The sequence below is a fragment of the Rattus norvegicus genome, chromosome 8, assembly GCF_021556685.1.
Source record: "Rattus norvegicus strain SHRSP/BbbUtx chromosome 8, alternate assembly SHRSP_T2T, whole genome shotgun sequence".
Taxonomy (NCBI): domain Eukaryota; kingdom Metazoa; phylum Chordata; class Mammalia; order Rodentia; family Muridae; genus Rattus; species Rattus norvegicus.
Genome location: NC_141541.1, coordinates 22,810,232 through 22,882,320, shown reverse-complemented (window position 1 = coordinate 22,882,320; position 72,089 = coordinate 22,810,232). Strand labels below are relative to the sequence as shown.

General features: G+C 37.9%; 2 protein-coding genes, 1 long non-coding RNA gene and 1 pseudogene across 3 annotated transcripts; 2 read left to right on the top strand and 2 right to left on the bottom strand.

Moving 5' to 3' along the window:
- Positions 1–19,483: 19,483 nt before the first annotated feature.
- Positions 19,484–20,419, bottom strand: Or7g20 (olfactory receptor family 7 subfamily G member 20). The gene has a single exon (NM_001000987.1). It carries the CDS (start codon positions 20,417–20,419, stop codon positions 19,484–19,486), a length of 936 nt encoding a protein of 311 aa, NP_001000987.1.
- Positions 29,712–30,107, bottom strand: Olr1127-ps (olfactory receptor pseudogene 1127; annotated as a pseudogene).
- Or7g41 (olfactory receptor family 7 subfamily G member 41) lies at positions 36,049–36,987 on the top strand. The gene has a single exon (NM_001000880.1). It carries the CDS (start codon positions 36,049–36,051, stop codon positions 36,985–36,987), a length of 939 nt encoding a protein of 312 aa, NP_001000880.1.
- A 4,543-nt stretch (positions 36,988–41,530) lies between these two features.
- LOC148003967 (uncharacterized) lies at positions 41,531–64,340 on the top strand. Its single transcript, XR_015628182.1, has 4 exons — positions 41,531–41,786; positions 42,787–43,007; positions 61,262–61,381; positions 63,901–64,340. It is a non-coding gene; the product is annotated as an uncharacterized LOC148003967 (long non-coding RNA).
- The last annotated feature ends 7,749 nt before the right edge of the window (positions 64,341–72,089 follow it).

Genomic DNA, 72,089 nt, shown 5'->3' with positions numbered 1-72,089 from the left:
AACAGATGGAGCCCTACCGAATTCCTTCTACGAAGCCACAATTACTCTTATACCTAAACCACACAAAGACACAACAAAGAAAGAGAACTTCAGACCAACTTCCCTTATGAATATCGACGCAAAAATACTCAATAAAATTCTGGCAAACCGAATTCAAGAGCACATCAAAACAATCATCCACCATGATCAAGTAGGCTTCATCCCAGGCATGCAGGGATGGTTTAATATACGGAAAACCATCAACGTGATCCATTATATAAACAAACTGAAAGAACAGAACCACATGATCATTTCATTAGATGCTGAGAAAGCATTTGACAAAATTCAACACCCCTTCATGATAAAAGTCCTGGAAAGAATAGGAATTCAAGGCCCATACCTAAACATAGTAAAAGCCATATACAGCACACCAGTTGCTAACATTAAACTAAATGGAGAGAAACTTGAAGCAATCCCACTAAAATCAGGGACTAGACAAGGCTGCCCACTCTCTCCCTACTTATTCAATATAGTTCTTGAAGTTCTAGCCAGAGCAATCAGACAACAAAAGGAGATCAAAGGGATACAGATCGGAAAAGAAGAGGTCAAAATATCACTATTTGCAGATGACATGATAGTATATTTAAGTGATCCCAAAAGTTCCACCAGAGAACTACTAAAGCTGATAAACAACTTCAGCAAAGTGGCTGGGTATAAAATTAACTCAAATAAATCAGTTGCCTTCCTCTATACAAAAGAGAAACAAGCCGAGAAAGAAATTAGGGAAACGACACCCTTCATAATAGACCCAAATAATATAAAGAATCTCGGTGTGACTTTAACCAAGCAAGTAAAAGATCTGTACAATAAGAACTTCAAGACACTGAGGAAAGAAATTGAAGAAGACCTCAGAAGATGGAAAGATCTCCCATGCCCATGGATTGGCAGGATTAATATAGTAAAAATGGCCATTTTACCAAAAGCAATCTACAGATTCAATGCAATCCCCATCAAAATACCAATCCAATTCTTCAAAGAGTTAGACAGAACAATTTGCAAATTCATCGGGAATAACAAAAAACCCAGGATAGCTAAAGCTATCCTCAACAATAAAAGGATTTCAGGTGGAATCACTATCCCTGAACTCAAGCAGTATTACAGAGCAATAGTGATTAAAAACTGCATGGTATTGGTACAGAAACAGACAGACCAATGGAATAGAATTGAAGACCCAGAAATGAACCCACACACCTATGGTCACTTGATTTTTGACAAAGGAGCCAAAACCATCCAATGGAAAAAAGATAGCATTTTCAGCAAATGGTGCTGGTTCAACTGGAGGGCAACATGTAGAAGAATGCAGATCGATCCATGCTTATCACCCTGTACAAAGCTTAAGTCCAAGTGGATCAAGGACCTCCACATCAAACCAGACACACTCAAACTAATAGAAGAAAACGAGGGAAGCATCTGGAACACATGGGCACTGGAAAAAAATTTCCTGAACCAAACACCAATGGCTTATGCTCTAAGATCAAGAATCGACAAATGGGATCTCATAAAACTGCAAAGCTTCTGTAAGGCAAAGGACACTGTGGTTAGGACAAAACGGCAACCAACAGATTGGGAAAAGATCTTTACCAATCCTACAACAGATAGAGGCCTTATATCCAAAATATACAAAGAACTCAAGAAGTTAGACCGCAGGGAAACAAATAACCCTATTAAAAAATGGGGTTCAGAGCTAAACAAAGAATTCACAGCTGAGGAATGCCGAATGGCTGAGAAACACCTAAAGAAATGTTCAACATCTTTAGTCATAAGGGAAATGCAAATCAAAACAACCCTGAGATTTCACCTCACACCAGTGCGATTGGCTAAGATCAAAAACTCAGGTGACAGCAGATGCTGGCGAGGATGTGGAGAAAGAGGAACACTCCTCCATTGTTGGTGGGATTGCAGACTGGTAAAACCATTCTGGAAACCAGTCTGGAGGTTCCTCAGAAAATTGGACATTGAACTGCCTGAGGATCCAGCTATACCTCTCTTGGGCATATACCCAAAAGATGCCTCAACATATAAAAGAGACACGTGCTCCACTATGTTCATCGCAGCCTTATTTATAATAGCCAGAAGCTGGAAAGAACCCAGATGCCCTTCAACAGAGGAATGGATACAGAAAATGTGGTACATCTACACAATGGAATATTACTCAGCTATCAAAAACAACGAGTTTATGAAATTCGTAGGCAAATGGTTGGAACTGGAAAATATCATCCTGAGTGAGCTAACCCAATCACAGAAAGACATACATGGTATGCACTCATTGATAAGTGGCTATTAGCCCAAATGCTTGAATTACCCTAGATCCCTAGAACAAACGAAACTCAAGACGGATGATCAAAATGTGAATGCTTCACTCCTTCTTTAAATGAGGAAAAAGAATACCCTTGGCAGGGAAGGGAGAGGCAAAGATTAAAACAGAGACTGAAGGAACACCCATTCAGAGCCTGCCCCACATGTGGCCCATACATATACAGCCACCCAATTAGACAAGATGGATGAAGCAAAGAAGTGCAGACCGACAGGAGCCGGATGTAGATCGCTCCTGAGAGACACAGCCAGAATACAGCAAATATAGAGGCGAATGCCAGCAGCAAACCACTGAACTGAGAATAGGTCCCCTATTGAAGGAATCAGAGAAAGAACTGGAAGAGCTTGAAGGGGCTCGAGACCCCAAAAGTACAACAATGCCAAGCAACCAGAGCTTCCAGGGACTAAGCCACTACCTAAAGACTATACATGGACTGACCCTGGACTCTGACCCCATAGGTAGCAATGAATATCCTAGTAAGAGCACCAGTGGAAGGGGAAGCCCTGGGTCCTGCTAAGACTGAACCTCCAGTGAACTAGTCTATGGGGGGAGGGCGGCAATGGGGGGAGGGTTGGGAGGGGAACACCCATAAGGAGGGGGAGGGGGGAGGGGGATGTTTGCCCGGAAACTGGGAAAGGGAATAACACTCAAAATGTATATAAGAAATACTCAAGTTAATTAAAAAAAAAAAAAGACTTAACGTTGTTAATACTAACCAAAAAAAAAAAAAAAAAAAAAAAAAACAAACTTCAAAATGCACAAATGTGATTTTGTACACTTTCAATTTGGAAGATCAGAAAAACAGTCTGGATAAGGTGTATTTTGGCAAGATAACAATCAGATTGTGAAAAGTTTTTCCAAAACTTATTAAAAAAATAAGACACTTATATGGGTTTTAGAGTGATAAATGATTTAAAAATACTTTCAAATTCACAGTCTAAACCATATATAAAAAAAGCACATTTCAGGAAACATTAATGACATCTAATTAGAGACAACTACAAATCTTGTATTTTTATAACTAAGTTGTCTTTATACTTGTGTATATTCTCAGGCATAACCTAAATTGATTATCATAAATAGCATAATAGCTGTTCTAAACAAATGAAATATAAGGATATTTGTTTATAATTTTATGAAAATGTAATTTGTTAGAAAAACATCATGAATATGAAATGAAGGCACTAATCCTATAGAAAGAATTGGAAATAATTTTTTTCTTTTTTGTCCTTGCTAAATTTTTTTCATCTTTTTTTCTTTTTTTTCCCATCTTTATTAAATTGGGTATTTCTAATTTATATTTCAAATGTTATTCCCTTTCCCGGTTTCCAGGCCAACATTACCTAACCCCTCTCCCTTCCCTTCTATAGGGCTGTTCCCCTCCACATCATCCCCCCATTACCGCCCTCCCCCCAACAATCCCATTCACTAGGGGTTCAGTCTTGGCAGGACCAAGGGCTTCCTCTACCTCTGGTGCCCTTACTAGGCTATTCATTGCTACCTATGCAGTTGGAGCCCAAGGTCAGCCAATGTACAGTCTTTGGGTAGTGGCTTAGTCCCTGGAAGTTCTGGTTGGTTGGCATTGCTGTTCATATGGGTCTCAAGCCCCTTCAGCTCATTCAGGACTTTCTCTGATTGCTTCAACGGGTTCCTGTTCTCAGTTCAATGGTTTGCTGCTGGCATTTGCCTATGCATTTGCCATATTCTGGCTGTGTCTCTCAGGAGACATCTATATCCAATTCCTGTCAGCCTGCACTTGTTTGCTTCATTCGTCTTATCTAGTTTGGTGGCTGTATATGTATGGGCCACATATGGGACTGACTCTGAATGGCCATTCCTTCAGTCCCTGTTCTAAACTTTGCCTCCCTATCCCCTCCCAAGGGTATTCTTGTTCCCATTATAAAGAAGGAGTGAAGCATCCGCATTTTCGTCATCCTTCTTGAGTTTCATGTCTTCTGTGCATTTGGGTAATTCGAGCATTTGGGCTAATATGTACTTATCAATGAGTGCATACCATGTGCCTGCCCCTACTTCCCCTGTTCCCTGTGCACAGAGGACCCTGATGGTGCTAGGTGTTTTACTCTAGAGTCACAAATGTGAGCAGAGGGTAGTCTCCTCTGGTTTCTTAGGTGTGTCTGCCCCTCTGAAGGTGTAGCTCTCCCTCCCATGGGATTTGGATGCAGGGAGCTGTTTGATCGAGACCGTTCAGGTCCAAGAAATCTGGACCTCAGGGTTCCTACAGCTTGACTGCTGGAAATAATTTTTTTCATGCTGATATGCCAGAATCTCTGTTAGGAAATGGCCACCTTGAATAACTCTTCTGCATTTATGATCTTTAAGGATATATATATTTTTTTCTTGAAATGAACATGGTACATCAAACAAGGATGTGAAACCTGTAGAAGGCAGGCTTGTGAAATTCCTACCAGACAACTAGGTAGTATGCTGAGAGAGGCAGCACCATAGCCTCTTTATAGAAATACATGTTTCTCTTTTACAAATCCTGAAAATATATCTTTAATAATCGACAAGAGAAAATGTGAAACACCATTATTTTTGGAAGCATCCAGGTAATTCTAGTTCCTTTTAATATGTTGAGTATAGTTCAACCTTGATTCATGCATTTTATTAATTTAGCAAACATTCTGTTTCTCACTACATGTAATCACATATACAAACCAAATGAATATAAAAATCAATGATATTTCTTCATTTCTCATCACGAAGTTTACCCATACTAATTTCAACACACACACACACACACACACACACACACACACAAACACACACACACATATACATTCCAATGTTCCAGTGTTCTAGGGGATGAAACTTTTCCGATGTCAATTACTAGAAAAGAAAAGCACAATAGGAAATATGAGTATCATTGTCTTTAATTTAGATCATAGTCCTATTTGAAGTGATTTGTTCTATTATATTATTCTTTATTGTGACTCTACTTCTAAGTTTATGTTGAGATATCGATTCAAATATACAAAGTTTTTACACATACCTAATAATTAGAATGTGGTAATTGACTTTTTATAACATTCCAAAAATAATCTCTACAGGCAGGTCAATTCATATATCCGCCAAGCATTTTACACTATAAAATGCTGTGCAGATTTTAATACAAGGAAATAATTTGTCATACACCAAGCTAGCTACAGCTGAAGCATCTCATTACAAGAATAAATACATAGTCATATCTTTTGTGTTCTATAGAGTAGTAAATTATTTTTGTTGCATGCTGTGATGGTTTGCAAATGCTTGGCCCAGGGAGTGGCACTATTAGAAGGTGTGGCCTTGTTGGAAGAATTGTGTCACTGGGGAGTTGGGTTTGGAGACCTTCCTCCTAGCTGCCTGAGGATGCTTAGTTTATTCCTGGTTTCCTTTGGGTGAATATGTAGAAGTCATTTCCTTCTGCACCATGCCTGCCTGGATGCTGCCTTGTCCCCACCTTGATGATAACAGACTGAACCTCTGAACTGGTAAGCCAGCCCCAATTAAATGTTGTTCTTTATAAATCTTATATTGATTATGGTATCTCTTCACAGGAATAACTAACTAACCCTAACTAACACATATGCTTACAAGAATGAAAATCTGAGTAAGTGTCATGAATAGGTAATTTTTTTAAATGTATTTATTCTTTGAGAGTTTCAGTAATGTATATTATATATTTTGATCATACCTATCCTCATTTCCTCCATTTTATATCTATTGAGTTCCAACCAACTCACATCTCCCTTACAATTTCATGTTCTCTTTTTACATTTTCTAAACCAGTGACTCTAATCATGTTTATTACTGCAAAGCTGTCCCAAGGAACACAAAGAACTTATTAATGGCCACACTCCTGAAGAATATTGAATGTTCCTCCTCTGGTAGCTATTAACTTATAAATGCTCCTTAAATAAAAGTTTTGATTATCGAACAGGCACCACATATGTGATAATATGAATACTGTGTAGATCTGCTGAAAATTTTGTACAACATATTCATAGCTCTTTAGATTTAGAGTGTACAAAAGCTGCACTATTTAAAGAATGTATTTTTACAACAACTCTAGGGTGTAAGTCTTAAAATCTTTAATTTTTTTGTACACTTTTTACATTTGTATGGTATGCTTATTCAAATTATAGTGTAGATTTATATTGCTCTAATATGAGGCAAGAAAGTAGAAACTCACGCTTCATAATCTTAATATGGAGAAATGACACCAGATGGAAATGGAATCTATCAATAGTTTACTCTTTATAATTTTAACCTAAAATTATATAACTTGTGAGATTAGAGAATATTACAAATCTCATCACTGGGTTAGTTAGAGAAGAATAATTATCCTCAAATATATTTCAGAGTTCAACATTGGACTCAAGTATGTAATAATGAGTCAATCACTTCTTCATGAGGAGGACTATTCCTAGAACCTATTCTTCATTAGTTTAAGAAGTCATAGGAAGTTTCAGTGTTCCACAATCATGATACACACAGAAAATCTGAACAGCTTAACACATATCCATTAATATTGAAGTTCTCTATGACCCCAACAATTACATGTCAGGAGTAGATAGAAAAGTGAGGTTTAAAAGTTGACATTATTTGAGCTAGCACTAGCTTAATATACCTTAAGTAGTATCCCTATATTTTTATACAAATGCATTAATTGATGACAATGACCTTACTTTAATCTAACGTGAAGAACTGTTCAATTTCCTTTTATATTTGACATTGTACTTTAATAACTATAAAGCATTTTTCCAAAATATACATAAGATCACTTCTTCATTGTTTTATATTTTGGACAAAGATAATATTAAAATAATTGAATATATAGTACTTATCCAATGATTGTATATAGTTTACTGCTGATGTTTCAATATTCTATGTACTTTGAATGAAATATATATATATATATATATATATGTATATATATATATATATATATATATATATATAGAGAGAGAGAGAGAGAGAGAGCTTTTGCTCACTGTAACTCAGTATATTCTTAAAATCTAGAATTTCTTAGGTGGTTTTCTAAAGCATTGAGCGAACATAATTTTCTATTATATATTTAAAGTGATAAGGTTTTCTAAAGATATTCCTTATTCACTAAGGCAATTTAATTTAAGAAGCTCATTTTTGACATTATATCCTCCGACTTCCACTGTCTGGTGCTGGGCTTGCCACACCATCATAAGGAACATTGTGGCACCTCAAGAACATTCCGATTACCCTTGAAGAACTTGGGAGTGGAAAGAACAACCAGCTGGGAACCCTGTCCTACCAATTTCTTGCCAGTCAGGTCTTGTTGAGACTCAGCTAGGAAAAGTGAGTAGCACTAGTTCTCTTGACCGACATTGTCTGGTTTGGGGATTGTTCTGACATTGCCTGGAGCCTTGCAGTATCACAAATCCATCCTGCTTCTACATGAAGGTCTTCAGAGGGCCCCATGAACAGCAAGCTTGGAACACTAACATACCAATCCCTTGATATTTAGTGCCACATAGGGCATATCCAAATAAGTAAGCTGGGCAATCTCCAAGAAAAACAGATCCCTAAAGACAGCATAAGAACACAATGACCAAGAGCCAAGGAAATGTGGCAGAGCCAGAGCCAAGCTATCCAATACAGCAAGCCAGGGAGATACTAAAACAGTGAAATCTCAAGAAGATGAGCTTAAATCCAATCTTATGGATATGTTAGAATTATTTAAAGAGGAAATGGAAAAAAATCTCTTAAAGAAATATAGGAAAATACAACCAAACAAGTAAAAGAAACGATTACAATTGTTAAAGACCTTAAAATTTAAATAGAAGCAATGAATGACATACAAATGAAGGCAAGACTGGAGTTGGAAGACCTAGGAAAGCACACACAAAATACTGATCCAAGCACCATCAACAGAATACAAGAGATGGATGAGGCAATCTCAGGCATAGAAGATATGGCAAAAAAAATTTAATACATCAGTGAAAGAAAATCCAAAATTTAAAAAGTATCTAATAAATAACATCGAGGAAGTGTGGGACACTGTAAAAAGACCAAACCGAAAATTAAAATGAATAGAAGACAGTGAACAGTCTCATTAAAAACCCAGAAAATGCATTCAAAAAATCCATACAAGAAAATTTCCCTTACCTAAAGAAAGAAATGCCTATAAATCTGAAAGAATTAAACAAAAAACAAAATAGCATGGATCAGGCAACAAAATCCTCTTAGTCTATAATAATCAAAACACTAACTGTACAGAAAAAGGAAAGAATATTAAAAGCCCCAAAGAAATAAGACCATGTAACATAGGCAGATCTATGAAAATTAAACTTGCGTCTCAACAGAGCATCAAAAAGCCAGAAGGGCCTGGATAGATGTTTTCCAGACATTCTATGAGACCACAGACCTCCAGATCAGACTACTATGCCCAGCAAAACTTTCAATCATTCAAAACAGGAAAAAAAGACAATATGTTCCATGATAAAACAAATTTAACCAATACAATTCCACTGTACCCAGCCTACAGAGGATAGTAAAAGGAAAACTCCAACACAAGGAGGATAAATGCACCCAAGCTAACACAGAAAATTCATATTTTCATAACAAAACAAAAAGAAGAGAAACACACAAACACACACACATACACATACACACACACACACACACACACACACACACACACACCAACATCAAAATAACAGGAATTAATAATTATTGGTAATTAATATTGCTCAACACAATGAACTCAATTTACCCACAGAAAGACACAGGTAAACAGGATGGACATGTAAACAGTATCCATTATTCTGTTCCATACAAGAATCAAACTGTAGCAACAGCGATAGACACTACCTCAGGAAAGGGACTGGAAGCGCTTTTCTTAAGCAAACATAACCTGGAGTAGTCATCCTAATACCTAATAAAATAGACTTTTAAGTCTATTCATATTAAGACTTTTTTTAGTCAAAACAGATATAGAACGATGCTTCACACTCATCTAAGAAAAATCCCAAGAATGACACTTCAATTCTGAATATCTATGCTCCAAATTCAACTGTACCCACCTTCATAAAATAAAAAAAAATAGTAAAGGTCAAAGCACATATCAATTCCCTCACATTAATAGGGAGAGATTTCAACACTAAACTCTCACCAGTGGACAAGTCATTAAATCAGAAACTAAGCAGAAAAATATATGGACCTAACAGGAATCTACAAAATATTCTACAAAAGCACAAAAGAATATATTTTCTTTCCAGCACTCCATGGAACCTTAGATAAATTCACCATGCATTTCTTCACAAAACAAGCGTCAATAGATACAGAAAGATTACTATAATTCCCTTTGCATCTTATCAGAACATCATAGATTAAAACTGTACCCAACAACAGAAACAATGGAAAATGTATAAACTCATGGAAACTGAACAATTCTCTTCTCAGTGACCATTTGATCAAAGAAGAAATAAATAAAGAACTCAAAATCTTTCTAGAATTCAATGAAAATGAAGTCACAACATGTGCAAAGTTGCCATGCCCAGGGAAAGCACTGCTAAAAGGAAAGTTCATACTACTAAGTGTCTTCGTATAGAAATTGGAGTGTTTTTATGCTAATGATTTAAAAGTGTACATGAAATATTTAGAGAAAGAAAAACCTACCTTCAAGAGGAATAAACAGCATGAAATAATAGAACTCAAGCTTGAAATAAATCAATTAAAAACAAAGAGATCAATACAAAAAAAATCCAGGAATCAAGAGATGGTTCTTTGAGAAAATCAACGAGGTAGACAAACTCTTAGCCAAACTAACTGAAAGGCAGAAAGGGAATGTAAAAATAACAGAAAGAGAAATGGAAAGTGAGGCATAACAACAGATATAGCTGCTTATTAAAAATATAAAGGCTGTGTGGATGCCTTTCATTCAGAAGCATAAATCCTTGGGTGTGTAGTTAACCTGTGCCTGCCACTAGGATTTATTAATTAAATATTAAATTCAACAAACAGACACTGAGAAAATTCAAAAAATCATTGTCTTAGTTCTAAAGATACTAGTATAAATTATTGAGATCTCTGGTAGCTAGAGAAAATGCTACTGTAAGAGGATGGTACTCATGAGAAGCTTGATCATCATGTAGTTCATGAACTGGAACTGGCGCTATCCCAAAATTTGTTGCCTGTATGTGGGATATGTTCTACTACTGGGCTTACTTTCCTGACCTCAATGTAAGAGGAGTCTTACAGGATGGGAGGATAAACATGGAGGCTCCTCTTGCTCAGAGGAGAAGGGGAGTGGAGATGGGGAAAGGATGTGTCAGGAGGTGATCTGGAAGGAGGCAATAATCAGGATATAAAGTGAATAAGTAACAAAATTAAATTAAATTAAATTAAATTAAAAAACTAGAGGAAACACATAGATATACACATGCACAAAAACAACAACAAAATAATAGGAATCAACAATCATTGAATATTTATATATCTCAATATCAATGGTCATGATTTTTCAATTTTTTTATTAAAAGAAAAGGCTAACAAAATGATATGATTAGAGGATCTATTCTGCTGCATTCAAGAAACATATCAGATCCATCGTCCTTACAAGTGTATATTGGCAACAATAAAAATAACAAAATACACAAACTTGCCTGGGGCCAACCCAGCTGTTCTTTCTTTCTTTGTTTCCTCTTGAAGCAGAAGAGGGAGAAGATCGGTGAGGGTAAGACTTGGTCTTACTACATATTTACAATTCTTGTATAATAATAAAATTTTTACCTACTTTAAGTCTAAGTCAATTCGCTACTGTAGCTGACTTGCTTGAGTTCTCTTGAGACCATAAACTGCTGTCTCTGGCATTTAGCAATGCATCATGAAACAGCAGTGGATAAAGTAAAGGATTTATTGCTAAAGCCTTTTCTCTCTTTTCCAGATGCCACTTGATGGTCAGGCTAGGGGGATGTTGAACCTGCAGAAGAGTGTCACACTTGCAGAAGGAAAAATTTTACACAAGCAAATGTGGACTATCCTCACATAAAATCATATATAGATTCATGCATACACACTGAAGCATTTCTATTCAAACTAGGTGGGCTCAACTTACATACAATCTCATAATTGTATAATTATACACACACAACCATTCTTATATATGTATACAGAGCAAAACACCAAGAACTAGTACAAAGAAAACTCAATCATTCTGGATAAAAACTGAGTTCCAACTATTATTGCATAAAGAAAGAAAAAGATTCTACACTTTTCTTGATAAATGAATTAAAACCAGAACTCTGACCCATAACTAATCCTTTCTGAAAGAACTGCAGTGATGAAAATGAAAAAAACAAACAAACAAAGAAAAACAAAACAAAACAAAAAACAAAACAAAAATCAAAAAACCTAAGGATAAAATGGTCCACTGACAGGCCCAAAGGGGTATCCAGCTCAAGAAGAGGCCCCAAGACCTGACACCATCACTGAGGCTATGGAGCACTCACAAAAATGTACCTATCATGACTGACCTCAAAAAGATCAAACAAAGCTGAGAGAGTCAGATCCAGATATTTTCACCCAACCAATCAACAGAAGGTGCTGACCCTTGTGGTTGAATTATAGTAAATCTGGGAGAAGATGAAGAGGAGGGCAACCCTGTAGGAGGACCAGAAGTCTCGATTAACTTGGACCCCTGAGATGTATCAGAAACTGAATCACCAAACAGGCAGCACACATCAGCTGATACGAGGTGCCCAACACATATACACCAGAGCACTACCAGGTCTGTGTTCGGTAAGAGAAGATGCATCTAACCCTCGAGGAATTGGAGTCCCTAGACAGTTTATAGGTCTGGAGGGGTGGGTGGGGTGGGAATATCTTCGTGGAGGGGGTGGATGTATATGATGTGGAACAGTCACAGGGTCCAATGGGAGGGGAATAGAATCTGGAGTGTGAAAATAAATAAATAAGTAAATAAGTAAATAAATAAATAAATAAATAAATAAATAAATAAATAAATAAGAAAACTTTGTTCTCTTTAGTAGGAATAAGCTTGCCTTTTTATTAAGAAAGAAGAAAGGACATGTTGTGTCCCCTGGTAAGGGGGAGCCTGCCTGCTCCTTCTGCACTGTGTGGCTTCTTTTTTTTTTCCCTCTTTTCCTCTGCATTCTCCATATTGCTCCTTAATTTTTTTTATCTTGCCTTATATTTTCTGAGTTATTCCACTCAACATTCTCTCTCAAGTTTGCTCTCTTCTTCAGCCCTGGTATAACAATGCCTGTGCTCTGAATGCATTATTCCCAATCCCTTTATACCCAAGGCTGTCCTCCCAAATGCTATCTCCTCAATGTTATGCCCTCCAAAGTAATGTTGCCTGCTCTTTTGTACTTTTTCTAGGAGAATAGATCACATAGTTTACCAAACATCTCTCTTTTTACAAACATTTACTAGAAGTTCAAACATACCATGATCTAGTAGGTTTAATCCCGGAGAATTCAGCGTTGGTACAATATATGAAAATCAATAAATAACTCGACCATATTTTTTTAAAAAACAAGGAAAAACATAAAATATCATTTCATAAAATCCAGAAAATTTATTTGACATAATCCAAAAAATCTTTGAGGGATTGGGAATATAAGGGACATCCCTAAATATAATAAAACAAGCCCATTGACAACATCAAACTAAATGGAAACTCCATTAAAATCAGGAACAAAACAATCTTTTTTACTCTATCTCCATAACTAGTTAATCAAACCTTGAAGTCAAGGAGATCAGTGGAAAACAAATTGGCAAGTAAAAAGTCAAACTATTTTATTTCTAGAAGACATGATAGAATAAGATAAGAATTTGACTGGATAACTGTTATGAACTTTCTTAGCAACATAGCTAAATTTAAAAACAAACAAACAAACAATCAACACTAACTCCTTTGGCTATATTTCCAAAAGTGATGTACCTAGGTTTTCAGGTAGGTATATTTCCAATTTTCTGAAGAACTTCCAGATTGATTTCCAGAGTGATTTTAACAGGTTGTAATCCATCAGAAATGGAGGAGTATTCCTCTTTCTCTACATTCTTGCTAATATGTGCTGTCACCTGAGTTTTGGCCATTATAATTGTTGTAAGGTAAAAATCTCAAGATCATTTTCATTTGCATATCCCTTGTAATTAACGAATTTGAACATTTCTTTAACTGCCTCTCTGCCATTCGAGATTCCTATGTTGTGAATTCTTGTTTAGTTTTATACCCCATTTTTTTTTTGTTTTTTGTTTTTTGGTTTTTTTTTTTTTTGATTGAGTTGTTTGTTTTTTGATGGTTAGCTTCTTGAGTTCTTTGCATATTTTGGATATTCGCCCTTTATCAGATATGAGGTTAGTGAAGACTTTTTTCTCAATCTGTAGGTTGCCGATTTGTCCTATTGATTATCTTTGCCTTAAAGAAGTTTTACAGTTTCATGAGACTTTTCAGTTTTATCAATTCTGTATCTTTGAGCCTGAAGCATTGCAGTTCTGTTTAGGAATCCCCAGACTCATCCACACCTGCACTCCATGCCAACGAGTTCAAAGCTCTTTTCTACTTTCTTTTATTTTATTGGAAATTGTATTTATTTACATTTCAAATGTTATACCCTTCCCCAGTTTCCCTCTGGAAACTTGCTATTCCATCCTCCCTTCACCTGCTTCCATGAGGGTGCTCCCCCACCCACCCACCCTCACCTGCCTCCCCCCTGGGATACCAAGTCTTCCCAGGACCAAGGGCATCTCTTCCCATTGAAGTGTGACAGGGCCATCCTCTGCTACATATGCAGCTGGAGTCATGGGTCTGCCCACGTGTACTTTTTGGTCTCTTCTATTGGATTCAGTGTATATGATTTTATGTGGAGGTCCTTGATTCATTTGGACTTGAGCTTTATGCAAGCTGAACAATATGGGTCTATTTTAATTTTTCTACATACTGACTGCCAAATAGACCAGCACCATTTATTGAAGATGCTTTCTTTTTATTCTACCATGTCATAGAAGAATGTCATAGGAACATGTGCTCCACTGTGCTCATAGCAGCCTTATTTGTGATAAACAGGAGATAGTAACAACCCAGATATCCCACATGGAATAATGGATATTGAAAATGTGGTTCATTTACACAATGTAATTCTATTCAGCTATTAAGAATGAGAGCATGATGAGTTTTGCAGGCAAATGGATAAAACTAGAAAATATCATATCCGGAGTGAGGCCACTCAGACCCAGAAGGGCATGCATGGTTTTTCCTCACTAATAAATGGATATTAACTAAATAGTGCAGAATATCCAAGATATAATCCACAGAACTCCAGAAGGAACCAAGTAAAGATGCTTCGGCTCCATTTGTGAGGGAGAAGAAAGCAATCAAGGGGATAAGCAGAAGGAGAAAAATGAATTGAATAGGGGAGAGAAGGGCGTGGAAAGGGGAACATGATCAGGTATTGGACAGGGCAAAACAGGAGTGAAGCCCTGAGGGCAAGCAGCATGAATGGTAACAGGAAACAGGTAACCTTGAAAGATAGGAGCATGGGGGACTCTCTAAAATGTACCAACGACCTGGTAGGTGAGATACTCTCAAGGATCAAAGAAGGGAATTTACATGAAATGCCCAACAGTGAGTAGACCAAACTTTTAGAGTCCATCTCCAGAACAAAGAGAGAGCATCAAGTGGAGAGATAGAGTTGCCATCCCATAGACAAAAACTCCCACCTAGACTTGTTCCTGACTAAAAGAACTTCAAGGACAAAAATGAAGAGACTGAGAGAAAGTAGCTCCAGGTTTCAGTGCAAATTTGGATCCATCTCAAGGATGCACACTATTACTACTAGCATAGCTGCCTTCTGAAAGGCCCCACAAGGAGCTGACAGATACAAATACAGATGCAGATACTTACACCCAATCAACAGAATGAAGTCCGGTTGAATTAGGGAAAAGTTGGAAGAAGTTGTGGAGGAAAGAGTAAACATGGGCAGACTCATGGTTCCAACTGCATATGTAGCAGAGGAAGGCTACTTGGAGTTCTGTAGGCTTCTTGTATGTTTATGGGCATCACTTTCTTTAGGTTAGGGAAGTTTTCTTCTATAATTTTGTTGAATATATTTACAGGCCCGTTGAGTTGGGATTCTTCACTTTCTTCTATACCTATTATCCTTGGGTTGGAGATTCACGTTGTTTCTTGGATTTCCTGAATGTTTTGGGCTAGGAGCTTTTTACATTTTACATTATGTTTGACAGTCAAACATAATTATTATGCTTGATTTTTTTATTACCACAGCAGTTTCCTCCCAACCACTGTTCTTCTTTATATGTTTCAGGTGTTCCCTTGTCCACCTCTCATTTTCTGTTATTACCTTTACTATCTCTTTTTCTCCTTTCTACATTGTTTAGGCTTTACACATCATACATACACACACACACACACACACACACACACACACACACACACACACAAATATTCATTCTTCATAGAACGGACTCTGCATACAATGAAGAAGATTATATTCACATTTTGATGTTTAGATTACCTATACCTTTCTGTCTATATTTGTCCATCTTCTCCACTTCTCATATTTATTGATGATTGAGTGAAATTGTATTGTATATATGTAGCCCAATTTCATTATACATTGATCTGTTGATTAATATCTATGTTTTTTCCTCTTTCCTTACTAATATAAAGAAGCAATTAACATGGATGTGTTATCTTCTTGTTTTATGTAAAGAAATTTAGGTATACGTTGGATAATATATTACTGATTAATATGGTAATTCCATTTTTGGTTTTTGAGTAATATCCATGTTTTTGTTTGTAATGACTATGATAACTCTTACTGCTACTAGCTGTCAATAAGAATCTCTCTTTACCAGTATCCTCTCTATTATTGATTTCTCATTTCTTGATGCTATCTGAAAAATATGTTTATATAATAATATGCTTATATTGATACCATTTCTCTTCCTAATTTTTATTATGTGTACAGTTTATATACATGAAGCAAGAGATGTTGTGCTTTTATGATTGTACCAGAATAACATATGCACAAAATCAAACATTGTAGCAGTTTCTATCTCTAGCCATTACATCTTTTTCAAACTCTCCTCTGATATGTTCCTTTCACTATGAGTATCTGATACCATTGATTTCTAGTTGAACAAATAACACTTAGTAGAATAATTTCAGTGCTTATGACTCTCTGTATTAACTGTAACTTACTGGAAAATAAGGTTATCTGACCCAAAGTAGGAGCTTTACTATATCATGGATATCAACACACAAAAATATAAAATAGTTTGTCAACATGTTCTTTTAGCAAAACCGTAGCTGTTTATTTGCTAGTGTATAGTACCTCTAAATTTACAAAATATTAACCAGGTTTATAGTACCTGTGTGATTTCTTCTCTATAGAGTAAACCTCATATGAAAGAAGAATGCAATGTTTATCTCAGAGGTGGTCTTGCTGCTTTTCCACTATTGCAAATGTCATGCTTTTCCATTCTGTATTTTAACATACAAGATGTTCAGCTGAGTAATGCTCTTGATGACTTTTATTCCTCAACAGCCTGGACAGTGCTTTCTACCCCTAAAAAAGCTAGATAGAAGGAAAGAAGCTTCCACTTGAGTTCTAACCTGAGGATTCTTTCTTTTATAATCTAGTAGTATGGTATTTGAATTAATCAAATTATGCCATAAATCTGGTGATCAGTAAAAATATAGCATTTCAATAGTATTCACTCATTCCTTTATTCATTTAGTAAGTTAGCAGAATTTCTTAGCCAAATAACTCACAGGAAAGGTATTTTTTATTAATTAATTTTTTTCACTGATAATTTGATATATATCAATGCAATAAATTTTGATTGCTTTCACCTTTTCCATATCTCCTCTTGTTTTTTCATATATCAATCCCCCATTCTTTTATCTAATTTTTTATGTTAATCTCTTTGTGTTCCCACGGGATTTTTATCAGGGTTATCTGTGTGACATTGGTATTGGAATTGTCTCTGGGAACCAGATAAAACTTTCTTTGCATCACTTCCTGGCAGTGCTCAGGTTAAAAAAAATAGAGGAGGGGTAGATTTTCCAAATATCTTTAAGTCACAGAGACTCTGGTATTCTTATTCAGTTGTACTGAAAATCTCACTGATGTGTCCAGTGTTGGGGTTTGAGTATCTGCTTTTGTTTTTGTTTTTTTTTTTCTTTGATCTTTTCTTTGGCAGATGCTTTGCGACATTTTGAGAGGAGCTGAAAGGAGGTAAGATGAAATTTATATAATCAAAGCACACTCTTCAAAGGATGAAATTTTTCAAAAAAATTTATTGAGACAAATAATGAATCTGAAAATTCCCACTATGACTGAGTAATTAGAAAACAAAATGTTTATGTTTGATGAAGGAAAGTTGTTATGGGTAATCTACTATCACTGTGTTACTGACTTTTCAAATCTAGATAAATAAAAATATCTCTATACATATCAAAAACACAAATTTACACAGATAAAAGATGCAAAATTCATTATAATGAAACACATTGATATCATGATAATATCACTTTTTCATACGCACACACAAACTGTATTGGCAACACTTAAGTAGAATAAGCAATAACAATGTATTATTAAACAGACATAGTCTTAATCTTCAGTGTCTCATACTTAGCATGTATCTACCAAGTTATCACAATATTTTTGCAGAAAAACTATTTATATGAATAAATAATTTTCCCTGACCCAAAATATCTGTAGTATACTCTTATTTGTAGAGTATCTCTATGTATATAAAAAATGAATTATAAATAAAATGGAAACCAGATTTTAGAACTGAAAGGGAAGTGAGTAAATGTGCATCAGAATTAGAGGAATCTTCTTGAACTCTTTATGGCTAAATAATCCAATTAATACTTGTTTAATGCTTATTGTTACTCCTCAGGGATTGTATTGGCCTGTGATCATATGGGAATTAAATGTCTGAATAATGAGAAGCTATGGATATTGAAATATCAGTAGTGTAGGGACTAACAGCAGTATTCATATGATAGACCTCAACATCTTTATCCAAGTGAATATGCAGCATCCCACCATTAAAATTTAGGGCTTATCACTTTAGCAAGGGAAGCAGATGACTGACTTTCCAATTCTTCAGTGTTGACCCTACAGTCATTTAGTTCCTCCTACTTTGTTCCATGTCACTAGTCATAGATACTTGCCTATTGATCTGTTTTAAAAATCTGTAGTGAAAACTTTAGGACAATTAATAAGATCATACCACATGTGGAGTGCGTATCTAATTCACATATTTTCTTCTATACCTGAGAAGTACTTAAGCTCATGTCTTTTATGTACCAGTAGTGCTTTCCATCATAAGTAACATTGTATTCTTGATCAGTTTTAAATTATTTTTAAATTTCTCCAAATTTTACCTTATTTGAGAATGGGCAAGTATGTACATGTAAATGGGCTAATTATTCTTTCTGTTCTCCTTCTGCTTTATAACATCATTTGTTGTTAAAATATTTATGCCTGCTACTTTTAATTTATAAATATTCAGAAAGATAGGTGATGAAAGTTCGAAGTGGCTTCTCAACAATATCTAAAAATATTAAATTAAAATACATGCTAAAGATATACAGCTCATAGTTATGAGCTCTTTATACTTTTATATAAACCTACAGTTCAGTTTCCAGCACCCATATATGTTGACACACAATTATGTGTAATTCTTTCTCAAAAGATTCTGACACATTCTTTAGCCCTCGGCTGATGCCCATATTCATTTATACATACACACATATAAATGCAAAATACACACACACATTAAAAAGAAAATTAATTTCAAAAAGATAAATAGCATAAATTACAAAAATTATGCTGTGATTTCTAAATTCATCAATGTTGATAATTTTTCATTCAAGTCCTTAAAACTGAAAAATTGTTCAAGTCAACATAATGGAAATTTAGATACATATGCAACTCTGGTTTTTTCAGAGGAAACTGTGTTTATGAGTTGAATTACATTCAATATATTTTACATTATTTGAATATATATATATATATATATATATATATATATATATATATATATATATATCTTAACCAAACAGAAGTTAGGAAATCATTCCTATCAAAGAGAAGCTACTCTACAAATTAATTTTTTAATAGTTCCTTTCATGTCTTTATTTCTAAGACTAAAGATAAATGGATTCAGCATTTGAGGGACTACAGTGTACATAATGCAGGCCACTGAAGTCTTCTTGGGTAAAATAGCAACTGAAGAGGTTATGTAAACCCACAATCCTGAACCATAGGATAGAGAAGTCACTGACAAGTGAGAACCACAAGTAGAAAAGGCCTTATATCTTCCTTTTACTGATGGTATTCTCAAAACAGAAGAGGCAATTTGGACATAAGAGAAAATAATACCAGAGATTGGGATGCCACCAAATATAAGTGTTGCAAGATATATCAGAATATCATTAATGAGGGTGTCAGAGCAGGCAAGTTTCATGATCTGAGAAAGTTCACAGAAGAATAAGGGAATTTTTAGATTCGTGCAGAATGAAAGCCTCAATACCATGAGACCAAGAAGCCCCATGTTCAAAATGCTAATAAAAACAGAGAAGAGAATTAGTAGAGCACACGAGTGAAAATTCATAATGACTGTATAACGCAGTGGATAACAAATGGCTACATATCGGTCATAGGCCATTGCAGCAAGAAGACAGCTTTCAAATCCAGCAAAAAGCAAGACAAAGCAAAGCTGAGTAAGGCACCCTGTATAAGTGATGCTCTGATCCTGTGTTTGGATAGTCAGTAACATATTTGGTATGACAGTTGTGGTTAAGCAGATGTCATTAAAGGATAAATTTGAAATAAAAAAATACATGGGTGTTTGTAAGTGGGAATAACAGCTTACAGCAAGGATAATAAGCAGATTTCCCAAGATGGTGACCATGTAAATGAACAGGAAGAGACAAAAGATCACAGGCTTCACAGTTGGATCATCTGTTAGTCCCAGAAGAAAAAAGTGAGAAACATCTGTCTGGTTTTTACCTTCCATGTCTTTGACAATCTATTTTAAATTCAGAGTAAAATAAAATGTAACAACATTCAAATATTGAAAGATGTTAGAATTATAAGTTATTTGGCTGAATCATATTTATTCCTAATAAACTCTTAATATGTGGGCCAGTAGCCTATATTCTGACAAGCCATCTAGACCACTTTGTAATATGCTTAATTTTGAGGAAATACAAAAGCCATGCCTAGTATAGCAAAGCTATAGCATTCAAATAGTTCATTTTGGTTGCTTTTTTTTCCTCCACAGAATTACTTATTGCATCTGTTAGTGACTTAAAAACAAAATACAATATGGTTTTGTGTATTGTCAAAAGCCTATAAAACTAACTACATTATAATCTATGGCTTTTAAACAGAAGCATTTCAGGGATTGTACAGAAAAATATGGACAAACATCATGAATACTTTCTTCTGAAATTTTTGCCAAATATCAAAATTCTTGTTTAATTTTTTTGAGACTAGAACATAGTTACATTATATTTACCTTACTTTTATTATTTCAAACCCCCTAATATACTCCTACTTTCTCATTTTCAAATTCATAGCCTCTTATTAATTATTTATATAATAATTATATTATAGTAATAATAAATATATAAACATAGATAATACTAATATAAACATATTAGCAAATATGTGACTCTTATTTATGCTTTCAGGGATTACCATTTGTTTCTGGTTAACAAATTGACATGCTCCTTCCTGGAGATGATTTTATTCATTCTCAGCATTACTTACTTGCTTGTAGTTCTTCATATGTGTTGAGACTTTGTATAAAATGTGAATGGCACATCACACTGTGAATGAATTGTCTAATTTAATTACTCATTTAATTTACCCATAAATAGGGAAAGATGACTCTTCTCCTTGTTCTAAAATAAGCACTGACTGGAAGAATTTGGGTCAGAATGTTTATCTGACTGAAGTGTTGAATTTTCTGTATAAATATTATTCATATGCCTGGACTATACATGTTAGACTAAAACCCCTGACTTGCTCTTCCAAGTTTTGGTATTTTCCTCCTAAACAAAACCTTTCTTTCACTCTAAATAGATTGTAACTATTACCTAGACAGTTTTTTGTAAAGATTAGAAAATGGAATTAGAGTTCATCCTTATTACAAGAGTCAGAGAAATAAATACCCTTCTCCTTTACAAGTTAATTAAAATAAAACTGCTGATTGTTAACTATGAGATTCTCTGTTATATGTTAAAATGTTCTCATAAACTGAATTGTTCCATTTTGCTCTTAAAATAAATGGATGAAATAAAAAATACAGAAAATCAAACAAAGAGATTAAACTAACCACAGTATTTTAGTCTTCAGAAAACATAATTTTTTTTAGATTTTAGGATTATATGAACCTTTTGAATAAAATTGTTTAGATAATAGAAATGTTTCTGTCTGGAACAGTCTCTGATGGTAAGGAAGAACAAAATAGGTTTGGAAAAGATTACTTGATTGAATACTAGATTCAAACCTCTAAATATAATACAGACATATGATTTGTGATGGGAAAAATCACCAATAAAGTGATAAATAAATATATCCTGCAGAAGGACATATGGAATGAACAGTTGAGTACTTTGAATTAATCAATTTTTCATAAATGTATGTATTTCATAGTCCCCCTGTAGTACTTACATACATGCAAATTTAAGTAATATATTAAAACTCCTGGAAAATAACCTGTAGGAATATTTTATGCTGATAATCAGTTACAATAATTAACTTTGAATATAGCAGGCTTGCCTAGAATTGCATTGTGTTGTGCTAAATATGCTCCATACTTAGCTCCATACTCATAGACTACCATACAAAGTTTTATTAATTAATCTGAAAACAAGTGATTGAGTTATTTTACAAATGTAGTAGGAATCCCTATCAATAAAATTATATATATATATATATATATATATATATATATATATTTACCAGAGATCTGCTCAAGACTAAAGTCACTTTTCAGAATAATAGTCATGTAAAATTATAACAAGGGATCATCCTTGAAAATGATATTTTAGGACAAGGATTTGTAATTAATATAAAGAGATCAATGTTAATTTTAGCATGAATTATTTAACAAATCACAGAAAATCTTACCTTCTCAACCTTAACTAAGGAACTTTATATTATATAGTTTGTCTAAACAGCAACACGACTCAAGCCTTACCTTGATATTGAAGAAAGAAGACATATTCCTGTAAAGAAAAGAGACTGAGTCATTACTGCTTTGCTAGAGAGTGTCATCCCAAGGAAAATCCATGTTTTGGTGTCCACCTGTGTCAGAGATGTTATGTTAGTTTTCAAAGGCTAGTACTTATAGTTTCAGTATCTCCAGTAGAAAATATCCAAAACTCCTCATTAGCCCATCTCTGTTTGATGAGTTCATTTCATTAAACACAAGGGATATAGTAAAATAAAGAAGGCTTTCATCTTGACTCCTGGGGCCTGATTATACTGTTCACTTTCATTATCATGTATGTTTATCTCCATTCAAACACTTTGCATACAATGTAACATCTTAATTCTCTTAACATTTAAATTATATTTTAAAAATACATTACTTTATTGATGCACTAGATAGTGATATACTGAACAATATTTTCTGTCATCCAATAAATATTATTATGTTGGAATGGATAATTTAACTATGTAGACTGGTTTATATAATAGACAACTATATACTCTGAGTAAAATTATCTTAATTTACTGTGCATATTGATAAGCTACTGGTGTCCAATATGCTGCAGGGGAAGATATTTATCAATAACATTTTATCAAAGAACAGACTGTGAAACAAAAGTTTCTCATTTGTACATTAGTGCATTTGTACATTGAGCTACTGAACTCTGTTTGGTCTCTAGCATCTTTTCTCTCAGGAAAGTATGTCTGTTGAATTGCAATATTCAGAGATAAGGGGAGAAAGAAATAATTGTTATAGATTCTATAATATAAATAACTGAACTCCAGTAATGATGATTAGAAATGTTTCAATTTTAGTCCCTTTGAAAGTAAGTCTTATCCCACCACTATAACTTAGCTGCAACACTTAAGGAAAAAAATCTTCACCAAAACGGAAAACACATTTATTAATGTTACTGTGTCTCATGATGAACAGAAATATAACAGAGGAACACTCCTCAAATGTGGTGGGATTGCAAACTGGTGCAACCTCTCTGGAAATTAGTCTGGAGGTTCCTCAGAAAATTGGACATTCCACTACCTGAGGACCCAGCTATACCTCTCCTGGGCATATACCCAAAAGAGCTCCAACATACAGAATAGACACATGCTCCACTATCTTCATAGCAGCCTTATTTATAATAGCCAGAAGCTGGAAAGAACCCAGATGCCCTTCAACAGAGGAATGCATACAGAAAATGTTGTACATCTACACAATGGACTACTACTCAGCTATCAAAAACAATGACTTTATGAAATTCATAGGCAAATAGATGGAACTGGAAAATATCATGCTGACTGGGGTAAACCAATCACAGAAAAGCAAACGTTATGCACTCACTGATAAGTAGATATTAGCCCAAATGCTAGAGTTACCCAAGATGCACAGACCACAGGAAACTCAAGAAGGATGACCAAAATGCAGATGCTTCACATCTTCTTTAAAAGGGGAACAAAAATATCAATAGGAGGCAAAGTTTGTATCAGAGACGGAAGGAATGGACATTCAGGGCCTGCCCCACATGTGACCCATACATATACAGCCACCAAACTAGATAAGATGGACGAAGTAAAGAAACGCAAGCTGACAGGAACCGGATGTTGATCTCTCCTGAGAGACACAGCCAGAATACAGCAAATATATAGGCAAATGCCATCATTAAACCACTGAACTGTGAATGGGACCGCCGTTGAAGAAATCTTAGAAAGGACTGAAAGAGCTTGAAAGGGCTTGAGACACCATATGAACAACAATGCCAACCAACCAGAGCTTCCAGGGACTAAGCCACTACCCAAAGACTATACATGGACTCACCTTGGGCTCCAACTTCCTAAGTAGCAATGAATAGCCTAGTAAGAGCACCAGCGGAAGTGGAAGACCTTGGTCCTTCCAAGACTGAATTCCCAGTGAATGTGAATGTTGAGGAGAGGGCAGTAATGGGGGGGAGGATGGGGAGGGGAACACCGATAGAGAAGGGGAGGGGGAAGGGTTAGGGGGATGTTGGCCTGGAAACTGGGAAAGGGAATAGCAATTGAAATGTAAATAAGAAATACCCACGTTAATAAAGATGAAAAAAAAAAGAAGTGCATGCTGACAGGAACTAGATATCGATTTCTCCTGAGAGACACAGCCAGAACAGTCAAAATACAGAGGCAATTGCCAGCGGCAAACTACAGAACTGAGAACGGAACTCCAGTTGGATGAATTAGAGAAAGGACTGAAGGAGCTGAAGGGGCTTGTGACTCCATAAGAACAACAATGCCAACCAAACAGAGCTTCCAGTGTCTAAACCACTACCCAAAGATTATACATGGACAGAGCCTGGTCTCCAACTTCATATGTAGAAGTGAACCTTGTTCGGGGTACCAGTGGAAGGGGAAGCCCTTTGTCCAGCCAAGGTTGGACCACCAGTAGAGGGGTTTGTTGAGGGAGAGAGGTAATGGGGGTGGATGGAGTGGGGAACACCCATATAGAAGGGGAGGGGAAGGGGCTAGGAGGTTTGATGGACAGTAAACCGGGAAAGGGAATAACATTTGAAATGTAAATAAGAAATATCCAATTTAATAACAATGGAAGAAAAATAAATAAATAAAGATCTGTGACAAGGAAAAACAAAGAAATATACTCATATGTCAGTCAAGATAGGAGTTGGCCAAAAAGTGGTACATTTACACAATGGAGTACTGCTCAGCTCTCAAAAATAATGACATCATTGGGGCTGGGGATTTATCTCAGTGGTAGAGTGCTTACCTAGGAAGCACAAGGCCCTGGGTTCGGTCCCCAGCTCCAGAAAAAAAAAAAAAAAAAAGAACCAAAAAAAAAAAATAATGACATCATGAAACCGTTAGGCAAATTGATGGAAAATAGAAAATATAATTCTGAGTGAGGTAATGCAATCACAAAAGAACATAAACAGTATGCACTCACTGATAAGTGGATATTAGCCCAAAACTCTGAATACCCAAGATAACAATTCATAGACCACCTGAAACTCAAGAAGAAGACCAAAGTGTGGATCCTTCAGTCCTTCTTAGAAGTTGGAGCAAAATACTCACAGGAGGAAATATGGAGACAAAGTGTAAAGCAGAGACTGAAGGAAAGGCCAACCAGAGACTACCCCACCTGGTGGTATATCCCATGTACAGTCAGCAAACCCATACACTTCTGTAGATACCAAGAAGTACATGCTGACAGGGGTCAAAATATCTGTCTCCTGAGAGGCTTTGCCAGAGCCTGACAAATACACAGTCTGATGCTCACAGTCAACCATTGGTTTGAGAACCTGGTCCCCAATGGAGGAATTAGAGAAAGGACTAAATGAGCTGAAAGAATTTACAAACACATAGGAGGAACAACAATATCAACAAACCAGATGCCCCAGAGCTCCCAGGGACTAAACTCCTAACCAAGAGTGAAATGAGGCTCCAGCCTCATTTCTAGCAGAGGATGGCCTTGTCAGGCCTCAGTGGAGGGAAAGGCCCTTGGTTCTATAAAAGCTAGATGCCCCAATGTTGGGGAATGCCAGGACAGGGAGGCAGGAGGAAGTGGGTGGGTGGGTGGGTGGGGGAACACTCTCATGGAAGTAGTGGGAGGGGCATGGGATGGAGTGATTCCTGAGGGGAAACCAGGAAAAGAGGTAACATTTGAAATGTGAATGGAGAAAATGTCTAATAAAATAAAAGAAAAAGTATACATAAAATAAAATGTTAAAACATGTGACCAAGAGGATATAAATATAGAAAATGTCTTAGTAAGTAAAAGTATGTGTATGAAGACAAAATAATATGTGAGTTCTGATTAAGTTCCTTAATATATGAAAATTATAACTATTAAAGACATACTGTATTAATAATTCTAAGTACAATATAAATAATAACATGAGGTGACTAGCACTTGCCCTAGTTTCCCCTTGCTCTCTCTTGCCCCTTTGTCCCTTCTCTCCCCATTCCTCTCACCCCTTCTCTCTACATGCTTATGTCAGACTCTCCTTCTCTCCTCCTCACCCCTCTCCTCCTCTCCACCTCTCCTCTTCTATTTCTCTCTCTCTCCCTCTCTCTCTCCCCCCCCCTCTCTCTCTCTCTCTCTCTCTCTCTCTCTCTCTCTCTCTCTCTCTTACTCCCCCTTGTCTCCGCCATTCCAATAAACCTCCTCCACATGGAAAAAGAAAACATGAAGTGGCTAAAATGGTTTTCTAATCAATTTCTATTCAGAAATGTCTTGTTGTTAAAATATTATATAGAAATTAAAACAAAGTAACTGTAGACGGCATTCTGTGTATTGAATAACTAGAATTGGAAGTTCATACTAACATAGAGACTAAAGATAGTGTTATTTTGTAGTAATAAGTTTCAGATGTTTTTATGAGTCACAAGCTATTGATACTGAAACCAGGATTTTCTGATTTGTAAAATTCCTTCTGAATGATGAATTAAAATTATGCACCCCGTTCCTAAAAGTAATTGTTTTGTTTGATGTTCGTGTACATGTCTGTACTTGTTTGAATGTGTATGCCTGTGTGTGGGTGTACGTGTGTGTGTATGTATGTGTTTGAGTGTGTGTGTGTGTGTGTGTGTGTGTGTGTGTGTGTGTGTGTGTACAGGTTCACATATGTTTAGACTCAAAAGGAAGACAGCGGACAATCCTGTGATGCCCCCTTAGATCCTTAGATACCATCCACCTTATGTTTTGAGACAAGACAAATAGGCTAGGCTACATTGGTTGTAAAGTTCTAGAGATCATACTTCTCCTGACTTCCCATTGCTGGGATTCAAAGCAAAGGCATAACATATGGAATTTTTATTTTGTTTTATAATGGAGTCTTAAACTCTTTACCTACAAATCAAGCAATTTCCTTTATTATTATTATTATTATTATTATTATTATTATTATTATTATTATTATTGATAGTAGTAGTAGTAGTGTTAGTATTATTGGTATTATTGTTAATACTTTTATTTTTTTACTGTCCAACTGTTGGCCTCATACTGTCCCCCTCCCACAGTACCTGATCCCATTCCTTCTCCTCTTGTCTCTAAGAGGATGTTCTCCCCACAATCACCAGGACTTCCCACACCTTGGAACCTCAAGTCTCTTAAGGATTAGGAGCATCTTTTCCCACTGAAGCCAGTCCAGTCAATCCTCTACTCTATATGTGTGCAGGATCTCAGACCAGCTCATGTATGCTGTTTGGTTGGGGGCTCAGTCTCTGAGATATCTTAGGAGTTTGGGTTAGTTGAGACTGGTGTACTTCCTCTGGAGTCACCAACCTCCACAACTTCTTTCAGTCTTTCCGTAATTTAACCATAGGGTTCCCCGACTTCTGCCCAATAATTGGGTTAAGAGTCTGTATCTCCCTTAGTCGCCTGTTTGTTGAATTTCTCAGAGGACCTCAATGCTAGGCTCCGGTTCGTAAGCATGCCATAGCATCAATAACATTGTCAGGCCTTCGATTCACCCCTTAAGATGGGTCCCAAGTTGGGATGGTCACTTTTCTCAGTCTCTTTTTCATTTTTGTCCCCGCAGTTCTTTTAGACAGGAACAGTTCTGAGTTCCCTCTCCCCATTTTTGGACAATTAAGGTCCCTCTCTTTTAGTCCTGACAGACTCTCTCTTCCCCAAGCCTTTGGTACTTTCTAGAGGGTCCCTGCATGTCCCAACCTGTGAAGTTGTATATTTTCATTCATTCTGCTAGTCCTTGGGGCTCCTATTCTGCCTCTTCCTACCTGTTACAGTTTCCTTTTTCCCTTTCCGCTCCCTTCACCCACACAGGTTGTTCCTTAATTCTACCTCCCATGATTTTTTTCTCCCTCCGAAGTGGGATTGAAGCATTCTCAGTTGGACCCTTTGGCTTATTAACCTTCTTGATTTTTTAGACTATATCTTAAGTATTCTGTACTTTTTCAGCTAATATCCGCTTATTAGTGAGTACAAGTCCTTTGGGTCTGAGTTACCTCACTCATGATAATATCGTCTAGTTCCTTCCTTTTTCTGCAAATCTCATGATATCGTATTCTTAATAGCTGAATAGTATTCCATTGTGTAAATGAACCACATTTTCTGAATCCATTCTTTATGAAACAATGGATTCTTTCCAAATAAGCTCTTCACTAACAAAAGAATTATTTAAAAAATATGAATTTAATTTTAAGTCGCATGAAAGCAGTAACTACATGGTTCTAAACATGAGGCCACTTAATAGCTAAATGACTGATATGAACAGCATCTTGAATACTGCACATTCCTTTCTACCTATTACAACGTGCTTCTTAAGACAGCTAAAAATAATTATTCCCTGCAGCCAACCATTGGACAGAACATGGGGCTCCCAATGGAGGAGGTAGAGAAGGAGCTGAAGGGGTTTGCAAACCATAGGAAGAACAACAATATCAACCAATTGGACCCTCCGGAGCTCCCAGAGACTAAACCAGCAAGCAAAGATTACATATGGAGGGACCCATAGCTCCAATTGCATATGTAGCAGAGGATGGTCTTGCTGGACATCAATGGGAGGAGAGGCCCTTGGTCCTGGGAAGGCTTGATTCTCCAGTATAGAATAATGCCAGGGCACAGAGCCAGGAGTGGGTGGGAGGTTGGGAGAGCACCTTCCTAAAGCCAGAAGGAGAGAGGATGGAATAAGTAGTTTCCAGAGGAGAACCTGGGAAAAAGGATAACATATGAAATATACATAAAGAAAATATCCAATAAAAATATTATTGAACAAGAAATAAAGATTGGCTTCATTGCAATCAGTTCTGTAAAGAAGGTTGGGGATTTAAATACTTGCCAAACATAGCAGAGTTAGACAAACAACAGAAGTAGGTTTGAAGTTAATGGACAGTTTAGTTAGAAACTATATCACCTAGTCATTTGGAAATAGCATATTGGAGGATGAGTAAGATATTCAGCATCTCCATTAATTTAAATTGATTGTAGAAACCTAACATGCAAACCAATCAGACAATCATGGGAAATAAATATGAGTAAGAATTATCCTACTTTCTAAATCAGGAATACAGATGCTCAATAGAAGGGTCACAAGGTAAATTACTGACAACACAACATGGACAACAGAAAAGTAGGAATGATCCACAGCAAAACCAGTGCAATATAGTAATGGCAGCAGTGAGAGGAAAGACTAACAGATTTAAATGGCTTCATATATTCATTCTATTAATTCGGTCCTTAAAAATAGAGGAGGCCACTTGAGTAGAGTAGAAAAGTATATCTGAGGAAGAAACTTCAAAAAACTAAATATATCTCGATGATATTCATGAAAATCTTAGAACACGCAAGCGTGATACTTGTGAAACCTCATAAAAAAAAAGTGTGGTTTCCAGTAAGAGCAGAAGAATAGCAGTAGCACCATCAGAATGTAGACTAAGATATGCATACTACCAATGAGAAAAGAGAGTAGAGCCAATAGGACACAGAAGCTAGTGTTCGTGTTGATTGTATACCTCAATGGGTGACAAATGGCTACATAGATAACAGGCCATTACTGCAAGGAGACCATTTTTATATGTTATCTCATATCCATGCAGGTCTTATTAGGTGCTGTTCTTAGGCAGGTTCCTCAGTACCAAAGAACAGGGCAGAGGAATTCACATGCCTAGACTAAGAGAAATTGAGGGTGGGGTTATAATAAATATTACACTAGGGAAATACTATGTAACCCATAATTTAGAGACTCTTGCCCAAGTATGACCAAAGATAAGCGCCTGTGCAGGCACATGGATGGGCTAGTCATATCAGAAGAACAAGTGGCATCAGCTAACAAATATGTGGAAAATTTGGCACCAATCCTTTGTGTGTTTTCAAGATTGAAGAAAAAGTGTAGATGAAGTTTCACAGCTTATAAACAGCATAGCAGGTTATGCCAACCAAACGTCCCTACCTCTCCTGGTAAGTGATTGTCAATTCAAGTCTGTCTACTGTGTGAAGTTTTATCTCTGTCCTTCCTCACCTACCAAAGGAACATGTATCTACCCACATGGCTACTTGGGGAGAGGTGGTTGGCTTAACGTATATGAAATAGTTAAGAGTCCATCCAGCTAAGGCGTATGCTTTAAAATATTAAAAGGTCTCTGTATGAGTATTTGGGGAACCAGTTCATTAAGAAATGTGTATCACTGTATTAATTTCCAATATTAATTATTAAGCAGAGAATGTTAATAATAATTTTAAAAATCGCACCCAAAATACAGAAACCAGAATCCAAGATTACATCTGAGAAGGCCTGCATGAAATCAATAAAATGTCAAGCTAGCTGAATCATCACCATTTGTTAAAAGTGCTGTCTTTCTGCTACTGTATAATTTTAGCTCCTTTGTCAAAGATCAAGTGACATTTTGTATGTGGGTCAATTTCAGGGCCTTCAATTCTATTCCATTGCTATACCTGTCTGTCTCTGTACTAATACCATGCAGTTTTTATCATGATTGCTCTGTAATCCAGATTGAGGACAGGGATAGTGATTCCCTCAGAAGTTCTTATATTGTTGAGAAATAAAAATCCAGAAGAGCCTAGTGAGAGGTCATGCAGACTCTAAGAGTACACAAATGCCAGTCCAGGCTACTATACCCAACAAATTTCTCAATTAACATAGACAGAGAAACCAAAACATTCTAGGACAAACCCAAATTCAAACAGTATCTATCACCAATCCAGTCGTACAAAAGTTTCTAGAAGAAAATCCCCAATACAAGGAGGGTATCAACACCAATGAAAAGAGAAGATATTAATCATCTCACAACAAAAGCAAAAAAGGACAACCACATGTGCATAATACTACCTATAAAAACAAACATAACAGGAACTAACAGTCATCTGTCTTTAACATTTCTCAATATTAATGGACTCAACTCACAAATAGAAATATATAAACTAACAGACAGGATATGCAAACAGGATCTAGAACTTTTCTGCATAAAAGAAACACACCTCACTAAAAAATACACTATCTCAGAGTAAAAGGCTAAGAAAAAATTTCCAAGCAAATGGTCCCAATAAACAAGTTGGGGCTTCCATCCTAATATCCAGTAAAATAGATTTTCAACCAAAATTACAAGTGAAATGAGGAAGGGCGCTTCATACTCATCAAAGGAAATATTCACTAAGAGAAAAATCTTAATTCACACCATTTATGACCCAAATGCAAGGACACCCACATTAATAAAGGAAACCTTACTAAGACTCAAAACACACATTGAACCCTAAACAATTATAGTGGGAGGCTTTAACAACCCACTCCCACTAATGGACAAGTCATTGAAACAGAATTAAACAGAAATACAGTGAAACTAGCAGAAGTTATGAACTGCATGGACTTAACAGATATCTACAGAACATTTCATCCTAAAACAAAAGAATACAACTTCTCATTATTTCATGGTACCTTCTCCAAAATCCACCATATACTTGCTCACAAAACAACCCTCAACTGAAGACTGAAATAATTCCATAAATCCTATCAGATATCCATGATCTAAGGCTGGTCTTAAAAAAAAGCCCACATACAAATGGAAACTAAACAACTCTCTACTCTATGATAACGTGGTTAGGAAAGAAATTAATGAATTTCTGGAATTCAGTGAAGATATTGACACAACGTACACAAACTTATGGGACACAATGAAAGTAGAGGAAAATTCATAGTACTAAGTGCCATAGTAAAAAAAAAAAACTGGAGATATATTACACTAGAAACTCAACAGCATATTGAGAGCTCTAGGACAAAAAGAAGCAAACACCCAAGAGGAGTAAGCTTCAGGAAATAGTCAAAATAGGACCAAAAATCAACCAAATACAAAGAAAACAATACAAAGAATCAACAAAACTAAAAGCTGTTTTTTTGGGAGAATAAGTAAGATAGAAAATCCCCTAGCCAAAGCAACTAAAGGGTCTAGACACAGTATACAAATAAACAAAATCAACAATAGAAATGGAGGAAATTCAAAAAATCATCAGATTCTACTACAAAAGCCAGTACTCAACAAAACCAGAAAATCTAGATGAAATGGGTGGTCTTCTAGACCGATACCATATTCCAAAGTTAAATCAAGAGCAGATAAACTATCTAAACAGATCGGTATCCTATAAGGAAATAGAAGTAATTAAAAACCTCTGAGCCAGACAGATTTAGTGTAGAATTCTACCACACCATCAATGAAATCTAATACCAATATTCCTGAAACTATTCCATCAAATAGAAACAGAAGGAACACTGTATAATTTATGCTATGAAGCCACAATTACTCAGATACCTAATCCCCACAAGGATACAACTGAAAAAGAGAACTTCAGACCAATTTCGCTTAGGAATATCGATACAAAAATACTTAATAAAATTCTTGCAAACCAGATCCAAGAACATATCAAAGCGATCATCCACTATGATCAAATGGATTTCATCCCAGGAATGCAAGGTTGGTTAAATACAAGAATATCCATTAATGTAATCCACTATACAAACAAACTCAAAGGAAAAATCACATGATAATTTCTTTAGATGCAGAAAAAATATTTGACAAAATACAATAACCCTTCATGTTAAAAGTACTGGAGAGATCAGGAATTCAACACCCATACCTAAATAAAATAAAAACAATTTACTGAAAACCAACAGCCATCAAATTAAATGGGGAGATACTTAAAGAAAATACACTAAAATCTGGAGTTTAGTGGTCTGGTGGATTGGGTGTTGGGGTCGGAACATCCTAGTTGGACAGGAGGGTTGAGAGGAGGTTTGGAACTGGGAGTGGGGGGGGGAAGGGAAAATGCTAGGCAGCCTATTCAGTGCTCACTTTTACTGAGTCTATACAGGCATCGCCTACTGATGGACACCATGTCAGAAAAGGCACAGTTGATTGCTCTCACTCAGAGCACTCCATATAGCTGACGGACACAGGTGCAACATTCATACTCACTGAAAATTTGCTTTTTTAATAGCTCATACCCGTTGTGTCTTATAGGGAAAAAGAGGGTTCTTTATCACCAATGCTCCCATTGTCAATGGACACCAAACAGCAAGACACTTGTGGGCCCTCCAGCTCCCAGCAGAAATAGCCATAATATACTTCCTCCATGGACCAAGGTCCTTGGGCAATGCCAGGGTTATATTAATGTCCCAGGGACTGGCCTCCAGCTCTACAGTATCCATGGAATACCTCTTCTTTCTGACATCCTCCAATCAGCCTTTTTATCAACAGAAAGAAACAGGAATTCTTAAAATAAGGGGTCACACAGGGCAACAACTGATGGCTCTATGTGAATAACCCCCTCCCATTTCTGGCATCCACTAAGCACCTCACTGATTTAAAGATGGCTTTATTTTTTTTCTGAAACCAGAAATTATCTCTTCAGACTATTATATTTTATCATTTTACTTTCATTCATTGCAACGAATTATATTCCTGCATTCTTTCTTGATAGCAAAATGTGTCTTCAAAACCAGATGACACAGTGCAAATTTGTACATTACCTACAATTTCTATTTTGATTCTCTTTCCCAATTCTGCAAAATACATTACCCCTTATATTTTAAAATCCATTAGACTGTTTTGAATTTTATATTTGTTTAATTTTCTAAAACATGATCAGTTTTGTAAAATGCAGTATGAAATGCTGGGAACAATATACACTTTGAGGATATTTTTGTTAAGTGAATTCAAAACTCAAGTTGGTTTGTTTGTTTTCCCTGGGTTGCTTACAATTTGTGAAATATTTTTGACTAAAGCTAGTGACTATTACTTTGTTAGGTTAAGAGTTGACTCTGACCTTTTTGTTAATGCTACAAGAGGTATTTTCAAATATATACAATTTAATATGATGTTATAAATGGATAATCCCCATTTAATATTAATACATATCACCTTAAACCAAATTTTCTCATAATTTTTATAATGGATAAATATTGAACTTTAACATTATATATATATGTGTGTGTATATATATATATGTATGTATTTGTATGTGTGTACCTCTTATTTATGTTAAATATAACCCAAAACCTAAATACTAAGAGTGAATTATCAATTTGTATCTAATTATGTAATGTAAATTATGTTATCAAATGAAAAATAAAATTAAAAAAATAATTTTAGCTGTCATGTAAGATGCTAGACTATAGTTAACCCAATGGTTCCGTTCAAGCGTCTCAGTGATAATGTTATTATAGTCACCTATCTGGAATTCATTCCATTAAATATGTATAAATTTTTACATTTATAAGCTAAAACACAGTATCCAAAGTTTATGTGTTGTTAAAGAAGATATAAAAATCAAACTTGAAGATCAAAGTATGCTAATGAATATGAGCACAAAAGCCACAGAGCAGAACATGGATGGGTTCTATCTGATTCTGTTTTAATTCATCACCTAAAGCAAATATTTCATCACGCAGGTTTTCTCCTTGAGGATTTGTGCTGCCCTTTAATCAATTTATGGTAACGAGTATTCTAATAGGTACATTTATTCATAAAACCCTGGGGGCAATAGAGACTGTAAGTATCAAACTAAGATCACCATACAACAGTCTTTCTCAGGTAAGTAGCCAGCACAGCTCCCTCTGAGCTCACACATCATCACTCCATTACTGTATACCAGTTCTTTCCAAGATTAGTTTATCGTGAACTGTGTTTTACATTAGGGAAAGAACTGGTGTTGTTTAATCATAATGACACCTTATCACTCTGCCGGGCTTCAACTTAACTATTTGCATGTGTATCTATACTTTAATGTTAGTCATTCAGTGGTTATAAGATAAGGACACAAAAAGGCTGAATAGAATGTATAATTTGGCATGGGAAAGGCAAAAGTAAACCACAATGCAAGTGATAAAGTCGTCTTGGGTAACCAGATATATTTTAAATCAATGATAGTTCTTTTATGACTCACTATTAATTCTTAAATAGGATAATTCATGGTGTGCTGCTATATTATTAATGAAGACACTGAAGCAGCTCAGAGAATTCCATGTATACTTTTATTACAAATGAACCACCATTGAACTCAGAGGTGAATAATTAGAAATTTGATTCTGTATTGATTCTGTTAGTTTATGTTGAGTGTAATGTTCTTTGTGGTTTCCCAATGATTAAGCTTTCATAAATTTATTTTCCATGAAGCATCTACATATAACATATCAAGTGTTTTTGTTCATTAATATAATGTGGTACAAGAGAAGGTATGTAGTAAACAAAAAAATAATATATGAAAAGGGTGGACAGAGGGAAAATTTAAGAGATAGAAATTGCACAAAGATAGGAGAGAGAAACAAGTGGAAACACACACACAAATGGATAGAGGGTGGAAGTGGCAAAACAGAGTGAAATGGATGTTTACTTCATGGAGCTTGTCTTTAATTTTAAAATGATGGACATTTTTTCTATACAATTAACTCCCTTATTTTTCAGAAACTGAAAGTCATGGGATTCATTAACCAAACAATTCCCTCTGACTTTCTCCTTCTGGGCCTTTCACGTGACCCTGAATTACAGCCTGTCATGTTCGGACTTTTTCTCTTTATATACCTGGTAACAGTGATTGGAAACATGTTCATAATATTGGCCATAAATTTAGATTCCCATCTCCATACTCCCATGTACTTCTTTATCTCCAACCTCTCCTTGACTGATATCTGCACAAGTACCACAACAATACCAAAGATGCTTGTGAATATGCAAGAACAGAATCTAAGCATAACTTTTGCAGGATGCCTCACTCAGGCTTGCTTTGCCATGCTATTCGTTAGTCTGGAGTGCTGCCTTCTTGCAGCAATGGCATATGATCGCTATGTGGCCATTTGCTACCCCTTGAGATACACAGTCATCATGAATTGGTATCTCTGTCGTCTAGTCATCCTAGTCTCCCTGCTCAGTAGCACTGCTAATTCATTACTCCTCAGTCTCATGATGTTGTGGCTGTCCTTCTGCAAAAACTTGGAAATCCCACACTTCTTTTGCGAAATTACACAGGTCGTTAAGTTAGCCTGTTCTGACACATCCATCAACATTATATTGATATATATTGCAAGTTTCACATTTGGTGGCATTACTTTTTCTGGAATCATTTTCTCTTACATTGAAATTGTCTCCTCTGTTTTGAAAATACCATCTGTGAAAGGAAGATATAAAGCCTTTTCTACCTGTGGGTCTCATCTCTCAGTCATAACTTTATTCTATGGGACAGGTTTAAGTGTGTGCATCAGCTCATCAGTAACTGATTCTCCCAGGATGACTGCAATGGCATCAGTTATGTATACTGTGGTGACTCAGATGCTGAACCCCTTCATTTACAGCTTGAGGAATAAAGATATGAAGGAAGCCTTGACGAAAGTCATAGGTAGAATGATTTCCCTTTCATAAATATGTTGTCTTCTTTGGATAGATCCTATAGTTAATTCACTCTGACAAGATTCCAGGAATCTCCAAATGTCTCACCATTCCTTTACTAATCCTTGTAAATTCAGTGTGTGACATAATGTCAGGTTGTTTTTATTATTTTTCTATGTTTACTTATTGTGGACAAATTGTCACAATTATGTTATTGATTTCTTTTCTGTTATAAAATCAGTGATACAATATTTGACTATGGGTCAATGTCTGTGTATTATATAAAAGTGAACCATACATGTGTATTTGTATATATGCATACATTAATATTTATATGTAGACATATATAGCAAAAAGATGGGATATTAATCTTATTGATATATGTATATTAATATATGCAACTAGACAATATACATGGTTGGGAACTACAAGAAAGCATTTCAACATATGCAGAAAATATGTAATGATAAGATCATGGCAATTAGGCAAAATGCTACTTCCAACATTTATGATTAATTTCAATGGAAAACACTGAATGAAATTTATTTGAATTTATGTTGTTCATTTTTGTCAACCATTGTACATTAAAAGTTAGTTTATCCATCCAGATATAATGTATACTTGTCCTTTCTCTGTTTATCTGTCTCATATATCTTTCCAATTTTGTCAGAATTAATATTGTATTACCAGCTGTGAAATTATCATTGCCTTTCAAATATACATAAGATAAAATGGTGTTTCTCATTCTGTGCCTGACTACTTTCACTAAACAAAATAGCATTTAGTTTAAATAATTTTACCTAAAATGATAATAATTTATGTTTATGGTAGAATAGAATTCTGTTGTGTCTACATACCATTTTCCCTTTATACATATATACATGTATTATTGTTTAAAATTAATTTCTTATGTGAATGTTGACAGTATTGGTTCAATTGGATAAAAATGAATATACAACTACTAAATATTTGTCTTTATACATTTATATTGGCACCGATTTCAGATGTAGTTCTATAAAACTTTACTTGTTTCAATAACTTTTAAAAGAACCTCATACTGACGTCTTAATCAATGTAGCAAATTGCTCAGTAACAATTTATGAAAGATAAGTTGCTCTGTGAATAAATACCATTTTTTACTGGCTGATAACTGATGCTGTCATTTTAACTCAGGTAGTATATCAATGAGATTTCACTGATAGAATGGCATTGAACCATTTTTCAAATGGATTTTTCATTTGTATCTATTATTTTGTGGAAAGTATATTCAGTTCCTTTGCTTATTACTTAACTGGATTGTTTGAAATTTACCTTCCTTTTGAATTCTTTTTTATTTTATACTATTTTATGGATCTGTATCAATTGAGTAGAATAAAGGTGAACTTAAAAGTTACTGAGGATATTTTCAAACCTATTAAATGACTTATGCCTCATCCATTAAGAGCAGGTCAATAGCAATGTCAGGTGATGCTCCAAGAGCTGGATAAACTAAGATTTGTGTACCCAACATGTTCATTGCTGAAATCATCATATCTAAATCATATTCTTCTGAAGAAACAACAAAGTCAATTTAATCAGTTTTATTTCTAAAAGAACAGAATTGAAGTTTATCTCAGTAATTTTATGTTAATAAGAGATACTTGGAGTTTTCAGGAAGAACACATTAGGATCTAATATTACAAAAATGCATTGTCTAACATATTCAAACACAAAGAATTTTGACTTTTTAAGCCAGAGCCAAGAATTTGTGAAACAACAGTATTATTGCTAGTAATCTACAGCTTTATCTTCAGTATGTGTTACAGTAATACAATAGCAATCTTATATTGATTTGTCCATTTTGAAGCTTCTTGTCCTTGATAATATATGAGATTTTAAACTCAATTCCTTATCACAACTGACTACTGTTCATTTGAGATGCAAAAATAAATAAGTAGAAGAAATGATAGGTCTCACAGAGCTTGGGACACCAACATACAGGGTTCATACAGGAGCTAGACCTAGACTATCTACACTTTTGAAACCAATGTGCATCTTGGTGTTCATGTGTTTGTCCTAACAAGTAGATTAAGGCTCTCTCAGTCTCTATATCTTGGCATGGGATCCCCTTCCCTACTACTTGGACTGCTTGGTTGTGAAACCTGCTGGGACCAGATGCACCACTGTGGAATGGTACCCAAGGGAAGGCTCTATTTCTCTGAGGAGAAGTAAATAGGGCAATTGAGGGAGGGGGTTTATAATAGTGGGACTAGGAAGAAAGGATGGGGGCTGTGATTGACACATAAGTGAATTTTAAATGCACACACACACACACACACACACACACACATGTATATATATATATATATATATATATATATATATATATATATATATAAAATTTTACATAAACCAAGTCCTGGGATTCTTTAAAAACCTGATGACATAGTATTTTCAAAGATATTATCTATAGTATGTGTTGTTTAGGAACTGGAACTATCTTACCCCCATCACTATATGTCTGGGAAATAAAGAGCTGAGAAAGATTAACCACAGAATAGTGAACCAGATGGGGAAGGAAGAAGCAGGAGGACCACGGTAACAGTGTTGGGAGAGGACTGTAACTGATTATGTCATTCAAAATCTACAGTCTTCCCAGAAGTGACTATAGAAGTACAGGCAAATGTAGTTTGTTGAAACATTACTCATTTGAAATATTTGAGATGTTTGTACTGATTTTTATTTAAATATTGATGGAGAGAATGTGTTTATAATAATTAATAATGGATCAAACAATACATTACACAAGAAAACAAGTTCAAAGTCTGAAAATATTGAGAATAATGCTTTATTTTCAATTTTCATATAAAAAAGAGTTTTGAGGAATATTAAGTTGTTTAGTGTCTGTGCATGGGGTAAATTCCAAGTTGAGGTAGTCTATAAATGTTCTTTCCTTCAGTCTCTGCTCCATTTTTTGTCTCTCCATTTCCATTAGCCAGGAACAAATCTCAGTAAAAAAAATTTAGATGGATGGGTGGCCCCATCTCTCTAGTGTGGGCCATAGTCACATATTGAAGGTGGTCTTTTCAGGTTTCAACTCTCCACCCTTGGGCATTGCAGCTAATGTCATCCCCGTTGGGACCTGGGAGATTTTACATCCCTGGTTTTTGGGACTATCTAGTAGTTTCCCCCAACCTCCTCACCATACTTCTCCATATTTCAATTTATTCTCCTGGTCCCTTTGGGCTTTTTCCTATCTCCCCCAAACAAGGTGCTGCCCCCTTTTATCCTAGCTTACCCCTCTGACTCAGGTACCTCCCTCTCTCTACCTCTTGTGATTATTTTGTTCCCCCTTCTAAGTGGGATTGAAGCATCCATACTTGGGCCTTTCCTCTTGCTAAGCTTCACATGGTCTGTGTGTTGTATCATGAGTATTCTGAATTTTTGGCTAATATCCACTTACCAGTGAGTATATCCCTTGTATGTCCTTGTGGCTCTGAGTTACCTCACTCAAGATGATATGTCCTACTTTCATCCATTTGCCTGCAAAATTTGTGATGTCCTCATTTTTAATAGGTGAGTAGTATTCAATTATGCAAATGAAAACTATTTTCTGTATCCATTTTTTGGTTGAGAGATATCTGGATTATTTCCAGCTTCTGGCCATTTCATATCTATAAAAGCATGCAGTGAACAGAGTGGAGCATGTGTCTTTGTGATATGGTGGAGCATCTTTTGGGTATATTCCCAGGACTTGTATAGACGTTTCTTTAGGCAGAACTATTTTCAGTTTTCTGAGTAACAATTAAAATGGTATCCAGAGTTCTTTTTACCAGTTTTTCAGTTCCACTATCAATGGGAGAGTGTTTCTCTTTATCTACATCCTCTCCACCAACTTCTGTCCTGAGTTTTTTTGGTTTTGTTTGTTTGTTTGTTTGTTTGTTTGTTTGTTTTTATCTTAGTCACTCTGACTGGTGTAAAGAGAAAACGTGGAGTTATTTTGATTTGCCTTTTTCTGATGAATAGGGATGAAAATGAGCATTTTTTTATGTGATTCTCAGCCACTTGATATTCCTCTGTTGAAAATTTGGTATAGGTCTGTACCCCATTTTTAAAAGGTTTATTTGATTCTCTGGAGTCTCAATTCTTGAGTTCCTTTTTATATTTTAGACATTAGCCCTCTACATGACATATGGTTATGAAAGATGTGTTCCTAATCAGTAGGTTGCCAAACTGTCTTGATGACAGTGTCCTTTTCCTTACAGAAGCTTGTCAGTTCCGTGAGGTCCCAATGGTCAATAGTTGATCTTAGATCCTAAGCCATTGGTATTTTCTGTTCAGAAGCTTTTCCCCAGTGACAATATATTCAAGCCTGTTTCCCACTTTTTCTTCTATTAGATTAAGTGTATCTGATTTTATTTTGAAGTTCTTGATTCACTTGGACATGAGCTTTATACAAAGTGATGAATATGGTGTAGGGAGCTGCGACGTGCTGCGCCACAAAGATGGGCTGGTTTCCGCCTTCCACCCTCCCAATGGTGAGCACTCCTTATAGTAAACAAGTCCTTATTTGGCTATGCCTGCCTGACCTGCTAGCTTCCACATAGTGACAGCCTATCTGCATGACCCACATGGCTTGCTAGGATTGGCCAGCGCTAGCTATTTAAGTGTGGTGTGGTGGCTCCCCAGGATCAGAAGATTGTATCAAGGTTCCTGAGTAAAACTGCTTGAAGAAGATCTCTGGTCGCCTCTTCCTTGCTGGTCGAGGTTGGGTGCGACAAGTGGTGGCCCATAAGTGGACCTCCTGAGATCAGAACTTCTTGCAGTCAGGGCAGTGCTGGAAAGTTCCCAAGGTAAGGTGAGACCATAAGGACAGCGGGAAATAAGTGGCTATAAAGTCTCAGGGTAGTGAGCAAGAAAGTTCGCTGTAGCAGCGAACCGAAAGTAAAGTTCGCGGTAGCAGCAAACCGAAAGTAGCAAGACTCGAGGTGAATTTAACCATAGCAGCTTAGAAAGTTTTGTCATGGGGACCTCATAGTCTCATCCAATTTTTCTGGCTCTTCAAGAGCTGTTTGAGCGAAAGAAACTAAAAATAAAAAGGAGCACCATAGAGAGATTTCTGAGCGAATGCAATGCCATTGCACCCTGGTTCGCAGTCTCTGGTAATCTTACTGTGGCAAGTTGGGAAAAATTAGGGAAAAACCTTGATTTTGCCTGGGAACAGGGGATTCTAAGACCTGGGGTCCGTCCAGTGTGGCGCTTAGTGCGTAGTTGCCTTGAGGATCAAAAATGTTGTGAGGCAGCTATAGAGAAGCGGCAAGCTGCCCTAGAAATGCTTCAAGAGGAGAGGTCAGAAAAGCAGGGAAGCACAAAGGAGACAGACTCAGAAAGACAGATACAGAGGAGGAAACAGATGAAACAGATTCAGAAAAGGAGTTACAAGAGTTGATAGATCAACTGCAGAAACAGTCTCTAAGGAATAGACAGAAGAAGAAAAGGAAAAAGCCTAAAATGGTGGAGGAACCTCCTGGGCGGTTCCCTTCGGCTCCTCCTCCCTGCAATGTTGTAGAGGGAGGAAGTCGAGTTTTGGGTAGTACATTCTGCCCAGAAGTGTGGAAGGCAGTCCGCACACAACTACTTCTGACCTATCCTAAGGAACAGATATCCTTAGCCCTTTTTACTCTTAATTTTTAAATTTTGGATGATGATGGCCTTTCTGCCGCTGACCAACATAAGTGTCGGGGAGGCACGTTGAAAGGTTATGTGAAATGGAAAGATGTGATCACTGGCTTATGGCATGGGCCAGATCCCATGCTGGCGTGGGTGAGACGGTCTGTTTGTATGTTTCCTCAGGACTGGCAAGATCCATTGTGGGTCCGTGAAAGATTGACCAGGAGGTGCAACAAGAATGAAGATCCTGCTGTTGCTGACACTTCTCGGTGTGACCCAAGTGCTGGTACAAACGGATCCCCGGTGGGGGGTACTATCAGTGTTCCTGAGACTCATGCTGTTACGTCATGAACTTTAAGCCCACTTCTCTAATTTGTCTTAACAGTTGTCAAGTTATCTTTTAGGTAATTGGACGGGAGAATTCGATTTCTTAATGGATCCGCTACATGTAGCCATCGTGACCGTGAACTCCACACGTGCGGATGCTAGACTGGCTATGGGATTGTCATCTTGGATTGCTGCTGCAATGAATCATCTGAGGGAGTGGGAGGGTATGGGAGCCCTAGCTGGACTCTTGCTGCTGGTCTCCCTAGTGAGTTTGTGATGTCTCTGTAGAATGAGGTTTATTCAGAGGCGTCTCACGGCTATGGTGGTACAGGCATTTGCAGCCACTGAAGCAGGACAGTCCCCTGACTTAAGTCTGCCTGGCTTATGGTCATTCAGAAGACCTAGTTGCACCTCGCCCCTGAGTATGTGTGAGTGACCCTGCCCAGTGACGGGCAACTTCCCTTCTACCTAAGGCATGGAACCTTGTGGGCGACGAGGTGTCCTAAGACGGATTTAATGAAGGGATGATCCTAAGGGGGGGGGTAGCCACGCTCAGTGGTGCCTTTGCCTGCTTGATTATTTAAACAAAAAGGGGAAACTGTAGGGAGCTGTGAAGTACCGGGCCTCAAAGATGGGCTGGTTTCCGCCTTCCACCCTCCCTATGGTGAGCGCTCCTTGTAGTAAACAAGTCCTTATTTGGCTATGCCTGCCTGACCTGCTAGCTTCCGCATAATGACAGCCTATCTGCATGACCCACATGGCTTGCTAGGATTGGCCAGCGCTAGCTATTTAAGTGTGGTGTGGGGGCTCCCCAGGATCAGAAGATTGTATCAAGGTTCCTGAGTAAAACTGCTGGAAGATCTCCTCTGGTTGCGTCTTCCTTGCTGGTCGAGGTTGGGCGCGGCAATATGGATCAATTTGCATTATTCTACATACAGAATAGCAGTTGGACCAGCACCATTTGTTGAAGATGTTCTTTCTTCCATCGTACATTTTTGACTTATTTGGCAAAAATTAAGTGTCCATAGGTGTGTGGGTTTATATCTGCGTCTCCAATTCTACTCAATTGTTTAACCTGCCATTCTCTGTACCAATACCATGCAGCTTTTATCACTATTGCTCTTTAGTACACTAAGTTCAGGGATAGTGATTCCCAGTTTTTGAGAATTGATTTAGCTATCCTTAGTTATTTGTTATTCCATAAGAAGTTGAGAATTGCCCTTTCTTTTTTATTGGATATTTTATCTATTTACATTTCAACTGTTAGCCTTTCTGGTTTCACCTCTGCAAACCCCCTTTTCCATCCCCCCTCCACCTGCTTCTATCAGGGTGCTTACTTACTAATGCACACACTCCCACTTCACTGCCCTGACATTGCCCTACATCAGGGTCTCAAGCCTTCGCAGGACCAAGGGCCTCTGCTCCAATTGATGTCAGACAAGGCCATCCTCTGCTACATATGCAGCTCCAGCCATGGGTCCCTCCATTTATATGCATTGGTTGGTCGTTTAGCCACTAGGAGCTCTGGAGAGTCTGATTGGTTGATGTTATTGTTATTCCTGTGGAGTGGCAAAGCCCTTCAGCTCCTTCAGTACTTTCTCTAACTCCTTTATTGTGGTCCCCATGCTCAGTCCAATGGTTGACTGCAAGAATCTGCATCTGTATTTGTCAGGCTCTGCTAGAGCTTCTCAGAGACAGTTATATCAGTCTCCTATCAGCAAGCATTTCTTGGCATCAGAAATAGTGTCAGGATTTGCTGTCTGTGTATAATATGGGTCCCCAGGTAGGGCAGTCCCTGGATGGTCTTTTTTTCCAGTCTCTGATTCACCATTTGTCCTCATAGTTCCTTTAGGTAGGAGCAATTCTGGGTAAAATTTTGAAAAAGAGTGCATGGCCCGATCTACCAAACAGGGTACTTGCTTAACCTCTGGATATGGTCTCTACAGGTTCTTTCTCCCCTATGTAGGGCATTTCAGCTAATCTCATCCCTATTGAGTCCTGGGAGCTCTTGCTTTACTGGCATCTGGGACACCCAGATCCCCAATCACCCCCATTGCTACACATCTCTGTTCAAATTCCTGACCCTCTGTACATCATCCATATCTCCTCCCAAACTTGGTCCATCCTCCATTTTTCTTCTCACCCTCCTCTCTTCCTTTTCAGTACCTCCCACCCTCTACCTCCATGAGTATTTTTGTTCTACATCCTTAGAAGAATTGGCATACAAACTTTGGTCTTACTTCTTTGTGACCTTCATCTGTGAATTGTATCTTGGGTATTCCGAGATTTGGGGCTAATACCGACTTCTCAGTGAGTGCATACCATGTGTATTCTCTTGTGATTGGATTACCTCCCTCAGGGTGATATATTCTAGTTCATTCTATCTGCCTAAGAATTTCATAAAGTCATTGTTTTAACATCTGAGTAGTACTCCATTGTGTGAATGTACCACATTTTCAGTCAGTTGAAGGACATCTGGGTTTTTTTCCAGCTTCTAGGTATTATAAATAAGGCTGCAATGAACATAATGGAGCATGTGTCCTTGTTATATGTTGGAGGATCTTTTGTGTATATGTCCAAGAGTGGTTTAGCTGTGTCCTCACGTAGTACTGTCTATTAAGATTTGAGTCAGGATTTTGATGGGGATTGCACTGACTCAGCAGACTGTTTTAGGTAAAAAAAAAATTGCCATTGTTATTATGTTAATTTTGCAGATCTATGTTCATGGAAATTCTCTCTATCATCTGAGCTCTTTTTCATTGTTTTTCTGCAGGGACTTGAAGTTTTTGTCATGCATATTTTTCACTTGCTTGATTCAACTTGTGCCAAGATATTTTATATTATTTGTGACTATTGTGAAGGGTGTTGTTTCCTTAATTTTTTTCTCTGTCAATCATGCTTTGTATAGAGGAAGGCTACTGATATGCCTGTATTAATTTGTATCCAGCCACTATGAATAAGGTGTTCAGCAGCTGTAGTTCTCTTCTAGAATTTTTTTGAGTCACTTATGTATATTATCAAATCATCCACAAATAGTAATATGTTGACTTTTTCCTTTCAAATTCAATTCCATTCGCCCTCCTTTTGTTGTCTAATTGCTCTAGTTAGAACTATATTGATTGGATAAGAAAATGTGGTCAACATTGTATTATCACTGAGTTTCATTGGATTGCTTCAAATCTGTCAGATTTTAATACTGGCTGTTGGTTTGCTGTATATTATTTTTATTTTGTATAGGTATGTACCTTAAATTTCTGATCTCTCCACGATTTGAAGCAGTGCTTTAATTGCTCAAAGTTGTTTTAAAATCTGAGATAACCATGTGCGTTTTTTTCCTTTGAGTTATTTTATATGGTGGATTATATTGATGGATCTCCTTATAGTGAACCCCTGCTGTATCACTGGGATGAATCCTACTTGTATGTGGTGAATGATTGTTTTAAGATGTTGTTATATTCAGTGTGTGAGAATTTTATTGAATATTTTCACATGAATATTCATAAATGAATTTGTTTGATGTTCTCTTTCCCTGTTGCAGTTTTGTGTTGTTTACTTCTCAGAGTAATACTGGATTCATAGAACAAATTAGGTGTTTTCCTTCTGTTTCTATTTTATTAAATATTTTGAGAAGTATTGGTGTTAGATCTTCTTTGAAGGTCTGATAGAACTCTGTACTAAACAAATCTTGGCCAGTGCTTTTATCTTTAGTCTTTTTTTTACAGTCCAGTCCGTATTCACCACCAGTTCTGCCCTCTGACAGTTTCTCATCCCATTCCTTTTGCCCCACCTCCAAGAGGATGACCCCATGCCACCATACCCACCACAACCCCACCAGAACTCTACATTCCCTGGGGTCTCAAGTCTATCAAGGAATAGGTGCATCTTTTCTCATTGAGGCCAGACCTGGAACTCCTCTGCACAATATGTGTGGGGTCCTCGGATCAGAAAGTATATGCTGAATGGTTGGTAGTTCACTGAGAGATCATGTGGGTAAAGTTTTGTTGAGATTGCTGGTCTTCCTCTGAGGACACCCTCCTTCACAACTTATTCCAGCTTTGCCCTAATTAAACCACAGGGGACCTTGACTTCAGATTATTGGTTTCGTGTAAGAATCTTCTGTCTCAGTCAGCTGCTTGTTGGGCCTCTTGGAGGGCAGCCAGGTAAGGCTCTTGTCAGTAAGTATTCTTAGCATCAGTAATAGTGTCAGGCCTTGGAGACTACCCTTTTGATGAGGCACAAGGCCAGTCAATGGACCTCCTTTCCCTAGTCCCTTCTCCATGTTCTTTTAGACAGGAACAACTCTGGGTCACAGTTTTTGGCTGTGGAATTATAACACCATCCCTCTACTTGATGTCCCATCTTTCTACTAAAGGTAGATTCCTCAAGTTCCCTCTTCCCAGTATTGGGCATTTCATCTAAGTTTCCTCCCTTTGAGTCTTGAGGTTTTTTTTTTTTTTTTTCCATTTCCCATGTCTCTGGTACATTCTAGACGTCCCCTCCCACACACACATTTTGCAAAGAAGGTATATCCTTTTGCTTTAGGGTAAAGGGTTCTGTAGATATCTGTTAAACTCTTTTTGGTTCTTTTTTTTTCCCCGGAGCTGGGGACCGAACCCAGGGCCTTGCGCTCCCTAGGCAAGTGCTCTACCGCTGAGCTAAATCCCCAACCCCTAACTCTTTTGGTGTTTAATTCTGTTAGTTTCACTCCGTCACTATTTAGTTTCTATTTCATTGGCTTATATATTTCTGAAATCTCCCACTATTATTGTGTGTTTTGAGTTTTAGAAATGTTTCTTTTAAGAATGATGGTGCCTTGGATTTGGGGCATAGATATTCAAAATTAAGACTTTATCTTGGTGGATTTTTCCTTTAATAAATATGAAGTGTCTTTCTCCATCCTGAGTGATAATGTTTTGTTGAATATCTACTTTATTAGATATTAAAAAGGGTACTGCAGCTTGTTTCTTGGGATTGCTTACTTGGAAAACATTTTCCATCCTTTAACTCTGAGTGGTGCCTACCATTGTCACTGAGGTGTGTTTCAGCAAAATGCTGGCTCTTGCTTATGTATCCAGTCTATAAACTTGTGGCTTTTTACAGGGGAATTGAATCCATTGATACTGAGGGATATTAAAGAGCAATGTTTGTTTGTTCCTTTTGTTTTTGTTGTTAGAAGTGGTATTAGGTTTGTGTGATTGTCTTTGAGTTTGTTTTGAAATGATTTATTTCTTGTATTTTCTTGGGTATAGTCACTGTCCTTGTGTTGGATTGTTTTTTTGTGTTGACTGTTTTTGTTTGGTGTTGTTGTTGTTGTTGTTGTTGTTGTTTGGTTTTTTGTTTTTGTCTTGGTAGAATCCTGTGTATGGCGTTTTAGTAGAACAATATCATTTAAATTTGATTTTGCAGTGGAGTATCTTGGTTTAACCATCTGTAGATTAAGAGTTTTGGTGGTTAGAGTAGCCTAAGCTGGCATTTTTGTTTTATTGGGGTTACAAGATATCTTCCAAAGATTTTCTGGCTTTTAGAGTGCCTGTTGAGAATTCAGGTTTAATTCCAATAAGTCTGCCTTTACATGTTACTTGAGCTTTTTTTCTCGCTGCTTTTATTTTACTTTCCTTGTTTTATGCATTTATTGATTTGATTATTATCAGAGAGGAGAATATTCTTTTTGACACAAGCTATTTGGTGATGGAAACTTCTCAGACATTTATGGCCACTTCTTTCTTTAGATTAGGGAAATTTTTGCTGAAGGTTTTTTTGTTTGTTTGTTTTTGTTTTTTGTTTTTTTTGTTTGTTTTTTGTTTTTTTTGTTCTTTTTTTGTTTATTTGTTTGTTTGTTTGTTTTTGCCCTTTGAACTGGAAATCTTTGCTCTCTCGTATCCTTATTATTCTTTGCTTTTGTCATTTCACTGTGTCCTGAATTCCTGTATGTTTTGCATTAGGAGCATTTTGCACTCTTTATTTTCTTTGACCATTATGTCAATGTCTTCTAGTATCTCTACACTTGAAATTCTCTCTTCTCTCTCTTCTTTTCTGTTGGCGATTCTCACATTTGTAACTCCTGATTTTTTTTCTTATTTTTTCATCTCCTGGAATACCACAATTGGTAATTTCTTTAGTGTTTCTATTCCATTTTTAGGTCTTGGATGGTTTAAATCAATTCCTTGACATGTTTGATAATGGTTTTCTGTTTTTCTTTAAGGGATTTGTTTCCACTTTAAGGGTTTCTACCTTTTTGCCTTGTTCTCCTGTATTTCTTTAAGGGAGTTGTTTATGTCCTTGTTAAAGGCCTCTATCATGACCTTGAAATGGGATTTCATGTCAGATTCTTACTTTTCTCCTGTGGTAGAGTATCCAGGGCTTGCTGTGGTGGGACAACTGGGTTCTGATGATACAATGTTACATGGCTTCTGTTGCTGATGGTCTTGTGCTTGTCTTTCACTTTCTAGCTTTCTCTGGTATTAACTCCTCTGAGTGTCTCTGGCTGAAGCCTGTCCATCCTTGGAGGCACATAGAACTCTGTGACATGAGTTAGAGCAGTTCTCCTGGGAGGTAAACAGTGCTGTCTCAATTTAGGTGGGCCTCCATTATCTCTGGTTGCAACAGACCTCCTGGGAGATAGTCAGGATGTTGGGTGTGGAAGAGGGGCAAAAGAGCCAGATCTGCCCAGGCAGAGTTGCAGACCAGAAGTACCAGACAAGTTTTTTAATTTTTCCAAAGATTTATATTTTCTTGCTTATTTACATGTTTATTACTTATTTATATATTTAAATAGTTATTTTGAGACAAGCTATCATGTATTCCAGGCAGTCCTAATACTTGCCATATTGTCACGTCTAGCTTTGAACTCCTGACCTACTCTCCTATTCAGTCTCTCAAGAAATATAGCTATTTGCTACCACATCCAGTTTCAAACCATTTACTTGAAAACAGGCTAAGTCAGGAACCCAAACAATTTTTTTCACATTTTATTGTATATGTCTGGGTACTTGGCTTCATGTGTATATATGCAATACACGCATAGAGTGCCCACAGGGGCCAGAAGAGGGCACTAGATACCCTGGAACTTGAGGAGAAGGCAGTTGTGAGCTGTCATGTGGGTTCTGAAAATTAAACTTGAGTCATCTGTAAGAACACTCTGCTCTCCTAACTACTGGACCATCTCTCTGGCCTCTCAATTTTTTCTTTTCTTTTATTATATTTTTCTTTAATTACATTTCAGGTGTTATTCCCTTTCCTGGTTTCCCCTACAAAACATACCTCTCACATATCTCCTCCTCCTGTTTCTATAAGGGTGCTCACCCACCCTGTAACCAACTCCCTCCCACTTTCTTGCCCTGGCATTCTCCTACACTGAGGCATCAAACCTTCACAGGACCAAAAACTGCTTTTCCGACTGATACCCAAAAAGGCCATCCAATGCTACATATAGTGCCATGGGTCATTCCGTGTGTATATTTTGGTATGAGGCTTCATCCCTGGGAACTCAGGGGGTGGGAGGTGGTTGGTTACTGTTCTGCCTAAGGGGTTGCAAACCCCTTTGTCTCTTTCAGATGTTTTTGCAACTCCTCCATTGGGGACTCTATTCTTAGCACAATGATTAGCTATAAGCACATACCTTTGTATTTATCAGGCCCAGGCAGAGTCTCTCAGGAGATAGGTGAGACTATCAGACTCCTATCATCATGCACTTCTTGGCATCTTCAATAGATTTGGCGTTTGGTATCTGTATATGGGATGGATTTCCAGGTGGTACACTCTCTGAAAACCTTTCCTTCTGTCTCTGCTCCACATTTTGTCTCTATATTTCATCCAGTGAGTAATTTGTTCCACCTTCTAAGAAACACTGAGGAATCCACACTTTGGTCTTCCTTCTTGAGCTGCATGTGATCAATGAATTGTATATTGAGTATTCTGAGTGTTTAGACTAATACACATTTATCAGTGAGTGCATACCATATATGTTTTTATTGTGAGTGAATTGCCTCACTGAATATGATATTTTCTAGTTCCATTTATTTGCCTAAGAATTTCATGAAGTCTTTGTTTTACTAGCTGAGCAGTATTCCTGTGTGTAATGTACCACATTTTCTGCATCCATTCCTCTGTTGAAGGACATCTGTATTCTTTCTAGCATCTGGTTGCTATGAGCATAGTGGAATGTGTGCTCTTGTTATATGTTGGAGAATCTTTTGGGTATATGCCCAGGAGTAGTAGAGCTGGGTCAGGTAGTACTATGTTCAAGGTTCTGAGGAGCTGCCAGCCTAACATCCAGAGTAGTTGTATCAGCTCACAATCCCATCAAAAATAGAGGAGTGCTCCTCTTTCTGAACATCCTAACCAACATCTGCTATCACCTGAGTTCCCATTTGTCAATTGTTAATCTTACACCATAAGCAATGGGTGCTCTGTTCAGGAAATTTTCCCCTGTACCCCTGTGTCCAAGGATCTTCCCTACTTTCTCTTATATTGGATTCAGTGTACCTGGCTTTATGTGGATGTCCTTGATCTACTTGGACTTGAGCTTTGTCAAAGGTGATAAGAATGGATCGATTTGCATTCTTATACATGATCACCACCAATTGAAACAGCACCATTTGTTGAAAATGTTGTCCTTTTCCCACTGGATAGTTTTAGCATCCTTTGTCAAAAACAAGTGACCATAGGTGTGTGAGTTCATTTCTGGGTCTTCAATTCTATCTTGCCAATCCGTAACCATGGGAGGTCTTCCTATCTTCTGAGATCTTATTCACCTTCTTTCTTCAGAGATTGAAGTTCTTTCACTTACTTGGTTAGGGTTACACGAAAGTATTTCACATTATTGGTGACTATTGTGAAGGAGCTTATATCCCTAATTTCTACCTCAGTCAGTTTATGCTTTGAGTACATGAAGGCTACTGATTTGTTTGACTTAATTTTATATCCAGCCACTTATGTCACATAAGCATTCTATCTTTTCATCTAGTAATTGAGATATTTTGACTTCTGTTGTGTTGGTTGTAATGTCTCCATTTTAATTTCTAATATTTTTTATTTGAATACAGACTCTCTGCCCTCTAGTCTGGCTAAGGGTTCACCCATATTGTTGATTTTCACAAAGAACCAGTTCCAGATTTTGTTGATTCTTTGTATAGTTTATTTGGTTTCTACTTGGTTGATTTCAGTTCTGAGTTGATTATTTTCTGCCATTTATTTTTCTTGGCTCCCTTTTGTTCTAAAGTTTTCAGGTGTCCTCTCAAGCTGCTAGTGTATGCTTTCTTTTTGAAGGAACTCAGAGTCGAGTTTTACTCTTAGCACTACTTCTATTCTGCTCCATAAGTTTGGGTATAGTGTGCCTTCATTTTCATTAAATTCTAAGAAGTCTTTAATTTCTTCATTTCCTCCTTGACCAAGTCATCTTTGAGTAGAGCCTTATAAGTTTCTATGTATATGTGGGCTTTCTGTTATTGAATACTAGCCTTAGTCTCTGGTGATCTGATAGGATACATGGGGTTAGTTCAATTTTCTTGTATCTGTTAAGGGATATTTTTTGACCATTGAGATGGTCAATTTAGAAGAAAATTCCATGAGGTGCAGAAAAGGAAGTTTATTCTTTGGTTTTAGGATAGAATGTTTTATAGATATCTGTTAAATCCATTTGGTTCATAACTTCTGTTAGTTTCACTGTGTCTCTAATTAGTTTCTGTTACCATGATCTATCCATTGCGGAGAGTGGGGTATTGAAGTCCCCACTATTATTTATTTTGTGAGGTCCAGTATGTGCTCTGAGCTTAACAACACTAACTCTTCTTTTATAAATGTGGGTGTTCCCTCCTTTGGAACATATATATTCTAAATTAAGAGTTCATCTTCATAAATTTTTTTCTTTGAAAAGTTTGAATTGTCCTTCCTTGGCTTTTTTGAAAACTTTTAGTTGAAATTTGATTTTAATTAATAGTAGAATGGCTACTCCATCCTTTTTCTTGGGATGATTTGCTTGGATATTTTTTCCAGGCTTTTACTCTGAGGTAGTGTCTATCTTTTCATTGACATGTGTTTCCTCTATGCAGTAAAATGCAGGGTCTAGTTCGTATCCAGTCAGTTAGTCTATGTCTTTTTTTTTAATCTTTAAGAACTTTTATTGTTTGTATTTACATTTCAATAGGGCTTTAATAAATGTATTCTTCATGACTCTATTTAACAGGTAATGAGGAATGTGACTAATTTTATTGTAAGGTGTTCCTCTTTAAGTGTTTGCTCCTCAAGATGCAATATGTCATGTGATGAAAATTGGCAATTGGCATATAAGTAAACATAAGATACAAACATGCCTCTCTTATTTTTTTTTCTTTTTTTTTCTTAACTTGAGTATTTCTTATATATATTTCCAGTGTTATTCCCTTTCCTGGTTTCCGGGCAAACATACCCCACCCCCCTCCCCTTCCTTATGGGTGTTCCCCTCCCAACCCTCCCCACATTGCCGCCCTCCCCCCAACAGTCTAGTTCACTGGGGGTTCAGTCTTAGCAGGACCCAGGGCTTCCCCTTCCACTGGTGCTCTTACTAGGATATTCATTGCTACCTATGAGGTCAGAGTCCAGGGTCAGTCCATGTATAGTCTTTAGGTAGTGGCTTAGTCCCAGGAGGCTCTGGTTGCTTGGCATTGTTGTACATATGGGGTCTCGAGCCCCTTCAAGCTCTTCTAGTTCTTTCTCTGATTCCTTCAACAGGGTTCCTATTCTCAGTTCAGTGTTTTCCTGCTGGCATTCGCCTCTGTATTTGCTGTATTCTGGCTGTGTCTCTCAGGAGAGATCTACATCCGGCTCCTGTCGGTCTGCACTTCTTTGCTTCATCCATCTTGTCTAATTGGGTGGCTGTATATGTATGGGCCACATGTGGGGCAGGTTATGAATGAGTGTTCCTTCAGTCTCTGTTTTAATCTTTGCCTCTCTCTTCCCTGCCAAGGGTATTCTTGTTCCCCTTTTAAAGGAGTGAAACATTCACATTTTGATCATCCGTCTTGAGTTTCATTTGTTCTAGGTATCTAGGGTAATTCAAGCATTTGGGCTAATAGCCACTTATCAATGAGTGCATACCATGTATGTCTCTCTGTGATTGGGTTAGCTCACTCAGGATGATATTTTCCAGTTCCAACCATTTGCCTACGAATTTCATAAAGTCCTTGTTTTTGATAGCTGAGTAATATTCCATTGTGTAGATGTACCACATTTTCTGTATCCATTCCTCTGTTGAAGGGCATCTGGGTTCTTTCCAGCTTCTGGCTATTATAAATAAGGCTGCGATGAACATAGTGGAGCACGTGTCTTTTTTATAGGTTGGGGCATCTTTTGGGTATATGCCCAAGAGAGGTATAGCTGGATCCTCAGACAGTTCAATGTCCAATTTTCTGAGGAACCTCCAGACTGATTTCCAGAATGGTTGTACCAGTCTGCAATCCCACCAACAATGGAGGAGTGTTCCTCTTTCTCCGCATCCTTGCCAGCATCTGCTGTGACCTGAGTTTTTGATCTTAGCCATTCTCACTGGTGTGAGGTGAAATCTCAGGGTTGTTTTGATTTGCATTTCCCTTATGACTAAAGATGTTGAACATTTCTTTAGGTGTTTCTCAGCCATTCGGCATTCCACAGCTGTGAATTCTTTGTTTAGCTCTGAACCCCATTTTTAATAGGGTTATTTGTCTCCCTGCGGTCTAACTTCTTGAGTTCTTTGTATATTTTGGATATAAGGCCTCTATCTGTTGTAGGATTGGTAAAGATCTTTTCCCAATCTGTTGGTTGCCGTTTTGTCCTAACCACAGTGTCCTTTGATTTACAGAAGCTTTGCAGTTTTATGAGATCCCACTTGTCGATTCTTGATCTTAGAGCATAAGCCATTGGTGTTTTGTTCAGGAAATTTTTTCCAGTGCCCATGTGTTCCAGATGCTTCCCTCGTTTTTCTTCTATTAGTTTGAGTGTGTCTGGTTTGATGTGGAGGTCCTTGATCCACTTGGACTTAAGCTTTGTACAGGGTGATAAGCATGGATCGATCTGCATTCTTCTACATGTTGCCCTCCAGTTGAACCAGCACCATTTGCTGAAAATGCTATCTTTTTCCATTGGATGGTTTTGGCTCCTTTGTCAAAAATCAAGTGCCCATAAGTGTGTGGGTTCATTTTTGGGTCTTCAATTCTATTCCATTGGTCTATCTGTCTGTCTCTGTACCAGTACCATGCAGTTTTTATCACTATTGCTCTGTAATACTGCTTGAGTTCAGGGATAGTGATTCCCCCTGAAGTCCTTTTATTGTTGAGGATAGTTTTAGCTATCCTGGGTTTTTTGTTATTCCAGATGAATTTGCAAATTGTTCTGTCTAACTCTTTGAAGAATTGGATTGGAATTTTGATGGGGATTGCATTGAATCTGTAGATCGCATTTGGTAGAATGCCCATTTTTATGATATTATTCCTGCCAATCCATGAGCATGGGAGATCTTTCCATCTTCTGAAGTCTTCTTCAATTTCTTTCTTCAGTGTCTTGAAGTTCTTATTGTACAGATCTTTTACGTGCTTGGTTAAAGTCACACAGAGGTACTTTATAATATTTGGGTCTATTATGAAGGGTGTCCTTTCCCTAATTTCTTGCTCGGCTTGTTTCTCTTTTGTGTAGAGGAAGGCTACTGATTTATTTGAGTTAATTTTATACCCAGCCACTCTGCTGAAGTTGTTTATCAGGTTTAGTAGTTCTCTGGTGGAACTTTTGGGATCACTTAAATATACTATCATATCATCTGAAAATAGTGATATTTTGACTTCTTCTTTTCCCTTGATCTCCTTTTGTTGTCTGATTGCTCTGGCTAGAACTTCAAGAACTATATTGAATAAGTAGGGAGAGAGTGGACAGCCTTATCTAGTCCCTGATTTTAGTGGGATTGCTTCAAGTTTCTCTCCATTTAGTTTAATGGTAGCAACTGGTTTGATGTATATGGCTTTTACTAGGTTTAGGTATGGGCCTTGAATTCCTATTCTTTCCAGGACTTTTATCATGAAGGGGTGTTGAATTTTGTCAAATGCTTTCTCATCCTCTAATGAAATGATCATGTGGTTTTGATCTTTCAGTTTGTTTATATAATGGATCACGTTGGTGGTTTTCCGTATATTACACCATCCCTGCATGCCTGGGATGAAGCCTACTTGATCATGGTGGATGATTGTTTTGATGTGCTCTTGGATTCGGTTTGCCAGAATTTTATTGAGTATTTTTGTGCCGATATTCATAAGGGAAATTGGTCTGAAGTCTCTTTCTTTGTTGGGTCTTTGTGTGGTTTAGGTATAAGAGTAATTGTGGCTTCATAGAAGGAATTCGGTAGTGATCCATCTGTTTCAATTTTGTGGAATAGTTTGTAAAATATGGTATGAGGTCTTCTATGAAGGTTTGATAGAATTCTGCACTAAACCTGTCTGGACCTGGGCTCTTTTTGGTTGGGAGACCTTTAATGACTACTTCTATTTCCTTAGGAGTTATGGGGTTGTTTAACTGGTTTATCTGTTCCTGATTTAACTTCGGTACCTGGTATCTGTCTAGGAAATTGTCCATTTCCTGTAGATTTTCAAGTTTTGTTGAATATAGGCTTTTATAGTAAGATCTGATGATTTTTTGAATTTCCTCTGAATCTGTAGTTATGTCTCCCTTTTCATTTCTGATTTTGTTAATTTGGACACACTCTCTGTGTCCTCTTGTTAGTCTGGCTAAGGGTTTATCTATCTTTTTGATTTTCTCAAAGAACCAACTTTTGGTTCTGTTGATTCTTTCTATGGTCCTTTTTGTTTCTACTTGGTTGATTTCAGCTCTGAGTTTGATTATTTCCTGCCTTCTACTCCTCCTGGGTGTATTTGCTTCTTTTTGTTCTAGAGTCTTTAGGTGTGCTGTCAAGCTGCTGACATATGCTCTTTCCTGTTTCTTTCTGCAGGCACTCAGTGCTATGAGTTTTCCTCTTAGCACAGCTTTCATTGTGTCCCATAAGTTTGGGTATGTTGTACCTTCATTTTCATTAAATTCTAAAAAGTCTTTAATTTCTTTCTTTATTTCTTCCTTGACCAGATTATCATTGAGTAGAGCATTGTTCAATTTCCACGTATATATGGACATTCTTCCCTTATTGTTATTGAAGACCAATTTTGGGCCGTGGTGGTCCGATAGCACGCATGGGATTATTTCTATCTTTCTGTACCTGTTGAGGCCTGTTTTTTGACCAATTATATGGTCAATTTTGGAGAAAGTACCATGAGGAGCTGAGAAGGTATATCCTTTTGCTTTAGGATAGAATGTTCTATAAATATCCGTTAAGTCCGTTTGGCTCATGACTTCTCTTAGTCTCTTTAATTTCTGTTTCCATGATCTGTCCCTTGATGAGAGTGGGGTGTTGAAATCTCCTACTATTATTGTGTGAGGTGCAATGAGTGTTTTGAGTTTTAGTAAGGTTTCTTTTACGTATGTAGGTGCCCTTGTATTTGGGGCATAGATATTTAGGATTGAGAGTTCATCTTGGTGGATTTTTCCTTCGATGAATATGACGTGTCCTTCCTTAACTTTTTTGATGACTTTTAGTTGAAAATTGATTTTATTTGATATTAGAATGGCTACTCCAGCTTGCTTCTTCCGACCATTTGCTTGGTTATGTTTGTGTGCTTTTCTTCTCTTTGTTTTGTTGCCAAGACGATTAGTTTCTTGCTTCTTCTAGGGTATAGCTTGCCTCCTTATGTTGAGATTACCATTTATTATCCTTTGTAGTTCAGGATTTGTAGAAAGATATTGTGTAAATTTGGTTTTGTCATGGAATATCTTGGTTTCTCCATCTATGTTAATTGAGAGTTTTGCAGGATACAGTTACCTGGGCTGGCATTTGTGTTCTCTTAGGGTCTGTATGACATCAGTCCAGGATCTTCTGGCCTTCATAGTTTCTGGCGAAAAGTCTGGTGTGATTCTGATAGGTCTGCCTTTATATGTTACTTGACCTTTTTCCCTTACTGCTTGTAATATTCTTTCTTTATTTTGTGCGTTTGGTGTTTTGACTATTATGTGACGGGAGGTGTTTCTTTTCTGGTCCAATCTATTTGGAGTTCTGTAGGCTTCTTGAATGCCTATGGGTATCTCTCTTTTTAGGTAAGGGAAGTTTTCTTCTATGATTTTGTTGAAGATATTTACTGGTCCTTTGAGCTGGGAGTCTTCACTCTCTTCTATACCTATTATCCTTAGTTTGATCTTCTCATTGAGTCCTGGATTTCCTGTATGTTTTGGACTCATAGCTTTTTCCGCTTTACATTATCTTTGACAGTTTAGTCAATGATTTCTATGGAATCTTCTGCTCCTGAGATTCTCTCTTCCATCTCTTGTATTCTGTTGGTGAACCTCGTATCTACAGCTTCTTGTCTCGTTTTTTGGTTTTCTATATCCAGGGTTGTTTCCATGTGTTCTTTCTTGATTGCTTCTATTTCCATTTTTAATTCCTTCAACTGTTTGATTGTGTTTTCCTGGAATTCTTTCAGGGATTTTTGTGTCTCCTCTCTATGGGCTTCTACTTGTTTATTTATGTTTTCGTGGAATTCTTTCAGGCATTTTTGCGATTCCTCTCTGTAGGCTTCTACTTGTTCTCTAAGGGAGTTCTTCACGTCTTTCTTGAAGTCCTCCAGCATCATGATCAAATATGATTTTGAAACTAGATCTTGCTTTTCTTGTGTTTGGATATTCCATGTTTGTTTTGATGGGAGAATTGGGCTCCGATGGTGCCATATAGTCTTGGTTTCTGTTGCTTGGGTTCCTGTGCTTGCCTCTCGCCATCAGATTATCTCTAGTGTTACTTTGTTCTGCTATTTCTGACAGTGGCTAGACTGCCCTATAAGCCTGTGTGTCAGGAGTGCTGTAGACCTGTTTTCCTGTTTCTTACAGCCTGTTATGGGGACAGAGTGTTCTGCTTTCAGGCATGTAGTTTTTCCTCTCTACAGGTCTTCAGCTGTTCCTGTGGGCCTGTGTCTTGAGTTCACCAGGCAGGTCTCTTGCAGCAGTAAAGTTGGTCTTACCTGTGGTCCCGAGGCTCAAGTTCGCTCGCGGGGTGCTGCCCAAGAGCTCTCTGCGGCAGCAGCAACCAGGAAGATCTGCGCTGCCGTTTCCGGGAGCTTCAGTGCACCAGGGTTCCAGATGGCTTTTGGTGTTTTCCTCTGGCGTCTGAGATGTGTGTGCAGAGTGCAGTCTCTTCTGGTTTCCCAGGCGTGTCTGTCTCTCTGAAGGTTTAGCTCTCCCTCCCATGGGATTTGGGTGCAGAGAACTGTTTATCTTGTCTGTTTCCTTCAGGTTCCGGTGATGTCTCAGACGCAGCGGTCCTGCCGCTTCTGGGCCCTCCTCCACGGGAACCCAGAGGCCTTATACAGTTTCCTCTTGGGCCAGGGATGTGGGCAGGGGTGGGCAGTGTTGGTGGTCTCTTCTGCTCTGCAGCCTCAGGAGTGCCCACCTGACCAGTCGGTGGGGTCTCTCACCCACGGGGTATGGGAGCAGAGAGCTGCTGTTGGCTGGGATCTGTGGGTGTGGGACTCCCGGTAAACACAGGAGGTGCCCGGTCCTAGAGGAATTCTGCCTCTGTGTGTCCCGAGTTCACCAGGCAGGTCTCTTGCAACAGAAAAGTTGGTCTTACCTGTGGTCCTGAGGCTCAAGTTCCCTTGCGGGGTGCTGCCCACGAGCTCTCTGAGGCGGCAGCAACCAGGAAGATCTTCGCCGCCATTTCCGGGCTAGTCTATGTCTTTTTATTGGGGAATTGAGTCCATTGATGTTAAGATATATTAACAAAAAGTGATTGTTGCTCCTTCTTATTTTTGTTGATAGACGTGGAATTATGTTTGTGTGGCTTTCTTCTTTTGGGTTACTTGAAAGAAGATTACTTTCTAGCTTTCAATAGGGTGTAGTTTCCCTCCTTGCATTGGAATTTTCCATCTCTTATCCCTTGTAGGGCAGGATTTGTGGAACGATATTGTGTAAATTTAGTTTTGTCATGGAATATATTGGTTCTTTCATCTATGGTAATTAAGAGTTTTGCTAAGATCTGTATGAGCTCTGCTGAAGATCCTCTGACTTTCAGAGTCTCTAGTGAGAATTCTCATGTAATTCTGATAGGTCTCTTTATATGTTACTCGACCATTTTCCCTTACTGATTTTTCTTTCTTTGTTTTGTACATTTTGTATTTTGATTATTATGAGACAGGAGGAATTTCTTTTATGGTCCAATCAACTTGGATTTCTATAGGCTTCTTGTATGTTTATGGTCATCTCTTTCTTTAGGTTAGGGAAGTTTTCTTCTAGAATTTTGTTGAAGGTATTTACCAGCCCTCTTTGGAATCTTAATTCTCTTCTATACCTATCATCATTAATTTTGGTTTTCTGATTGTGTCTTGGAGTTCCTGCATTGGTATTAGGTCTTCTATGAAGGTCTGATAAAATTCTGCACTAAACCCATTTGGTCCTGAATTCTTTTTGGTTTGGAGACTTAATAACTGCTTCTATTTTTTTAGGAGTTATAGGGCAATTTAGATGGTTTATCTGATCCTGATTTAACTTTGGTCCTGGTTTCTGTCTAGAAAATTGTCCATATCCTCCAGATTTTCCAGTTTTATTGAGTATTGGCTATTGTAGTAGGAACTGCTGGCTTTTTCTTGTTTGTTTGTTTGTTTTGTTTTGTTTTTGTTAATTTTCTCAGATTCTGTTCTTATGTCTCCCATTTCATTTCTGATTTTGTTAATTTGAATACTGTCTCTGTGCCCTCTGGTTACTCTGGATAAGGACTTATTTCTCTTGTTGATTTTCTCAAAGAACCAAGCCCTGGTTTTCTTGATTCTTTGTATAGTTCTTTTTGTTTCAACTTGGTTGATTTCAGCCCTGATTTTGATTATTTCCTGCCTTCTACTCCTCTTGGGTATATTTGCTTCTCTTTCTCTTAGAGCTTATAAGTGTACTGTTAGAAAAAGCAATTTGCAAATTAACTTGCAATAACAAGAAATACAGGATAAGATAGCAAATACTACTCTCAACAATATATGAACTTCTGGGGGAATCACCATAGCAGACTAAAGGCTGTATTACAGAGCAATTGTGACAAAAACTGGATGGTATTGGTATAGGGACAGGAAGGTAGATCAATGGAATAGAACTGAAGACCCAGAAATGAACTCACACACTTATGGTCACTTGATATTTGACAAAGGAGCTAAAACCATCTTTTGCAAAACAGATAGCATTGTTAATATATGGTGCTGGTTCAATTGGTAGTCACCATGTATAAAAAGGCAAACTGATCCTTTCTTATCACCCTGTGCAGAGTTCAAGTCCAAGTGGATAAAGGACTCAAACTAACAGAAGAAAAAGTTGTGAAGAGCCTGGAACACATGGGTACTGGAGAAAATTTCCTGAACAGAACACCAATGGCTTATGCTCTAAGGTAAAAAAATCACTAATTTTACGTCACAAAATTGCAAAGCTTCTGTAAGGCAAAGGACATTGTCATAAGGACAAAATGGAAAGCAACTGTTGGGTGAGGCTCAGTAGTGCTGAAGTTAGCCACTCTAACATGGTTTATCTTTCTATAGTCCTGTACTGGGTGACAATTGCTAGTGCCCAGCTGGCAGGAGCGGTGTGTTCCCACCCCAAGCTGGAGAAGCTGGGAGATGTGTGGCTTAATTCCTTCTCATGCCTCCCCTAACATCAGGTACTGGGTCACTGAGACAGGGTCAGCTTGGGTCTTAAGGGCCCCATACACAGCCTGCAGATACACATATACATGGCCTCACACAGTCATTTCAGCCCATGCAAGCCATTTTGGAATGCAAATCTCTCCTGAACAAGGGATGGGGCAGTCAGGGATGACCATTAACGAGTGGGATACCCGGCCCATCCTCAGGTCTACAATTCTTCTGGTAGTCCATGATTTTTTTTTCTGGAGACTGGCCTGTCAGCTTGGAGGACTGAGTGTTGGACCCCAGTATTCTGTCTTCCCTCGGGGCTAACACCTTTCTGTTTTTGGGGAGTGCTTTTCCGCAGACCTGGGATTTCCTGCTCCTAGGTTCTGTTTGTTAGGGCACTATAGAGCCAAGTGGTCCCTCTACTTGCAGTAGGTACACTGGTCCTTTTTGATAGGTTCTGTCTCTCTTCTTTGGCTTCCCTAACTATTGTACCCAGGATCCTACAGCAAATTCCTTTCCTGTCACATTTTTTTCTTGCATCTCTCTTTCATCTTCTTCCTTTCTCTTTCTCTGTTCCTTCTCCTCCTCTCTCTCCCTGTTGTGGTAGACTTGTTTAGCAGCTTGCACTAAATCCCTCAACAACTTATTCTGTAGTCCCTCTAGCCTCTGAAGTTTTTTAATGATAGCTCTACTAGCCTATCCTGTAAAAGCCATAGTCACAGTAGCTTTGTGTTCCTGGCTGCTGGGGTCATAGTGTGTATATCGGCAGAATGGAACCTTCAAGAACCACTCTAGAAAGACTGAGGGTGACTCATCTCGTCCCTTGTTAGCCTCACATACATTGGTCAAATAGGTGTCATCCTGCCACCCTGTTGAGACCTGCCAATGGTGTCTGGTGGTAGACCTAAGATGCTCTTCACCTCCTGCTGTGTTAGTAGTCCCATTCAGGTCAAATTAGGGAAAATTCGCTGTTGATGACAGCCTGGTCAATTGTGGTGCCCCCATGTCTGAGGGGGCAATCTGTCCAGATTGCCATCCTCATCCGGGTCCATATTGCCTGTCCCTGTTCTGACGTTCCCTCGCTATGCTACCCCCTTGCTGGGGTCCGTGGAGGGGCCATGGGAACTGGGGTCATGGTAAGGGGTGGCAGATCCATCAGCAGCTGATCCCCAGTGAAAGACTCCTGGGGGATGTTCTTTACAGACTCGTTGGTCTCTATAGGGTTCTTTTTCATGACCAGAACCTGTAAGAGTCTTGGAGACAAATAAAAGTTTTTATACAAGAAGTGGGGGAGGGGTCCTCCACTTTGGCCTTCAAACTTCTCATTTGAATATTTGCTACTACCACCAAGATCTGCACTTGTAGCTGGCTCCACCTGGTCCTGTGTCCTTGGCTTCAAGGTGGGGCCCAACACCTCAAGGTGAGTTAGCCTCCAGGGGCAGCCAGCCAAAGTCAATTCGAGACCCCGGGGTCACACACCTGCGGCCACTCCCGTCCCATTCTGACTGCCAGTGACGGCCCGGTATGGGCCAGAAATTCAAGCACCATCCACTTTCAGGGTTAGTTGTTCCCCACTAGATCCAACCAGGTCTTGGTCTGAGTACCCTAGGGGTTCTGGCCTAGAGACTCTTTCCTCTAGTGGTTAACTAAGGTGCTTAACAGGGTAGATTCAGTCTATCCCATGTCCAAAAATAGTGTCAGTCACAGTCCAAGTCCAAGAACACAGAAAAAGACAATCCACACAGTTTCACCCCTGCCACGGGTGCAGAACAGGACTGAAGTCCATAAACAAAGAGAAAAAAGACAACGAACAGGCAGCTTGCTCCTCTCATGGCCACAGAATCTAGGTTCGGGTGATCTGCCAGCTTACACTGGAATCGAGTCACAGGCATTCCATATAATCCTCAGGGCCAGGGCATAGTAGAACAAGCCCATCAGACCTTAAAGAATATGCTTCAACATTTAATAAAACCCACAGATGCCTTCTTTGTACTTAATTTCTTATCTCTAGATATTGAAGGCCAGTTGGCTGTTGACTGCTTGTGGCATCCTAGGTCACAGGACTCCCACACATTAGTGCAATGGAAAGATCCCCTTACGGGGCAGTGGAAAGAACCAGACCCCATCCACATCTGGGGACAAGGATCTGCTTGTATATATGACAAAGAAAGTCCTGGCCCAAGATGTTTGCCAGAAAGTCTTATAAGAACTATTAACCCACGTATGTACAGAATGGACCTGTCATCTCCTCCTGAGACTCATCTCTTTTCTCTTCCAGATACTGCTCCAGAAAAAGATCCTTGTGATCCTGCTGCTAACGAAGGTGACCTCCATCCCTCATCACCACCAGGCCAAATGCTCTAATAATAGACATATGCCTTGGAACTATACCTGGATAGTTCTTAGAGAAAGTCAGGATGAGGCTTAGTCAATATCATGGACCTCTAATGCTATCTGGTGGCCTACTTAACTCCACCCAGACCCCTGTAAACTAGCCCTTGGGCCTGTAGCCCCCTGGGGCCTTGAACCTTTGCCTTGAGTTACAAGTTGCCCCAGAGGATAATATGCCCACAATTTGTTCATTTCGGTCCACAGATCTGTCCAGCCTGGCTGCAATAAAGCAATTAGACGCACCTTGCTCCAGGCCACTATTGTATATGTATGCTTTGGATATCCCAGAGGTCATGCTTTCCTCAATAAATGTGGTGGTGAGTCTGATTACTACTGTGCCTCCTGGGGATGTGAGACCACAGGAACAACTTATTGGGAACCATATTCTTCTTGGAATTAGATCACAGTGTCTAGAAATTTCTCTCCCCTCTCTAACTATATCAACCACAGCCCTTGAGGCTGGTGTCTTCCCCTAGACATTAAATTCACAGACCACACAAAGAACACACTGGATGCATTGCTTCTCATGGGGCCTCTGCCTATATCAGTATGAGACTGACACAGGTCTCACTTTTACCATAAAACTTCTCAAGGAACCCGTCCATGCTTCCAAGTCAATATCAATTGGGCCTAATCCCATCTTAGTACCTCCATTCCAATCTCCTTCAAAACCACAGTCCCCTACCCCGGTTAACCATGTTCCCACACTATCAGTTTCTTCTCCCCAGAACCTCGTCTTTACCCTAATAAATCAAACCTTTCTTATGCTTAATGCTACCTCCTCCATCCTTGTGGACAAACATTGCTGGCTATGTTATCACTCTCAGGCACCCTTCTATGAGGGAATTGCTATTCCTGGAACATTTTTTTCCCATCAATGACTCTCAACATTGCCTCTGGCAACCTGGAGAATGGAATGATTTGTCCCTCTCCCAGTTCTCTAGATTGGGCGTTTGTGTCACCCTTATAACTCCCCCCTCACAGTATGCCTGCCTTTGTATTTTCACCCTTGTCCCTGATAAAAATAGCCAATATCTGCTGCCCTCTAATGATGCCTGGTGTGTTTGCCTTAACAGCCTTACTCCCTGCCTTTCAACTGCCACCCCCCACCAAAATTCTGACTTTTCCATTCTTGTACAATTAGTCCCATGACAAATCTACTAACATTCAGAGGAATTCTTTCATGTCTGGGATCAGTCATCTGCCTATCCCCCAGTTGGGTCTGCCAATAATGAGAACCCATTTCTGCCATGACCCTATCAGTGCTCCTTGGCCTTGGTGCCGTGGAGCAGGGACAGGTATCTCTTCACTTGTTCTCTCTAAATCCAAGTACCAAGAACTTAGAGTACCATTGATGCTGATGTCCAAAGACTCCAGCAAGGGGTCGGCGACCTTTCCTCCTCCCTCTCTTCCCTCACAGAAGTGGTCCTTTGGAATTGCAGAGGACCTGATCTGCTCTTTTTAAAACAAGGAGGGCTCTGTGCAGCACTCAAAGAAGAGTGCTACTTCTATGTAGACAAGATAGGCATGGTGAAAAAGAGTATGAAAAAGGTTAGAGAAGGCTTAGAAAAGAGAAAGAGAGAAAGAGGAGAGTTGGTATCAGAATTGGTTTTCAACCTCCCCATAGCTTACCACTTTATTACCCCCCATTTCAGGACCAGTAGTAGGACTATTTTTGCTTATTTCTTTGGCCCTTGGGCTTTTAATAGGCTTACAGGTTTCATAAAGTGACAAATAGATGATTTAATGGCTAAACCTATACAGATTCATTATCATAGATTGTCTACTGAGGATCAAGAAGCACAGAATGAAAAGACTAACCCACCTTGGGCACTCCACCATCCCATCTCCACCCAACTTAAGAATGGCCATTTCCACCCCAGGACCAAATAAGGGGAGGCATCCCAGGCCCTCCACTTTCTTGGTGGCAGAGCTCCTTCTACCTTTGCTAAGGGATGAGAGGAGATACAGCAAGGAGATGCTTTTGTTCAAAGCTCCTGGGATCCCTGAGAGACAAGCCTGACTGCATGGATGATTGATGGACATTATGTATGTTTTCTCTTCTGTTGCCCTTTGTGGGACCGCTGATTTTGCTTTTGGTTACAGTTGGACCCGTTATTTTCAACAAGCTCATGGCTTTTATTAAACAATAACTCAAGACCATTTGGGCTAAGCCTATGCTGGTCCATTGTTATTGCCTTGAAATGAATGATATAGGTGTGTTCTTTGCTACCAACCACCTCTCCTGTGAGCTGAACTAGACAGTCAATGACAGGTAAGAGAGCAAGATTCTCTGACCATTTGAGGCCTAAGACAGGAGGGCTGCCATAAGTTGCTGCCTTATCTAATAATGGGCCTAGAGAAATAAGAATGTCTTACTCCAACCTAAGACAGACGCAGTTCCTATGGGGCTCTCTAATGGCTTGAAGTCCTGCCTAGGACCACCAGGGCTACCTATGCCTTTCCTTGCCTGAGGTAGGTGTTTTACACTTCATGGGCCTTTGTATCCATGCAACATACTTGGGAGTTAGCAGCAGCCAAGAATCCTGGAGGTCAGGCCTTTATCCACAACCTAACAAAGAACTTTTACCACCATGGTCCTTCTAAGTAGAGAAAAATGGGGAGATGTTGGGAGCAGCCTCAAGATTGTAGAAGCCTTCATGTTAAAAAGCAATTGTATTTTAGCCTTCTGTTAGATCGAAAGCAAAAACCTTATGAAAGATCAAAGCAACCATACCTAAGCTTCCACCTGCAGTTCTGCTTGAATTCAATAGATAGAATAAATATGGTTGTCAGGTCACTTAGCACTGGTGGTCAGGCACTGGTCATCAGGTCACTAAGCAACCCACCCTACTGTTTCCCCCACTGGCTGAATTACCCAGCCAATATCCTGGCTCATTCATCCAATCAGGCCCATCCTTTTGTGGTTACCCAACCCCTCCCCACATCTGGATTCTACCAACATATCTTCTGTCTGAGAAAAATTCAAGATTGTCAGCTTGATCAGACTTTTTGACTTGCTGTCCGTTCTTTGAATCTCTTGTCCCCCCTTCTCTCCTAGGAGAACCCCAGATCTGGTCGATTGCCCTGCGGGTCAGGGCTGTGACTTACAAATTTTGTTACATTTGCTTTCATTTCCCTTAAATTCTAAAAAGTCTTTAATTTCTTTATTTTGTCTTTGACCAAGTTGTCAATGAGTTGAACATCCATGTGTATATGATTTTTCTGATATTATTGTTGTTTTTGAAGACCAGGCTTCACCTGTGCGGATCTGATAGGATGCAAGGGATTATTTTATTTTTCTTCTATCTGATAAAGCTTGTTTTGTGATAAATTGTATGTTCAACTTTAGAGAAGGTCCCATGAGGTACTGAGGAGAAGGTATGTTCTTTTATTTTTAGATGAAATATCCTATAGTTATCTGTTAAATACATTTGGTTCATAGCTTCTCATAGTTTCACTGTATCTTTTCTTAATTTCTGTTTCAGTGTTCTCTCCATTTGTAAGAATAGGAAGTCCCCCCCATTACTGTGTGAGGTACAATGTCTGCTTTGAGCTATCATAAAGTTCCTTTCATAAATGTGAGTGCCCTAGCATTTGAGGCATAGATGTTCAGAAATGAGACTTTATCTTCTTATATTTTTGCCTCTGATATGTGTGTTTCTCATCTTTTATGTTAACTTTTGGTTGAATGTCCATTTTGATTGATATTAGAATGGCATTCTAGCTTTTGTCTTCAGACCATTTGCTTAGAAACTTTTTCTAGTCTTTTACTCTGAGTGGTGTCTGTCTTTGTCATTGAAGTTTGTTTCTGGTATGGAACAAAATGCTGGGTCCTGTCTATATATCAAGTCTTTTAGTTGATATTTTTGAGTTGGGATGTTGAGTCCACTGATGTTAAGAGATATTAAGGACCAGTGATTGTTGCTTCTTTTTATTTTTGCTAATAGATGAGGTATTATGCTTGTCTGGCCCTCTTCTTTTGGGTTTGTTGAAAGACTAATTTCTTGCTTTTTTCTTTGGTGCAAATTTCCTCCATGTGTTTCAGTTTTCCATCTATTTTCCTTTTTAGGGCTGGATTTGTGGAGAGATATTATTTAAATTATATTTTTTCGTGGAGTATCCTGGTTTCTCCATCTATGGTAATTGAGAGTTTTGCTGGGGATAGTAGTCCAGACTGGGATTTGTGTTCTTTTAGGTCTACATGACATTTGCTCAGGATCTTCTGAACTTTTAGAGTCTCTGCTGTGAAATCTTGTGTAAAATTCTGATAGGTCTACCATTTCGTTATTTGATCTTTTTCCCTTATTGCTTTTAATATTCTTTGATTTTTGTGTGTTTGGTGTTTTGATTATCATGTTTTTGGAAGAATGTCTTTTCTGATCAACTCTATGTGGGGTTCTGTATGCTTCTTGTATGTTTATCTTTAGGTTAGGGAAAGTTTTCTTCAATAATTTTTTTGACAATTAACTGTTCTGACAGTTAACTGGCTCGTTGATTTGGGAATCGTTGTTCTCTTTTATGCCTTTTATCCTTAGGTTTGGTATTTTCATTGTGTCCTGGATTTCATGGATGTTTTGGGTTAGGAGTTTTCTGCATTTTGCATTTTATTTGTCTGTTGTGTCAATGTTTTCTGTGTTATTTTCTTCATTTGAGATTGTCCATTCTATATCTTGTATTCTCTTGGTGACACTATCATCTATGACTCCTGATCTCTTTTCTAGGTTTTCTATCTCCAGTTTTGCCTCCTTTTGTGATTTCTTTGTTGTTTCTATTTCTAGTTTTATATTCGGGATGGTTTTGTCTAATTTCTTATGTGTTTGGTTGTTTTCCTTTATTGCTTTAAGGAACTCATGTGTTTCCTCTTTAAGAATTGGCTCCAGGGCACAGATGAAAAACATTTGTTTTTACCTCTAAAAAATGTTTGACCAATAAATTTCCTAATTGCCACCCACTATGAAGACCTTATTTATAAAATGATGTCATGATGCAGGTGAAGGCAGGTAGAGAATAAAACAAGACCTATCATTGGATGAGAAAGAAGGATGGGTGAGAGCAAAGTTTTGGATAGGGGGAGGAGATGGGAAGAGAGAGAGAAACAGCTGATAGAACATGGAGGTGGATGTTAACATTCCTCTCTGCACATTTACATTTGTTAGGAATATTCTTAAGGAATGGATGTGTACAGGTCTTTACCTGTCTAGATGATCAAATCATATCTTATCAATTGGATCAGAGGTTAATGTGTTGTGTGTTCTTTCACATGACAATTTAATTGAGTTCAAGAGAGTGTGTGATGGTTGGACACACTGGGCTGGCAAGGAATTGGGATGTGTACATCTGGCATGGTGACAAAATGCCTTGAGATCTAGATGGGTAAAGAGATTGTTGTCAGACTCAGAGAGTAGCCATTGGCAGTGTGATATGGGATAGAACAAAGCAGGTGATATGCTTCGCTGACTGGGATGAAAATATTTAACAAATGTCTTGTGACCACATGGTTCCATCTGGCTCTAGTGTGGGTTAAAAGAAACCTGTTAATTAATTTTATTGAAACACTTATCCCTTTTCTTAAAAAGAATATCACTGCATATTGCATACGTCCATACTCCTTAAATGCAATATAAGACCCTTAAATTTTGGTTGTTTTTCATGTTCTTATATCAGCATACATGACGTGGTTGCCACCTTCTGTTCATTTGTTATAATCAGCATTATAACATTAATATAGAGGAACAGGGTGAAATTTTGTGGAAGAGAGAGATGACCAAGATTCCTTATAACAAATCTATAATGCAAGGCTGAGGTGGTATTATGTATGTCATTGTGGGAAAAATGTAAATTTATACTGTTGGACTTCTAATGTTAAAACAAATTTGTTCTGGTGGTCTTTAAAGTCATGTACCAAGAAAAAAGTATTTGCTAAATCAACAGTTGCACACTATACATTATAGTTTAAATGAAAATGCTCCATAGAGGCAAAGATTTAAATGCTTAATTCATAGTTGGTATACCAGTAGAAAGGATTAGCATTTGTGGCCTGTTTTGAGAATATATATCCCTAGAAATTGGCAATATCAACATCTTCCTCAAGGTTCATTGTCTCCTGGCTTACGGAAAAAAAATAAAACAATTAAAAAGTAAAAAAGACACCAGCTGTTATGGATTGGTTCTAATGCCCTGAATTAATCTGGCACCTCAAATCAAGAATCTATGTGTCCAAAGGCAAAAGAGATGAATCTTTTAAATTGTGTGGGCTAGGAACCGGGAGAGAGAAAGAATCATCATGATTTGGAGCGGTACAGATCAGATTTAGAGCTTCAAAGCTAGATCATCCAAAATGCAGATGTAAAGTGGAAGCAGCCCTATAGGAGGGGCTGCCCAGAAGGTAACAAGGCAGCAAAGGTAAAAGCAGATTTACAAAGTGTTGTGTCAGGAATACCAGAGGAAACTGTATGCTAGTCAGGCAGAGGATTAGAACTTCCCAACCTTTGTGCTCATCCAAACTTATCAAAATTAAGCTAATGTGAATGTGTCTTAAATTTCAGAATCCAAATAACTCTTTTTTGGCAGGTGCAGTGCATGTGCCGCCTGCCCAGAGCTAAAGTGCTTAGCAAACTCGCCACAATAACCAGCTACTTCTCTAGCTCCATATCTGAATGCTTCCTTACATTATGAGAATGGACTAACACTGACATTTCAAGCAAGCTCCTAATTAAATATGTTATCTTATTAGATTTTCCTTGATCATGATGTCTCTTCCTATGAGTAGAACATGGCTAAGACGTCAAGTAACCCACTCTGCATTAGTATGCTTTAGTAGGTTACCACATCTGGTATGGAACCTGCATTTGGAGTCAGTATTTGTTTATGTTTTGTGTATTCAACTATGATCCTCCATAGATTTGTCTGACTTCTCATTAGTCAAATAGGAGAGTTAAACAGAGATGTGTAGTAACCACCATCCTTACATTTTTCAAGTCCTTGTTAGAGGCACTAATTTATCCAATTCCACTGAGGATTCAATATTATATTTCATCATTATTTTCGTTGGTAGAGACAACTCCAATGGCTTCAATTTGACCGTTTAACCATACTAGCCCAAACTCCACAGTTCATGGAACCAATTCAGGAATTTTGTGAGCTTCTAGGTATAACTATACCAATTAGAGATTTGGGACTGGAAAAATAAATACAGGGTGTATTTCAGACTTCAGACTAAACTCCATTAATCACCTGATTTTCATAAGTCCCGACTTTAACTGGAGGGCTTCAAGACTACTTGAGGTCTACTTGTATCAGTGTCAATTCTGAACCCACACTCAATGGATCTGAGATATCTATTTTTTTTCCTTTTTCTCCAGTGTACAGTTACCTTTATTATAAGGTCACAGTATACAATAGACCAAGGAAAGGCTGATTGGTTACTTTCGCCCTTTGTCCAGTTACCCTTTATCTTAGTTAGGGTTTCTATTGTAGCAATGAAACATCATAATTAAAATTCAAGTGAGGGGAGAATTTACTTAGCTTACATATCCAAAAGGTAAGGAATCATAGAAGGAAGCCTTTACAGAGACTCAAACATGACTAGAACCTAGAAATGTTAGCTGATGAACAGGTCATAGATGGGTTCGGATTATTGGCTTGCTCTCATTACTTTTCTCATCCTGCTGTCTTATGGAACCTAGGAATACTGGCACAGAGATAGTACCATCCAAAATGGGCTGGGCCCTCCTCCCATCAATTTCATATTGTGATGGTTTACATATGCTTGGCCCAGGGCATAGCACTATTAGAAAGTATGGCTTTGTTGGACGAATTGTGTCTCTGTTGGGGTGGGCTTGGAAATGCTATTCCAAGCTGCCTTGGGATGCTAAGATGGTTCCTGGCTTCTTTGGAATAAAGATGTAGAATTTAGCTCCTCCTGCACCATACCTGCCTAGATGCTGCTATGCTGTCATGCTCCCGCCTTGATGATAATGGACTGAAACTCTGAAACTGTAAGTCAGCCCCAATAAAACTTACATTGGTCATGGTGTCTGTTCAAAGTAATAAAACCCTAACTAAGAAAGAAGT

Excerpts from the sequence above, each read along its gene's own strand:
- Or7g41 (NM_001000880.1), top strand. The coding sequence starts at position 36,049 with ATGGGATTCATTAACCAAACAATTCCCTCTGACTTTCTCCTTCTGGGC.
- Or7g20 (NM_001000987.1), bottom strand. The coding sequence starts at position 20,419 with ATGGAAGGTAAAAACCAGACAGATGTTTCTCACTTTTTTCTTCTGGGA.